Below are 70820 nucleotides of genomic sequence, written 5' to 3'. Positions count from 1 at the left end.
GTATAAAAACGCTTCTAGCTGGATGCTATTTGAGAATAATTTGTGAAATCGCGCCCTCGTAGAATCGCTTTTGCTACAGTAGCATGTTTGGGCTAAGGCTATAAATGAGGCAGAAAATGTTCTCAGAATGCATAAGTCACAGCAGAAACAATTTAGAGAGGCTAAGAAGGTTAGAGTTTCAAATATGAGTGAACGTATTAGTGTTGTTATTTATTATGATGGTGAGGTTTGCCACATTGAGAATGGTGTTATTTTTTTGTTCGAGAATACGGTGCGACTGGTTTTTTACCAAAACATAGATTTGACAAAACTTCGTAAAAGAATTAGGCGTAAAATTTTTGGAATGACGCCAATGAAAGTTTTGTCTATTACGTATCGATTTTGTTCTTCTGTTGATCCGGTGACATATGACTCGTTCGACATAAAAGGTGCTCGTAGCTTGGAGGCAATGGTGCAGACTCATCTTCCTAGTGGAGCACATTATATTGAGTTATATGTACAATTTACATCACCAAATGATGTACTTGCAACTAGTGTTCGAGATGTATACACGACCCTTGGCCGACACTCGGTTAGCGGGTTACAAAACACAGAACAGCCCATGTTTGGTAGCGGTGTCGAATGCACATCCCTTGTAAGACACTCTGTCGGTGGATGGGACATGTACGTCGGTGGCTCAATGTTTGATGCTGGAAATACGTACTGGAGAACGACATCCAGTTCTAGTGGTTGGCAATCTACATCCAATTGGGGACATTATGAAATACCCAGAAGAAGGGATGATGTACTACCTACGACGTCAACCAGTGACGGGACCTCGTACGCTATAGATGATTGTGGGTTAGAAGATTACTTCGATGTGGATCCACCACAAGAGCCCGGGCCCGATGGTGCAGAAGTTGGCTTATTTTTTGAACTGGAGCCTATTCCAACAGAATCTGAAGATGGTAAAAGGAGTTCAGATGAAGAAGAAAATCCACGATTTAGAGCATACTCACCTCTAGCCTACATGCATAATGTCGATCTGTCTACAGATGATGTGTTAGAGTTTCCAGATCTACCACACCGGTTGCGTGATCATACAAGTTCGGGGCTAGATTCGGGTGAATTTGAAGTTGGTAATTAGTTTACCAACAAGGATAGTTTTATTGGTGCTTTGAAATAACATAGCATCAAAAACGACGTTAACTACCACGTCGTTAAATCCAAATCTGATAAGTTTGAGGCGAAGTGTGTGGTGCAAGACGGCACATGTTCATGGAAAATCTACGCCTCGTTAAGGAAAAGGACAGGGTTGTGGGAGATTAAAAAGTACAAAGGTCCACATACATGAGCTGCAGGTATAGTATTAACGGTTTTTGAATAATACTTTTATTATGTAATGTTGCATTATTTAATGTACTCCGTTTATAGGTGTTTCACAAGATCATCCCAAGATGGATTCAGCTATGTTAGCTAGCTTGATACTGCCCACGGTAAAAGTAAATCCTAGAACTTCAGTTTCGGTGTTAATTGCCAATATCCGTAGCCAAATGGGGTACACGCCCTCTTACCGCAAGGCTTGGATAGCTAAGCAAAAGGTGTTGGAGAATATGCATAGTGGTGGGACGCCTCATATAATAAAATATGGTAGTGGTGTCAAGTGCCAGAGAGGTACGTCCCGGGTGCCATCACAGACTTTGAAACAAAACATGCGTACTACAACGGCCGATTGCTACGTGGATGCCAAGTATTCAAATGCCTGTTTTGGACCTTTAAGCAATGCCGAGACGCATTTCCATACTGCAAGCCATTGGTACAAATTGACGGTACATTTATGTTTGGTAGATATACTCATCGGCTATTACTTGCAGTGGCACGGGATGGCGGTGGGAGAATTCTGCCAATTGCATTTGCAATAACACCGGGGGAGTCGTCTGATGACTAGGATTTCTTTCTCTCTAGGTTAAGGAGGTATGTGTGCTCCCAACCTGATATATGTGTTATTTCAGATCGGGGCGCTGGTATACTAGCTGCATTTGATCGACAGGGAAGCTTATGGCAACGCACACACCATCGATATTGCCTAAGATACGTTGCTTCCAACTACTACAGGCAATATCCATCTAAGAGCGAACGACGACAAGTGACCAACATGGGTATTTAGTCTATATCTGTGTTATTTTGTTTGTCAATTTGAATTAGTTTTATTAGTAGAAGTGGTATGTAATATTCGCTATGAACTTATATTGGCAGGGTATGAAATAAATAAAGACCGCTTTCACGAGATGTTGGTAATTTTACGTTCAATTAACGGAGAAGGGGCGGACTACCTTTGTAACATATGTTTCGAACAGTGGGCATAAGCATACGACGACGGCCTACGATATGGCCATATGACGTCAAAACTGGCTGAATGCATAAATTCTTTTCTTAAAGGAACACGCTATCTATCGATAACATCGGTTGTCCGAGAGATATATTTTCGTGCGCTATTTCCAAAGCGAGTAGCAAGTTATGCAAGCTAGATGTAGGAAGGTCATGTATGGTGCAGTAAGGTAGTTCAAGAAATTAACAAGGCCAAGGTGCAGGCAAACACTATACACACAGTGTGTCACGATCGATACAACTGATGGTGTCGCGTTACAGAGTTTGACAGACTGCTCCAAGGTGTTGTTGGCGGGTAATATCGTGTACACTTACGAAATAAGACTTGCAACTGTGGGATGTTTGATGCACTTCGTTATCCATGCGTTCATGTTATTGCAGCTTGTCAGAATCTCTGTCTGGATTCGATGAGCTATGTGGACGAAGTGTACAAATTAGAAAATATGTACAACGTCTAGAGACACGTTTTCCCACCGGTCCCAGATGAATGTAAGTGGCCGCCTGTATCTCTTGCTCCTTTTAAGCTGTTACCGGATAGAGAATTGCGTCGTAAACCAAAGGGTCGACCTTGCTTGACTAGAATACGTAACAATATAAATATCCGAGAAATAGCCAGTCAACAGAAGTTGTGCGGATGGTGTAGGAATCTAGGCCATACAAGTCGATCATGCCCTAATCGCAATAGTTGAATGTAAGTGAAAAAAATTATATTTTTTCAATTATTAATTGATAATTGTATTAATTGTTAGTAAAATTATCAAATTATATCAAATTATTAATTGTTATTACCAGTCAAAATATTTTTTCAAATCTAACATTATGTGAATGTAAAATTATTAACTGATAATTGTATTAATGGTTAGTAAAATTATCAAATTATATTTAAGTTAAAGGTTAGGGTTTTTAAGTTAAGTGTTAGAGTTTTTTATTTAAGGGTTACAGTTTTAAAGTTAAGGGTTTAGGGTTTTTAATTTAAGGGTTACAGTTTTTAAGTTAAGGGTTAGGGTTAGGGTTTTTAGGTTAAGGGTTTAAGGTTTGTCAATTAAATTATGCATTTAATTATAAATTATAAATTTATAAATTTTTAATAAAATAGTTTAGTGTTTTTAAGTAATAACTCAAAAAAAATTCTATTTTATTATATCAAATAATATCAAAATATTCAAAATATTTGTACAAATAAATTTAAATACAAAAATCAATCTCCGTGCCTGCCGGATTCAGTGCCACATGGCAGCTATCGACGGTTACGCGCTGGATTCGTGGTTCCTCCGGCGGGGATTCTGGTTCTTCCGGTAGGGCATCTGGTTATCGGAGTTGGGACGATGAGCCACCTTGATAGAATAGTGAATGTGGAGGTGTTTGCATCACTAACATCGACGGTGTTTGAAACCCATACGGTGGTGGGGATTGGTAAAAAGAAGAGCTCTCCGATAGCCCTCTTGCGATCCCTCGTACACCGTTGGCCTATACATCTGCGGTCCACTCGGCGTAATAGGAAATGAAGCTAAACCGGGCCATTGGCTCCAACCTGCCATAGGACTCGGAAAAGGAAACATATAAGGGTTAGGATATATAAAAGGGCTAGGAAACGCACTTAGCATCATCTGAAAAGGCGGTTGCGTGGGTATCATCGGTTGAACTGCTGGGTCGGGTGACTGTGTCGGTGCTCTCGTTGGGCCTGGTGATTGAATGGCCGCTGATGATGGGCCGGGTGAATGTCTGGGCCTCGTTGAGGGGCCAGCAGCGTTGTCGTCCTGTCCTCTTAGATTTAAAGGCCCGCGTCTTTCCCTTTGGACACGTAATTGCCGCTGCCTCTCCTCTTGTGACAATAAATACGGCTTGCCATGGATCCTAAATCATGGCATGTAGTCTGGCACGCACGTTAACTCCGGAACGATGATCGATTCCGGAGTAGGTATATAATCATACCGATCTTCTCACATTTGGATGTACTCGAACCAGTATCTCGGCCAATTCGTATTCAATTACCGAAGGTTGATTTTGTGGTGATCGTCAAACACCTCAGGTTCAACGGGAATCGGTTGTCTACATCCAACTTGCCGTAACACCTTGTCTGACTGGTGCATCTCCACGGTCGCGTAGTTGATCAACGCGACTTTCACTTGCCAAGCATTTGGATTTTGTAAGAACTCATCCGGAATTACTGCCCGAATTGCCGGATCCTCGTATGATGTCCATTGAAACTATATAAACATGATAGAAATATTAGTTATATACATAATACTAAATACTAAATACCAATCGACTAGCGAATGATGGAAATATCAATTTTATTTAATACTTACATGTGCTTCCGACTGTTGGTCTAATAGAAGCCGTATATCTTCAAGAGAGGTAAGTAATCGATCATGACTTGCCGGATGGTTCCACCTAATTAAATGAATTTTTAGCATACTTTTATTTTTAAAATATACATAATAATTGTAAAATATAATATAAAATTTACCTCGTTATGAGTGGGAATGTATATGGGTGGTCCACTCGAGGATGTAGAAATAGAAAGCGAAACCGTGCCCATGACTGCAGTAGTGACAGGCAACCTCCGATTTTTGCTTTCCTTGGTCGCGTCACCCCGCACATTTCCTGATATAATGTTGCCAAGACGACAGACCCCCAACTCAATCCACCAGCTGCTCTAAAATCAACGAGTTTCAGCAGCCATATTAGATGTACGCGGCTCCGTAACGAGTCCGGCATCAGATAACCTCCAATTAACTGAAGAATGTATGTCGGAGCATATCGGACTCTTTTTATTTCGGTTAAATCTTCATTCGGATCCGGGAATGTGTCTCGTAACCAGCCCATCTCGATCTTACCTCCGTCCATTTTCTCCGGAATAGCGCCCAAAAGCTCGTAGCACATCGCTCCCCAATCGCCAGATTGGGTAGACCCGGTGTCTGGGTACCCGTCCACCGGCAATCCCAATTGTAGACTGGCATCTTTCAAAGTGATAGTGCACTCTCCACATGGAAGATGGAATGTGTGCGTCTTGGGTCTCCACCTCTCGATCAACGCACTGATTAGTTTCGGGTCCACCTTGCATCCCTAGTCTACTGTCGCCACGTGCCAAAAACTTGCTTCCTGTAGGTAGTTCTCTATCAATGGTGATGGAGGAGCATGCATATTCCGGATATTGCATTCCAATATCCAATCTACAGACTTTTATAACAAATAATAAATTAATAATTATCTAAAAATGCATAAATAAAAAATTCTTAAATAATATTTAAAAATTAAATTTAACGCTTACCATTTTCATTTGTTCCACCGATATGTGCTGCTTATCAAGACGAGTCAATTCTCCGGCCATTGCTGAAATCGTACAAATTTTTATGGTTTAAAAAAATTTTAAAAAATAATTTTTTTAAAATTATTTAAAAATAGGGATTTAAGAGAAATTTAAGAGGAACTTGAGAGGAAATTGAGATTAAATATGGATTTGAGAGAAATTTGGAAGGAATTTGAGAGCAAATTGAGAGGAAATTTAGAGGAAATTGAAAGGAAATTTGAGAGAGGATTAGTTTGTGAAAAAAAAATGGGTGGGGGTATTTATAGTTTTTTTTTTGGACCGTTGGGGGGGCAACGGTCAAAAAAATGATCGTTGCACTGTTCACGCGCGAGGCAAATCGTGTCCCCAGGAACGCTCTACACATCAGCAAATCGTGTCCACGTCAGCGCGCTTTACTGACGTGGACACAAATCGTGCTTACGTCGACGCGATTTGATGCCATGTCAGTAAAGCGCGCTGACGTGGACGCGATTTCCTGACACGTTCCCTGACTTCGCGCTGATGTGGACGTGATTTAGGGGAAAAAGGCTCATTCCGATAAATAATAGAATACCGGGCCCATTTCGGTAAATTTAAAAAAAATTAAGCTTTTAATGGTAAATTGCCCTTAAAATCTATGGGTAAACAATATTATATCATAAAACATTTTAATTGTTTTATATTACATAATATACAAAAATTTTAACCAAACACAACCAGATCTACAAAATCATCTAAGCTATAACTTTAGCTATGACTTTAACACCACGTTTTGTAGGAGCATTACAGTTATTAACTCACGTAACTTTTTTGCATTAAAAAAAAAAAACCTCTTTTGGGTGGGGCTTATTTTTTATGTTTGTTTTTCTCTTACAATAGCGCGTCCTTTGTAAAATAACCAAATATTTCTATATTTTTTTGCTTTTCACTCTCATTACCATTTGAGTTATTGAATCCATATACGTGGTTTCCTATTTTTTTTTCTTTCATGTACATTTTAGGGTTTTATTTTCTTTAACTTTTTTCCTATTTTGTGGGTAAAATTATCTTAGTTTCTTAAAAAATTACATCTTAAGAGATTGAATTTAAATATTAGTTGACTCATATTTTAGTCTTTAAAAGTTATATTTGATCTAAATATTCGTTTTTATTATTGTAATTGAATTTTTGAATTGAGATTTATGAGCAAAATTAATGTTTTATAGAGTAACACTGTTTAACACTTTAACTACACAAAATAATATACCTACCACTATCTAATTATGTTAATACACGACCTTTTTTCTCATATTAAAACATATATATTAAATAAACTTTACGGTTGTAATTTAATATTTTGTGGTTGCATATGAAACACGTGGAAAACCACACTTGAGAAACTGCTACCTAAATCTATTAATTATAAGGGCCATACATTAATATTTATTCTTTTATAAAAGAATTATTTTTTAATCCATTTATAGTTTTAGTTAGATGGTGCAATCTTAAAGAAAACAAAACTCTAAGGACAGTATCAAACCTTAACCTTAACTTTGATTCAATAGGCTACAATTTAACTTCAATTGAAATAAAAAAGTGTTCGGGTCGGGTTTAAAAAGTCCAACTAGTTATTAACAATATAAAATGTTTAAAATGTAATACGCTTTATAACATATGCTTCTAATTACATTCTAGCAAGAGAGAATTTGGGTGTTATCTATGAAAATTAATACTACCCCACGATTATAAAATCACAAGGTAATCATTTACAGCACGTTTGGTTCGCTGTATTGGAATAGAGGCGTAATGGAATAGAAGCATAATGGAATAGAGGTGTAATAGCAAATCAATTGTTTGGTTGAATGTAATGGAATAGAGGCGTAATAGTATTCTTGTGTTTGGTTGAATGGAATAGAGGTGTAATAGCATAATGGAAAAAACTAAAATGACTAGAATACCCTTAGCATAAATTTATTTTGGTAAATGATTATTGTTATTGTTATTGTTATTTAAATTTTAATAAGATTATTAATATCAATAATAAATAATTTAATCATATTTAAACATAATTATGATTGGAAAAGATTGTAATGTAGTATTGTATTTACATGTACAAATAATTGTGATTTAAGCCCATTATTTAAAAAAAAAACATACATATCTTCTAAATGCGCCATTTTTCACACACATACCATGCTATATAACTACTAATTAGAATTTAAAATCTTATTTAAAGAAAATTAATTCTTTTATTACTTGATAAAGCTTTTGTAATATTAAATCAGAATCCAAAATCTTACTTAAATATATCAAATTTCTTATTATTATATTTGTTGGAATTAGTCAGTTGGACTTATTAAATCAAAATATGATCGATTGGTGTCTATCAATACTTCGAATTCAACTTTTTTTTATTGCTTTTAATGTTTATCTTAAAACTAAATCCAACACCAATCAAATTAAATAAGGTCTAAACATTGCTATTGAGGAAAAACACAAGATATAGTCCATGCATTTTTATTTTTTTTATTAAGGAGAGTAAAAGCTATTACATAGCAATCTATCTAGGAAAACATAAATCAATAACATCCTCATGCATACATTCAAAGCAAATTCAAGAGGTCGGGACAAGAGTAAAAGCTAATGATGGACTCTTTTTGTAGCCTTTGTTAAGCAATTAGCCATCCTATCGCATTCTCAATGCATATGTGTAATACCAATATCTCAATATCAATGCAACAAGTCTCCAATGGCATGAATGACATACGAATTCAGTTGTTGTATCATTAGAGTATCCTTAACATGATGCAATGCTTCCAAACAATTTATTTCTAACAACACATCACAACGGCTATGGATTTTCCGAAACAACAAAGTATAACAGAAAAATTATTATAGTCAATGTCAAAAAACAAGATGAAACAACAAAGTATAACAGTCAAAATTTCAAACAAAATCTCACTGTCCAGCTGTACAATTTTTCAGTGTTTCAAACCACATATCAAACATAATACAGTTGGTGAATCCGGTTGAAGACTACACACAATGGCCTCTGCTGTTTTGCGATATGTCAAGGAGTTTTCGACTGTCAGTACATCAAATATAAATCCTAAAACTATGTCGTGATGTTGAAAAGCACACTTTTTGACATAAAATGCATGAACAGGGACTGCTCCTTAAGTTCCTACTATTTTTTTTCCATGTAATTTCTCTTTACTTCTGTGTTAGCCCCTCTCATATTATCCTTTTCTCATATTTCAATATCAAAAGTAAAGGGCACACCGATGCTTCCCATGCAATGAAAATGATGATTTATAACCCTCTCTAATCATGCCAGAGCCCAAAAACTTTATCTTCAGAAATACCAACATGAACATGCCACAATCCAAGGCAAAGACAGACAAAGAAATGAAAAGTTCAAGATTCATACCTCAAAGCTGAGACCGAGAGAAAAAATGCAGTGGATCACAAGAATCAGCAGTGAATTACACCTTCGAGACTGCAAGTCAAGCCGCTAACAGAGCATGCATGCCTGGATCACAAGAATCAGCAGTGAATTATAGCTGCAGCTATGTCATTAAAATCAGCAGTAAAGGTTTAGACTTGTTCACGGAATTTACAAAGTTAAATCAACAAGAAGCATGATTCAACAAACTGCTACAAACTTTCAAAAGAAGACAGAATTTTTAAAACATGAATTTTTAACCATATTAGTGAACATTTGAAGCACACAATTCCAAGGAAAAAGTGGAGGGGATGATATCAATTTCCTCTCTTTTTGGATTTCTATTTGTTAATGACAAATGCAACCTCAGCTTTCAGCTACTCCAACATAAATAGAACAGAGTAACAATTTTATAAGAAACCAAATCAAACAAATTTCCACAATTAACTCCAGTAGTTGATCTGTAAGCCAGATCTCCTTCCAGGCATAAAAGTAAATTTCTAACGCCAATAACTAATTTAACTTTAAAAATCCATTGGCATGAACTAATTAAATTTGTGTTAATAATAGATACAGATTCGTTTTCTACAAAGATATACAGAAGCAATGCATCAAAGCAAGCCAGCCATTACTGAATACAACTGCCTCCAAGACTCAACAACCAAACAATCTAAAACCTGAACTCTAACAAGAAAAACAATTACAAGAAAAATGGCGAAAAAATGGTTTGAAAAGCAATAACCCTTAGCAAAGAAAAAGAGTTTCAGATTAACATCAATTGGCTTGAGTTTGAGAGCAGTGTAAGGAAACATCAATTTTCTCAAATCCATTTGAAGCTGCCTAAGAGGAGCAGAAAGCTTCCCCTTTGAAAACACAGAACTCTTCCGGATTTTATTCCAAGTGATATGGTCTGCATTCGGTTGTTGTTACTACTGCTTTTTCACAATTGGCTTAATAAAAACCTTCGTCTTTCTCTTTTTTTTGTTTAAATTCAAATACCAGAACATGATTTAACCAAACCAACAAAAAAAATAAAGAACCCCCCAAAAGACCGTAACTGTGCAAAAATAGGCCTAAATTCAAAGCTGAGTAGACCAATTTTGGACTTGAAAAGAGTCGCTCAATGCTAAAGTTAAAGAAACAGAGCCATACCTCAGAGGAGGGAGACGCCGCAACCTGTTCGAATGGAGTATTGAAAGAGAAGAAGGGTTTAGGGCTGGGTTTTTGAAGAAAGGGCAATTTTCACTGGCAACTGCTGTTGAGATTACTCACAGGCGATCTGAAACGGTGGAGATTTGGTTCGAAGAAAACTGCTGTTGATGTTGGGAAGGAGAGGGTGGGGTGGAGATGAATTTTGCCTGGGGAGGGTAAAACAGAGACGATTAGCTAATCCTTACTTTTGGAACGGATTAGAAATCGTTGTTGAAGCAGAGAAAATGAGGAATACATCCGTAACGTAATAGGCCTGTAATAGGCAATACATCAAACCAAACACGGGATTAAGTGGGGATTAAATGGGGCCCACGGAATAGGGGTGTAATGGATTAGCCATTACACCAAACCAAACATGTTGCTTGTCTCCACTCTGCATACCTTATATAATGTTCTATATAGTAACTAACAATAAGAGATACATACTATTAATTTTGTTGTCATTATATTTTGACATATTCTCACCTACAATCAATTAAATAATGTAAGCTCTAGCATGTCATTGAATATATTCAGGTATTGGATTCTACGGGAGATACTTGAAGCGACTCTTCAACCATGTTAACTTAATCTGAAGCCGATTAAAACCAAATTTATAGTTGGTACTTGTTCCCAGTGCTGGAACAAAGATCTTTGCCAATTGTACTTAGAAATTTCCGTTACTAGATACCCATCTATCAGAAGGCCCATTAATAAGGTTACATCTTCCAATGTTATTATCCCTTCACCACATGAGAGATTAAATACATGGGTCTCGGGTCATCATCGTCCAATAAAAAAGGAAATGAACGTCGACACATGAAAGTAAATTTCCCAATTTGGCTAACATGACAGAAACAAATATTTTTTAACTGAGGAATGATTCTGTTGTCAAGCGCATCTATCTTAATATAATTTTAGTACTTTTAAATTTTTTAACAATAATTCTAATTTTTTTTCAAAAATATTAATAAATAAATAATATTAATATTTATAGAAAAAAAAGGAAAGAAACCTTAAGATTTGGTTACAAAAAAGTAGACCATTTTACCAATTAAGGCTCATTTTCAATTTTATTTATGAAAATGGGCCAAAATTTTCATTATTTACCGAAAAGGGCCAAAAACTACAAAACATGTCCACATAGGGGTATTTTTGGGGGAAATTTCAACAAATCATGTCCCTAAGAGAGCGATTTTGCCATGTCAGCACAAAATGCGCTGATGTGGACGCGCTTTACCCCGTTGCAATAAAAACACGCTAATGTGGGCGCACTTTTACCCGTTCTCGAATTAAATTTTCAAAAAAGGTCATTTTAAAAAAATATATATAAAAATAGGCCAATTTTTTTAAAATTTACGAGAATAAACCTTTATAAATACCCAAAGTGGCAACACCATTTTTATTTATTTATTTTAAGGTGTCACCAATTAATATAAAAATAAAACTTACAAAGCAGATCTTTATATGGACCCAAAGTCTCATTTCTCCTGTTTTCTTAAGCAATATGGGATATGAGACATGCATATATATAAAGTAAAAAAATATAAAATATAGTGTAGCCTTTAATCTTATGTTGTTAGTTAAATGAGGAATGAATCTCACATTGTTTAGGAACAAGTTGCGAACCTATTCATGAGTCTATATATACACATGTCTCATATCTCACATTGCTTAAGAAAACAAGGGAAATGAGACTTTGGGTCTATATAAAGATCTGCTTTGTAAGTTTTTTTTCATATTAATTGGTGACACCTTAAAATTAAAAAATGATGTTGCCACTTTGGGTATTTATAAAAGCTTATTTTCGTAAATTTTTAAAAAAATTTATGATTTTTTTAAAGAAAATGACCTTTTTTGAAAATTTAATTCGAGAACGGGCAAAAGCGTGCCCACGCTGACACCGGGTAAAGCGTGTCTATGTCAGCGCGTTTTGTGCTGACATGGCAAAATTGTTTCCTCAAGGACGCAATTTGTTGAAATTTCCCCAAAAAATGCTTTTACGTAGACACGTTTTGTAATTTTCAGGTCTTTTCGATAAATAATAAAAAATTAGCTTATTTCTATAAATAAAGCTGGAAATCGGCTTTTATTGGTAAAATGGTTAAAAAAAATAAAAAAAAATAAATAAAATTAGAGCTGGGAAGTACCCAAATGAATAAAGAAAAGAAAGAAAACCATGGTATATCAAAGTATTAAACAACAAATTTCTAATTTTCTTAATAACCTTATCCATATGAGTTCTGCAACTTGTTTTATTTTTACAGTTAAAACTCATAAATCATGCTACCACTTTTTATAGGATTCAATTAATCTTGAAGATATTTTTAAGAAATAAATTTATCGCCAAATGGAAAGCTTTGTCGGCAATAAAACAAAGCTTAAAATAAAATGCCCAAAAAACAAAGTATTAAAGTCGGGTAAACTATAAAAATAGTTACATTTATTTGACTCAAATTATATTTTAGTCATTTATGTTTGAAATGTTACGTTTTAGTCACCGTTTTGTTACGAATTGGTCACTCTGCCGTTAAGCTCCGTTACATCCCTAACGACAATTCTACATGGGAGTTCAAATGAGTTTTAAATGCCAACTTAGATGTCCAATTGGGACGAGAATAAGTTTTTAATTAAATAAATTTAATTAATTAAAAATTTTAAATTAATTACACCTTGAATTGAAAAAGAAAAAACGGTTCGTCTCCTTTTTCTTTTAGTTTTCTTTTCCATTTTAATTGAAAAAACTATTATCATCCCAGTTGGACATTCAAGTTGACATTTAAAACCCATTTGGATTGCCACGTAGGATTGCTGGTAGGGAGGTAACAAAACTTAACAATAGAGTTACTACTTCGTAATAAAACGATAATGTAAGTAACTAAAACATAACATCTCAAACATAAATAATTAAAATGTAATGAGGCAAATAAAAGTGAATATTTTTATAGTTTAGTATTAAACTCGTATAATTCCCACCTATACTCCAAACGGTTTTAGAACCATATCAACAACTTTCCATACCCTGAAATATAAAACCCATAATGATTTCAAAAAGAAACCCAGGGAAATAATGGGATCTAAATCACTTTAAACTTGTTCTTTTTTAATACAAAATCGAGATTTTCTCCAACTGTAACTAAACATTGCTAAAAGGACGAAATTTGTAAAGGTTCAGAAAGTTGAGAAACAGTGAAGAAATGAAGAGAAATCCAAAGCTTGACAAGATGGATAAAACTAAAATGTGTATAAAAAAGGAAAAATTCTCATACGTGTCTTATAGAATATAGAAAAAAAAATATGATACTTGTCGCATTAATTTAAATTTTTTTTATAAATGATGTATCAAATAATTACTCAAAAATAAATATTAAATTTAATGAAACCCGGATGAATCGAAAATATTTTATTTCAAAAAAATATATTTATAAAACTATTTGAATAAATGATTATTGGTGGGTGAAATTAGTGATGAAGCTAAAACGAAGTTAATGAAAATGTTAGTGACTGTCGTGTAATTTTTGAAACTTTGTAATTGAAACGAGATTTTAAATAAAGTTTAAGGACTGTTGCTGTAGTTTATCCAAACTAATAATTATAAAATACAAAAAAAAAATAGTTTCTTTTTCTTCTTCTCTCTCCGACCTCATAAAAATTTCATACGCTCCTCCGCTCTCCACTTCCTAAGCCCTTACCCCTCAAAACCCTAACTCTATTCCCTTTCTTACAATTCCGACCCAAAAATCGATCAAAAATCTCGTGCGGGGAAGCCGATAGCCATGAACGTTGCAGGTTCTAGGGACCAAGCCCTTTCTCTGCTCACTGCCGCGCTCAACCACTCTGATTTGGCGGTGAAGCTTTCGTCTCTTAAACAGGCCAAGGACATTATTTCCTCTCTCGATTCTTCTTCGGCCGCCGAACTCTTCCCCTACCTTTCCGACCTCCAGCGTTCTCCTCATAGCCTCGTTAGGGGATTTCTTGTCGAGTGAGTTTCAAACCCTAATTCTTTCCAATTTTGTATGTTTATGTTATTTTATATGCTGCTGCTGTATGCTTAACTTCTTCGCTTCTTAGTTTTGATATTTGTGTGATTAATGAGCTGCATTTTTGGGAAATATTTCGTGTTGCGTTTATAAAATTTACTGATCTATTTCTTTGTATTTGTTCTCTTTTCATATGTTGCTAGGTTCCTAATATTGTAGCTGGACTTTTGTTTTACTTTTCTTTTTTGTTTTTTGTCAACGGTTGGCAGGATAATTGAAGATATTGGATTAAAATCCATAGAGCATTCGACTGTACTTGTACCGGTTTTAGTAACGTTTTTGAGGGATGTTGACTCCAATGTTGTGAAACAAGCCATTGTTAGTGGCATAAATTTCTTCTGCAGTGTTTTGGAAGAACTGACATTACAGGTTAGCTTCTACCTTTTTAAGTAATGATTTAGTTCAAATGTACATGTTTTTTGCTGATTCTTTTCCTATTTGTAAATGATGTTTTATGCCTCCATGTACAACTAGAACGCAGTGCATTTTGAACAAATATGCTTTATAGCATTGAATATTGCTGTTGTCTATTAGTTACTGTTTTCTGATTGAGTGCATATAAGATGTTAATCACTTAACGATGGTGTCTGTGCATTAGTAATTCTGAAAACTCAATTGATTATTTGATCCCTTTGTCTTTTTTTTTTTAAATGTCAAAATATTTGGTTTTCTTACCTATGCATAAAATTTTTCTTGGAAATTATAGTTTCAGCAGCACGGTAAAGTTGATCAGTGGCTTCAAGAACTATGGATGTGGATGGTTAGATTCAAGGAAGGTGTGTTTTCCATTGCATTGCAGGTATGACGTATTTTACTTTGGCTTTCCAAACACTAAGCTTATATGGGTTAAGTTTCAATGCTTGACTATTTGGAACAAGTTAGGTACTGTTTTATAAATTGAAATATTAACTGCTGACAATTCAGTGTTGAAATAATTCTAGGAAAAGTATTTGGTTTGTGGTTGAAAATGTATAATACTAAATAGATTTGGTTGATTTTCCTAAAAAGAAAAATATATCTTTTAATAGTGATTTTACATCTAACAAGAACTACAAAAACGGCTTAAAGGACAATTTAGGTAAAACACATGGCAGTGTAATAGAATGATACTTCAAAAAAAAAATATTGATAGAACAATTAAAGTAGGTTTTAACTACATCTAACGAGAATTACAGAAAACAGCATGGGTATAATTTAGCTAAATTACATGGCAATATAATAAAGTGATACTTCTTTTTGAACATGTTGATAGAACTGTTAAGTAGGTTTTAACTAGTTAACATGTTTGGTGAGTTTTATGTAAAATTTGAGGGATTGGTGCTGTGAATGAATGATGAAACCAAGTTTCCAACTAATTGAAGATTGTTATTGATTTATCAAGCAACACTTGTGTTCTGGCGGCCTTCATTAATTTAATATTATTGGATGAGTCTCTCTCTTTCTCTTCCTTTCTCTCGAAGAAAGACAGTACACAGGTGGACATGAAAAAAAGAGTAGCTTTTGAGTGAGTAGCTTCTTAATGTAACCAAATAACAGTAAGAAACAGTTACTGAGCATTAGGTTTCATTTATGTCCATGTTCACAAGAGAAACTGTGTTAGAAAGCTTTTTATTTCTGTGTAATATGTGATCAATATGACAAAGCATAAGTTTGGGTATTTTTTCCTTAACAATTATCAAATGAGAGTTAAACAAATAATTCAATGTTTTATCTTGAGGTGGTGAAGGATCCTAGAGAAAAGTTGTGTGCTAAAATACATATCCTGAGGCATTCTTTATGCATCTAACAATCAGCAAGAGATGCATAAGGCTCTTAACTTTATTCCTTGGGGGTTCCTGCCCCCCCCCCCCGGCGGGGATTGTTTTGGTGTGGGTCTAAATGTTGTTTTTGTAGTGATATCTGTTTCGTAGTTGTATACATATTTATGTTCATTTGTTTTCCCTAACTTTTGCTACTCTTATAATAAATTATTTAGTTCTGTCTTTTGAGAATTATTTAATTTTATAGTCACTTGATATTTCCAACTTGCTAATCATTTGCAATCGATGTTTCTTTGATTTAAATTTGTAGCCTGGTCCAGTTGGGATAAAGTTGCTGGCTCTGAAATTTTTGGAGATGCAGGTCTTACTTTTTACATCTGACAACGTTAATTCTGAAAAATACATTGAAGGTATTGCATTCCAATTGTTAAGGGCTCCACTAGGACATGATTTGGTTTGCTCATACAGCCATGTTTGGCAGATTGACTTTTTGGGTTAGCGTAGGACTTCCGTTTTGTATGTCATTCATAGTAACTCCATATTTATATATTCTATAGTTACTGGCATCTCTGGAAACTTATTTCTTTTAATGTTTCTCCAGCTACCAGAGGAAGTAGACGGACTTTTAATATATCATGGCTAAGTGGTGGTCATCCTATTTTGGATCCCGTTGCTGTAACATCAGATGCAAACAGGACACTTTATATTTTACTTGACATGTTGCAATCAGCTAGTAGTCTCCCTGGGTCCGTAACAATCACTATTGTCAATTGGTGAGTTTCTTCACCAGTAGTCAGTTGTTTTTATTCTGAACTTATGGTTTTCTACGTTTTATGATCCTTTTTTTTTTTCTGAATTTATGGTTCTTTTTCTTTTCTCCTCTTTCTTGTGTCATTATTTTGGATACTTCCCGTTTCCTAGTGTTTTATAAAATCTGGACATCTAGAGTTTAAAATGGTTAGGGTATTATAAATCTTGTACATAATTGCTAGCACTTTTTTTATTATTTAGTTCCATATAATTAGGACATATAATTGTTTGAGTGGAGATGAAAAAAGTTCTCCCCCCCTGCCCCCCCTTTGATTTTATGGTTGATAAGTATTGGTATCAATTCTCAGTTCAAGAATGTTACAGATTTCCCTTTGCTTTTCCTCTTATGGGAGCTTTATTTGCATCTTCATCTATTTCCTTATTTTATCTTTTTATTCCAAGAAAGAATTATATCCTGTCATAACTGAATATCTCTTAATTTCAAAGCTAGAAGGTGCTGTTGTTTTCTAATGGTACTTTTCTGTATGCAAACTTATCGGTTCCAATGTATTGTCCGTATCTGATAAATGAATATTAAATTTTATAATTTGGGGCTGCACTGTGTTTAGAATTTGTCCTCTGTTTTACCATCTTTAAAACTTTTGGAGAGATTGATGAAGCTTGGTAGCAGGTTGTAGTACAAGTTCAACTGCTTGTTTGTGATACCATTGCAGCGTGCTGTCAAGCTCTCTTTTGAGGAGTTAATGGCCTTGGATACTGGTGCATTGCTTGTTCAGATATTGGGAGTTACAGGGCTAGATAATGTTCACATTAATGTGTACTATGGAGCACCATTGGCCAATGATAGGAATGGTTATGCAATGGAAATAATCATCAGTCAAATCGCGCTGAGAAACTTGGTGATCAAGCATTGCAGTAAATTATTAGGGGGATCCTATTATTATTTGGGATTCTGCTGTATTTTTTTACAGCTGAAAATATGCAAGCTACCTTAAAATGTATTGGTTATTTGACAACAGTTGATGCACATTAAATATTTAATAATCGAAATTCTTTTTAACTGGGGTTTATCCTGCTAATCTGCCATGTTTCGATTTTGTGGATTCCTATATTTTTTATACCTATTTTTGTGATGCTGCATTCCTTACATATTGCTGTGTATGTTGGTTTCTGGTTAAAAAGTTAGACTTATGACTATGTTCTCTGCCGGTTCTTCAGCTCTTAGGATGGTGGCCCAAATGCCTTTTTCTTGTAATTACTTTTCTTGACAGATAATTGATTTGCCATCTTTTGACCCTGTTCTTTGAAATATGTTGTACTGCATGGCTCTGAAGTAGTCTGATGCAAAAGTTGGATGTGATCTTTGATTATTACCAGCATCACTTACTGTTATGTTTCAGCTGGTTTCTTTCTGCATGAAGGCAAGCATTTTCGTTGTGTAATGGTTTTTTCTTGAGGCAAGTGATCCTAAATTATCATCATCGAGTGGTATTTTAAATGTTTGTTTAAACAAACAAGTTACTCAGATTTCTTCTCTTTTGGTTTCAAATGTACACTTTTGAAAAAACACCAGAGGAGACTGCATCATTATAAATTTTGTACCATTATCATCAAAACTTCCTAGTTTCCTCTGAGCTTTTATGTTAGCAACATTTTCTTATATCATTTTGATCACCAACATTGATCATATAGGTCTAAAATGTGTTATGTTTATTAAAACTTACTGAAAGAGGAAGTTTTTTTGGCCAGAAACAAAGACAGCAATTAAGAGTTTTCGGAATGTGGAAGATAATCCCCTATCTTTTACTTGCAAGCATGCTTTTAAAATGGTTCAAAACTTTTGTTTGATGAGATGGTGTACTTCCAGCTTGTTCATTGGTCAACTGCTAATAATATACAATTATTTCGTTGGATGTAAATACTTGTATTGCAAGAACCAACAGCAGTTAGTTTGCAGGATGCACCATCTTTTGAATGTTTAGCTGGTTTGCATACATGGTCAGTGGTTATGCAAGAAATACATTCACTGTTTTGTTTTCTTAAAGGATAGTGATGGAGGAGCATTCCTTACAAGATAGCAGCTTCATTGATATTAAGATCTTAAATGTTTACATTCTGGGATACCTAGCAGCATAGAAAGATGGGTGGTATTGTCTTATATTTTGGATCTGGGACTAAACTGTCCTGAATGATCAAGAATAAACTGACTTTGGAGTGGTCAAAGAAAATCTTGTTTGCAATTTTAAAGCCTTTATTAGTGTAAACGTCATTGCTTATAAGTAGTCAAATATCAAGCTTAAAATGTTAACAAATATCATCTCTGTCAAATTTGTGGGACTGTTCCCTGCATGTATGTACTTGTTCTATAACATTAGGCATGATCACATGAACTTTAAAAATTCAGAAGGCATTTTATTTTCATTTTCATATGGAAATAGTTTTAGAATTTTGAAGGTGATTTGAATCGTGACGAACTTTGAGTAATACTTTTGAAATAAGGTTTCCAGAAGATACTTATTTATGAGATGTCTGTTGGCTGGTCGTTGTATGTGTTGAAGTCTATCGTGTAGTGATTGGATATAAACATGTGTTTTGCTGATTGACATGATGTCTACATGGGCATGGGTTCAGAAGCTAATTATTTTTCGGGGTTTCAATGGTTGCATCCATTGAGGTGCCTTTTCTGATAAATGGAAGAGTAAAACATAAGATTGTCTGTTTTCTTGGCAATACATTTTTTATCTGACTCCTTGGGGCAATAGATGTAAGGGTTGGCTGACTTGCCGATGTTGTGATGCATGACTAGATACCTGCTTTTGTTGCATTGCAGATTAATTTCTTTTTATGAGTTATTTGCATCAGTGTTGCTATTAGAGTATATTGTTTCCCTTACTCCCCTCCCAAATATTACTGTCATCTGCTGGTTTACTTTTAGGGTAACAATGATATTTTTATTTTCCATAATACCTTATGTATGTATATGTTTCTGACCTGACATCATTTAGTTTACTTTTATTTTAGTTAATATATATACCAACTTGGGTGCATATTTATGTAGCTTAAAATGATCATGAAGTTATAGTTCAAGATCTGAAGTTGCTTGAGTCACTGATGTTTTAAATGGCATTCCATTGAAGTATTTCTTTCGGGAAGCGATTTTTACTATTTGGCACATGTAATTAAAAAGTGAATATACATTTAGGTGTAACTTGTTGAATATGTTGGACTAATCTGTATAGCATGATATTAGAAGTCAATCCCTTAGTTATTAAGGGAACATTCATGTTGTATTATTTTTACTGCTGATTAAGGGTTGAGTTGTTTAAGGATTCCTTAATTTCTCACTTTAGGGCTTCTTGAAGTACTTTCTTCCAACATTTTTGGATCATGTTAGGTTCAATTACCTGTAATTAGAGGGAATGCTCCTTTGTTTTTGGATTCATATTCTGTTTGTTCTCCTCGAGTGGGCATTCTCTATCAGTTTGTTAACAAATATAGAGGAGTAAAGAAGACATAAGGAAAAAGCACCTCCCTCCTATCTCGCCCTTTATATATGATGTTCTATTTTGAGCATATGTTGGGCAGACTTTATTCATGGAGTTTTATGTTGGCCTGCTTAGTTAGAGCTTGTTCGATATGAATTATTGGTTGACATCTCTAGATGAGAAGCTTGAATTTAATTCTCTACATGTGCAGAGAAAAAACTGAATGGCTTATTTCTTTTGAATCCATTGTTTTTGGAATTTGTAATTAAAATGGTGTCTTGTGTGGAAGCACTTAGGTTGCTGCATGTTTTTTTGCCGGTAATACCGTTGAGGATGGGTATTGCATTCTTATGCATGTTATTTATTTGTAGTCTGTAACATATGCGTATCTGAGTCCTGCAATAGTTTCAAGAGACCTGGAATTTTGGATTTTGAACTAATTTTGATGAGTCATGAGATATGATCGAGTTCTATGATTTGTTTTATGTTTGAAACCAAAAGTAGTTGAAGACTGGTGGTTTTTGTTTTTACTTTTTATTTATAATATTAACATCTGGTAATTGTTACCTAAGTATTATATGTTGCTCTCTATGCTTTGTCGGTAACAATACCAGAGTCGGACTTTTTGCTTTCCCTGGCTTTCTATGCTTTATCTCTGTCTATTATTCCTGGGTATCCTGCTTAAGAGTTTAGAATTTGTTGCTAAATGGTTCATTGATGACAATTAAAAACTTAAAATAAGATACTAAAGACATGTGTAGCTAGTGATTGAACAGACTTCTATCAATAATGGATGGTTAACCAAGGGCTTTTCTCTTCTTTTCTTTGAAGGTCTTCGCATACTTGTTCTGGAGTTATACTGTGTAGCTTAAGTTTTCTAGTGTGCTTATGGTATGCAATTGCTTTTTTGGTTTCCTTTAGGCTTTGGTTCATCTGATTACATGCTTCTTAAAAGCTCTATCCGTGATAGAGAAAGGGCAGGTACGGAGGTGGGGTGTTTTGGCTAAGTTATGGTTCTATCATAGTGAGGCTCTTCGGAGGAGGGACTCAGAAATATCTTTTAATTGCTCCATTGTGCTACTGTATCCTCGAGATTTGTGTGAAAAGCTAACCTTGATCTGAATTTGTGACTGATTGTGACAACTAACAAGATGTCTCAAAAATTTTTATTTTGTTTAGAAATAGCTTTAGGTCTCAGCTATTGTTTTTTCATTCTTGTAGTTGTTTGGTTGTGTGTATTTTAAATTCTTTTCCCAATGCTAGAGCTATTTTGTTAGTTTTTTTTTAACTAAAGCCCTTTTTTTGTTTGACAGTCTTGCTGCCATAGCAAGGAGGAGACCCCTCCACTATGGCACTGTTCTTTCTGCACTACTCGATTTTAATCCAAACTTTGACACGGTGAGGGAATGCCATAAAGCTAGTATTCAATACTCCTTAAGAACTGCATTTTTGGGATTCCTGAGGTGTACTAATCCAGCTATTGTAGAGGTAACTTCTTTATTATTATTATTATTATTATTATTATAATTTTTGGATAATTCAGATGCCAATTACTGAAGTAAATGATTTTTTTTTATCTAATATGTATACAAATCGGTTGGCTGCTGAATATCAGTGCCTTCTAATACCTTAGATTTTATAATTACCTCTTTATTATCCTCTCCCTAAATGACTTATTGCTATCTTGGTGGAATTATTATTCAAAGGCCAAAAGGTTAATGGATATATGTATCACAAATGCTTTGTTGAGAACTCCTGGTTTGTTAAATATTGAAATGAAACTTCAGCCTGTATGGCCTGTAATTATGACTTTTGGGGGCTATTCAGTGCTCTTGTACCTGACAAGTTGGGTATTATTTTGGCTAACCAGTCTAGGGACAGATTGCTTAGAGCTCTACGAGCAATGAACGCAGGGGATGCTGCTGATCAAGTCATCAGACAGGTTGAGAAGATGATAAAAAATAGTGAGCGGGCTTCAAGGGAAATTCAGTCTGTCAGGGTAATATTTTTATTTTAAAATATATTTTTTAGCAGGTAACAAAAATAATAAGTTTCAGTGATAAAAGTTAGTGCCTGGTAGCCTTTTATGAGTTTCTCATGGTAAATATAATGTGTTTTCAGGATGATCAAGCATCAAGCCAAGCATATGTTTTAGGGGATGTCACAAAGAAAAGATCTATGCCTCAGGATAATGAAGAACCAACACATAATTTTGAGATGGCCTCTAAGCGTATTCGCTCTGGACCCAATTCCCACTCAATGCCACCCACTCAAATAAATAATTCTGGGCAAGATTTTTCTTCTGTCAATGGAGGGTCTCCCAGTTTTCCTCTTTCGGATGATAATTTAACTCCTGTTGAGCAAATGATAGCAATGATTGGTGCTTTACTTGCTGAAGGAGAAAGAGGTGCTGAATCTCTTGAAATTCTTATTTCAAAAATTCATCCTGACCTGCTGGCAGATATTGTCATCACAAATATGAGGCACTTGCCTAAAAGTCCTCCATTAACAAAGGTCGGGACATTGCCTACAATTCAGCAAGCGGTACATGTAAATAGTCGGGCTCAAGTTCTGCCACCTCCTGCTTCAACAAATTCCTTGCACACTCCCGTTTCAACACCACAGTTGCCCTTTACTTCAGCTGCTACAATCAGTTCATCAATATCCGATACAGCTGCAGTCAACAATTTTGCTGCAGATTCTAAACGCGACCCAAGAAGGGTAACTTCCATTTTCTATCATCATATATTGCTTTTCAAAATGTTTCAGCCTTTTCCAGATTTGGGATCTTTATAACTCCTGTTGAGCAAATGGAAGTTAACGCTAACCTTTTCAGGATCCTCGTCGCCTAGATCCACGACGGGCTGCTGTTTCTGTTGGAATGTCATGCTCACCTGTTCTTGAGGGCACTGGTGCTGCAGTGCCTGACTTTGATTGTTCTATTTCTAATAAGCCTCTTTCAGTTCCAGCTGTTGAGAACCCTTCTTTGCGCCCGATGTCTAACATTCAAAGCAATGATAACACAATGGAAGGTCCATCAATTACTAGTGTTGAGCAACCAGCTCCTGAAGGGGATGTTGTGGGTGGTGCGGAAGACATTGTTCACATTCTAGAAGTCAAGACTTCCTCCAATCATGCAGTTTCTCCTTATGTGGTTGATGTAGATTCAACTGAAATGAAGGCAGATGCTGAAATTAAACATGAGACTGAAGAATCATCTTTTCCAGAGTCTGATCAGAATTTCCAGGCTTCTATTACCGTATCTTCTTTAGATGAGACTGGTCAGGATTTACCCATGCCACCTCTATATGTTGAGCTAACTGAGGAGCTGGAAAGAAGTGTGATAAAATCAGCAGTTCAACAGATCGCTGAGTCATACCTGCATCTTCATTGGTCAGATTGTAATGAAATGCGCATGGCGTTACTTGCCCGGCTTGTTGGTCAGGTGACATGCTATATATATATATACACTCTGATTTGTCTATATTCTCTGAATGCCTGCTTCTTTTTCTCTCTCCTGTCTTAATGTTGGACTGTTTGTAATCTTGGAGTTTGTTATCATGCAAAGCTGATTGAATTAAAGAGTAATGCCTTCTTACTATCAGTTCAAAGTTTACAATACATACTGCATACTTAGAATTTTACATGGATGCATAAAGTTCGTCACAAGCGTCACCTGTTAGTTATGTGCCTTAAACCCCTTCTATCACCATCTAAAATTACTTGAGAACAGAGACACCCACCTTTTTTACAGCATTAAGGATTCAAACATTAGTAATAGTGTGCCAGTGGTTCTGTAGAACAGTCTGCTTCAAAGGCTAATAGGCTGATCACGGGTTTATAATATAAGATTTTCTATTATTTTTAAGGCTTAATGCATTATTTGGTACCTGAGTTCGACACTTTTTTCTGTTGTGGTGCTCGTGTTATATTTTTGTCCAATTTGGTACTTGTATTTGACAAAAGCTATACATTTTGGTACCTGAAGATAACATTGTTAACTTTTTAGTGTTTAATTTGGGTTTTAGAGTTGATTTGATGAAAATTCATAATTAGCTAATAATATTAGCAATTAACTTTCATCAAACCAACTCGAAAACCGGAATTAAACCACATCCACTGGACTGTATTTGAAAAATTATTCGCAAAATTAAACAAATTCACAATTAACACTAAATTTATTCTATTTACAAAAACATAAAAAATTCAAACCTAATAATATTAGCAATTAATTTTCATCTAATCAACCCGAAAACTGAATTAAACACTAAAAAGTTAAAACCATTACCTTTGGGTACCAAAATATATAACTTTTGTCAAATATAGGTACTAAATTGTACCAAAAAATAACACTGGTACCACATTAGAAAAAGTGTCAAACTCAGGTACCAAATGATATATTAAGCCTATTTTTAATGAACTTCTGTTGAAGTGCTTTGCAAATATGCTCTGCATTGAGTATTGTACAATGGGCAGGTTTAGGGAAAATCTACATTTTTCTGGGACAAGCTACCTGTGCATTTTATGAATAGGTTTGAGAAAATATGGTTCTGGATAAAATGGGTTTGATTGATCTAGTTATGATGGGAAAAAGGCAGACAGACCCATGTCTTAGTTTTGCGAAACAAATTAGTTTCATGGATCTAAGATCTTCTAAGAAGCTATGGCTTTCCCAAACTGAAAGTCAAGAGTTTACTGTTAAGGCATACCCTGAAGTAATATTCTCTTCCTTTTCTGGATGTGCTAAAATCCTTCTTTTTTTCCCCTTATATACTCTAAGACTTGTCTATTTTCCAAAATGGTCCCATCTCATACAAGTTGTGCTCTTGAAAACCTACTAAAGTTACTTGAATAAATTCTAGAATTATTTTGGATGATTTCACAAATTTCAAACCCTTGGACTAATAGTATTCAATTCTATGTTTTATTAAGTTCCTATGCCTGATGATGTATGCAAAATCACATGTGGTTACATTTCCTTTCAGATTGATGCTGATGATGACATTGTTGTCATGTTGGGAAAACAAATTGTTGTGGATTACCGACAACAAAAGGTACACAAGTTGTGATCTGTTACTTCTTCCTGCTTTTGATTTTTGACACTATTCTTTTTGTTTTGTTCTACCATTTTGAAGTTTTCTTAGTTGGTTCTCTCTCTCACTCTCATGCAGAGAGGCACACACATACTAAGCTGGGTGCTTCTGTTTATCACATGATTTACATTCTGTTTGATCAACTCTATAATTATGCTTTTTGGTGTCTGTGACCCAGTATTTATTTTCTTGGATGATTGATTTTTATTTCTACATCAAAAGAAGCAAGAAAGTTTGCTACAAGCAAACTAAAGTGACTTTTAACGTACATGTTAGGGTGATATACCCACTTAACAAAAATCTGCCTATTTACAACTGTCCTACAAATCCTTGTGCAACCATGGAATCGCAATGTTCTCTTCCTACTAAGCTGTTCTGGTCTGGTGGTTGTGTCTTGTTGAATGTTTGATTGGGACACAATCTTTGTTTTCTACAGTATGGTTGAATTTTGGTCTTTGACTCTTCATTACTTCCATTTGATTGTCTTTCTTGTTTATTTGATCAAGAAGGAAAGTGTGAAACCAATATTCTTGCTTATCCAATTTATTTGCTTGATGGATCTCAGTACCTACTGTACTAGATGTTATCAGTGTTCAGTGTTGACTTTCATGGATCATTGCTTTGACTCAAATATATTAGTTCTAGGATGTTTGTGTTGGTCAGATGAGCTTATGGAGTTCAATCAATCCCAAAACTGTACTACCTTTCTGCTTTTTGCATGTTGAGTCTGCTTTTTCGAACTTTTATAATGTTCTGTTATATTGGTCAGGGTCACGACATTGTATTGCAAGTTCTCTACCATCTATATTCTCTCACAGTTTCAGATTCAGTTGACAACTCTTCATATTCTGCTGTTCTTTATGAAAAATTCCTCCTGGCAGTGGTAAGCTCTTACTTAAGTGAAGCAACTTCGTAATTAATTTTCCCCTAAAAGTAATGGATTTATCTTAGTTGTTTTGCTGCAGTCCAAATCTTTGCTGGACACACTTCCAGCCTCAGACAAGTCATTTAGTAGGCTTCTTGGTGAAGTTCCGTTTCTGCCTGACTCAGCCTTGAAACTTTTAGATGATCTCTGCTCTTCTGATGTGTTTGATGTTACTGGGAAAGAGGTTCGTGACGCTGAGCGTGTGACACAGGGCCTTGGTGTGGTGTGGAGTTTAATTTTGGGACGTCCAAATAATCGGCAAGCCTGCTTAGGTATAGCATTGAAGGTAAGTTGTCCAAGACAATTTTAGTGTTGAATTGTTCGTTGGTCACATGCGGTAATCTGTATTTGTTGAATTCTTGTCTTATAATTCTCCCCTATTTTTGTTGATGTTTAGTTTACCCGTGATAAGGCCATACTTATGTGACAAATATCATTCAGGTTTCCTAGGGTATAATTTTTATCTGAGTGGAGAAGCATCATAGAAAGCTTTTAGTCCCATTCTAGTTATGTTTGCACATTATTCTTTTCTTTTTTTCCCTTTTGCGGGTTTCTTATTTTTGTTACTTGTCTCTGATGGCAGTGTGCTGTTCATTCTCAAGATGACATTCGTGGGAAAGCTATCCGGCTGGTAAGTGAACTTACCCTTTTATAACATCCTGTGTCTGTTATCAACTGTTAAATGTTTTGACTTTCTGTTGCAAAGTTTTGTCTTTTCTCACTTTCCTGTGTTTATATTACACAGGTAGCAAACAAACTTTATCAGCTGAGCTACATTTCAAGGGAAATTGAGCAATTTGCAACAAATATGTTGCTGTCTGCTGTGGATCAGAGAACCGCAGGTGCAGAGTCTTTGAAGTCTGGGTCTATTGATGAAAGAGGCGACAAGGTGGTTAGTATATCTTCTAAAGCCCCTGTTTGTTTGCTTTTCCAAGTTTGTCAAACTTCAATATTTACCTGATGCCTAATATGGATTTGACAACCTGTATGGAGTATTTCTGATATAAGTTAGATTAATATATTTGAGGTTCTGTTTGTTATTTGTATTAGGATTGAACAAAACTCGATTTAACTCGAAAAAATGATTTATTTTTTCAAATTTCGAGTTAATTGAATCGAGTTCTTCGGTTTTTTGAATTAACTTGAATAAGTAATTTGGTTTTTCAAGTTTAAGTCGAGTTGAATTTTACAATAATAAATTGGTGTAAATACTCCTTGGTTCCCTATTAATTTCGAAAATGAGTGAATTGATTCCTTTCCGAAAAAATGAACAAAAGATTTAAAATATTTATGAAAAAAATTTCCCGAAAAAAATTTCCCGAAAAAAAATTAAAAATTAAAAAACTAAAAAATTATATAAGAATATTAAATTATAAAAATTGTAAACTTTTTCCAAAATGGTAAATTTGAGGCCTTAAATAAGTAAATTACCAATCAAGTTGTACCAAATTATCTTGTTTTTCTCTTATTTTGCTTTGAAAGAGTTCTCAAATGTATATGGTCTCAAATTTATCTGCTCTAGCTTGGAATTTAGCCATATTATGGACAAGATTTTAATTTGACATGTTTAATTTTTTTAATTAAACTTGAACAAATTTATTTGACTTAACTCGACTCGAATCTTGTTTCACTTGACTCAATTCAAAAATTTTCAGATTGAGTTAGGATGAGAAGATAAGAATCATCAACTCGACTAATTCAAAATTTTTTCACATGATTCGGTCGAACGTTCACTCCTAATTTGTGTATGCTTGGAAACTGCATTCATTGTATTGTTGTTTTGCTGTCATATTTTATTTTGTGAGTTCTCTTGCATCCTTGCCCTGAGAACCTGAGCCATTTTCAGCATGTATCACCTTTTGTCAGTCTAGACTCTTGTACAAGTAGTTATCAGCCTGCATTTCAGCATGTCAATTCATAAAAGTGTAGACTGTTGCCATTCTTCAGGTTGGAAGCGGGGACACATCTACTAGTAGCTCTCTACTTTCAGAGCTCCGAACTTCTGGAATTGACTCCTCCAATACGGAATCAACAAGTAATAGTGCTTCAGTAGTGTCATTTCCTGAAGCCCAAAGACTCATTTCTCTGTTTTTTGCCTTATGCACTAAGGTTTGCTTCTGTTGGCTGCTCTTTCCATCTTTTTATTTGTATTTGTGGTGTTTCTGAGTACTAATCATTTTTTTCTTCAGAAGCCTAGTCTTCTTCAACTCTCATTTGATATTTATGGGGGAGCGCCAAAAATTGTAAAGCAGGTATGTCTTGTTTGTTTCTGACTCTGTTTGTTCATCGTTTAATTATTACGAACAGATTAGACTTGTCTGCTTGTCCTTGTAACTTGTTTTCTGGTGTATGGGAGGTTGATGTGACTTCACTGGAATATTGCATAATATATAACTTTTCATCTGTTCCAGTGATAGTAATAGAGTAATAGCATTTGTTTCCTGGAAACCACACAAGTTCTAGAGTGATTTAGTTTTAATAATTTACCTAGCCTGTGAATGCCTAAAGCCACTTTTGTCCGACATTTATAATGTCAGGTCTTTCCAAAGCTGGCTGCAGTTAGGTTGATTTGAAAGTTAGAATTCGATCTTCATGCATGTGTCATACAAGTATAAAAATTAATGTTTTGTAGGTAAGATCAACATATAAAACTAAAAGGTGGTTTTTTCTCATTCAAAGTAAACCACGGATTTTGATCGTTCTGTTATCTATTAAGTGTTTTGATTAGGTTGGCTCTTTGGTTTTGAGTCAAGGCTAAGTTTAATTTAGGTCAAGCTATGATTAAGTTCAATCTTGTTTGTGGCCCTTGGCTGATGCATGTTTTACCTCCTTGTTAAACATAAGCGCAACTGAGTAAAATTGCACGCTGCAGTATGGAATTCTCTGTTTTTCAAGTGTGTAACTATGGAAATTTGTGAGTGTCAGCAATTGCCTCTGCATTGGAAGTGCAAACCATAGATACTTGTTAATCCATATGTGCATTTACATTAGAAAACTTGAGAGATTCTGCCAGATGCTGTCTAGATTGGCCACTTTCTCTTTTTAAACCTTCATGGATATAGGATCCTTTCTTGACTTGGGAACTTAGATAATTGGACTTTCATTTCCACAATTGTTGTTACTTTATATAATCATAAATGTATCTGTTAGTAGTACCTTCATTTGTACAATTTATTTGTCGTGGATGCAGGCTTTTCATCGCCATATACCTATTGTAATAAGAGCCTTAGGTCAGTCTGATTCTCAGTTGCTTCAAATAATATCCGACCCACCCCCAGGAAGTGAAAATCTTTTGACACTGGTAGGCTCTATTTCCATTTCCATTTTGAAAATATGTTTCAGAACTGGAACTCATTTCTTCTGTTTATTCTTGAATGGCACTGATAGTGGTTCTGTTTTCTGTCAAGGTGCTGCAAATACTGACCCAAGAGACAACTCCTTCTCCTGATTTAGTTGCCACTGTGAAGCATTTATATGAGACTAAGCTGAAGGTTTCTTTTTCAATATTCAAAGCTATGGTTTCCGCCTCTTACATTCCTTTGATTTATGTTTCTTGTCTTATGAACCATCATGACTGTTTACTTGCAGGATGCTACCATCCTTATTCCAATGTTATGTTCACTTTCCAAGAATGAGGTTTGTTCTGAATTTCTTTTTTGTTCAATAACTTAGCATGACCATGTGCTTTCATTGCATTTTAAAAAAATAAACTTACGGTGAATTATTTGTGGTGTTGATTTGATTTCATATGCTCAGCTAAATAACATAAAGTTGAAAATGTGGCATTAATCAGGGTATAACTGTCAACTGTTTTCAGGTGTTACCTATTTTCCCTCGGCTTGTTGACCTTCCACTGGAAAAGTTCCAGCTTGCGCTTGCTCACGTATTGCAGGTACATGTGAAATTTATTTCTTTTTCTAATGAAAGCAAAAGAGCTAGTAAAAGTAGCCTAATTTTCTTAGAGTTAAAATGTTGATTCTTAGATAGACATTTCAATTCAAAATTTTTTTTCTTTGATTCTTGGTTCTTACAGGGTTCAGCTCACACTGGTCCTGCCTTGACTCCTGCTGAAGTGTTGGTAGCCATCCATGACATTGTTCCTGATAAAGGTGGTCCTCCACTGAAAAAGGTGAGGTGTTTATATAACTGAATCTTATGGCTTTGTTAATCAAAGAAACTTATTCCATCCTGTTTTACCCGCTCTATTGATGTTATAGTATACTCCATGTTTTCACAAGGAGATTAATTTAATACTTAACCAGATAGGATGTAGGCGAACTTTGAACCACCTTTTTCTTTTTGCTAAGAATACTTTGGACCTTTACATTCTGTAAAGCAATGTTCGTTTTGAGAAGTTCATAGATGGTCATACTTTCTTCTGCGTTGTTCCTGTAGCTGATATTTTTTTGTGCTTTATAAAATTTATCCAGATAACAGATGCTTGCTCAGCTTGTTTTGAGCAGCGCACGGTTTTCACTCAGCAGGTCTTAGCAAAGGCCTTGAATCAGATGGTATGTTAAGCACTATTTTATCTAGGGTTAATGCTGTTCTTTTATTCCCATAGTAACGTTTTCCTTATCAATTCAGGTTGATCAGATCCCTCTTCCGTTACTTTTCATGAGAACAGTTATTCAGGCAATTGATGCTTTTCCTACCCTGGTAAGTTTTAATTTTATTCAATTTGTTTTTCGATGTTTTTGCAAGTTTGACCTTCTGGGTCTGACCGAAAACCACATTGTAATGTTGTTGTCATTTGTTTATCTTATCATTTGTAACAAACTTCTGGCTGACTCTACAAAACTGAGAATGACTGCACGATCAAGTTATTTATGTTGATTTAGTTAGCATATCTTTTCATTTCTTATTCCTATGTGTTAAGATTTAAGGGTTTGTTATAAGAGTTCTTTTTTACATCACCGGCCATTGGCAAATGTTAATATGTGCTTGGATTTGGCTATGGGCATGAATTAAATCACAGAATAACACAAAGATCGATCCAATGATTTTCTTAGCCGTATTTTCTGTTGTATCCAGGTTGATTTTGTCATGGAAATCCTATCCAAACTTGTGAGTAAACAGGTCAGTGACTCGAACCTATCTAATGAAGAACTTTCCCATGTACCCTTTTGGACGAACTGGTTAACCTTAGTTTTTAATTGGCATGCCAGGCGGAAAACTGATAATGCTATTTCTGTTTGTTGAGTGTAGATCTGGAGAATGCCGAAATTGTGGGTTGGATTCTTGAAGTGTGTGGTTCAGACACAACCTCATTCCTTTCCTGTTTTATTACAGGTAAAAATAGAATCTGCTTCAGATCAACTCCCCTTCTCTCTAGTGCATACGAAAGAACTTGTGGCTTTTCGGTAATAATGTTTGGATTTACACCTTTTCGTTTTTGGTGATTGCAGTTGCCTCCGCCACAGCTTGAAAGTACACTGAATAAATATGGTAGTCTCAGAAGTTCCCTTGCTGCTTACGCAAGCCAGCCAACTATAAAAGGTTCACTGCCTAGGTATAGTTCTCTGGATTCTGATCGAGAGCCTTCCCTGTGCTGATGGAAAAAGAAGAAAAGAAAATATTGGCTGCTATTCTTTTTGATTCAAGATCTTTAGTTCAATTACTGTTAATTCAGCGTCGTGAACAAAATGCTAGGGTCAATTTTAAAACAAATTTGCAAGCATTTCAAAGTTTGAGGCTTTTATTGAAGTCCATTTGTTTAGCATAGTTCAAGTCCATATATGCCTTTTTATGCTGGTTTGCTGTGGTGATTTATAAGTGCTAATAAATACATCTTGGCAGAGCAACGCTTGCGGTTCTCGGTCTTGCGAATGAGTCGCATATGCAGCAGCAGCAACCACATATGTCAAATTTGCATTCTTCGGACACTTCTTCAGTTCAGGGGGCAACATCAACATAAGAATTCAAAGACGGTTGTAACGCTTGTAGAAATTGAGCAGCAGGTGGATGCCAAGAGTGTCACCATGCAAGGGATTTGGTACAGTTGAGGGGGGATCGAAAGAATGAAGGTTGCATGTGAATCGAGTATGAGAAGGTGGTGGTGAAATAAGTAAATGTAGAAGGGGTGAGCAATGAAGAGGATGGGTCGGTTCCCTCCAGATTGTACCATAACACCACCATAATTGCCTTCACAATTTTCCCCTTTGAGAGTAGCTTTAAATTTTTTGGCATATGTAAATTTAATGTGTATTATTATTATTATATGTAACAAGGGTTCCCTTGTTTTGCCCTAGGGATCCACACTATTTCAATGTGGACTTTAAAGGGAAATGAAAATTGAATGTTAGCCTCAGAATGCTTCAAATGTCCGTTTCTTAATCTCTCCAAATTAATAAAATTTTACTCACTCGCTACGTATATTTTACAAATTAATACATTAATTTTCCCTTTCATGCATTATATGAAACATATTCAATCACCACCGGCAATTCCCCTGGAGTTTGTCCCATTAATCAATGGTCGGTTTATTAGGGTAGCAGACTAATTGATTAATGCACTGATTCTAGAGCTCTTTGGGTATAGGTTTTACGAGCAAAGTATGGGGTAATTGATGGAATATCAGAAAATTTATCCTGTAGTAGAAGTTCCTTATTGTGGAGGTCCCTGACTAAGGTTTGGCCTCTCATACGGGAGAATTTGTTTTGGTCAGTGGGGGATGGGCGAATGGGCGAACCATGGATTCTTAATGTAGGGTCTCTTGTTAATTTGATTCCCAATCATTCTAGTCTTGATCTTGATTTGGATTATTTGTTTTTAGTGATATGGTTTGGAACCTTGAGTTATTTCGGCTTTGGGTTCTTGAGACAGTCATACGGAAGATTATATAATTTGGGGAGGCTCAACGAGGTTCTTTTTCTATTAAAAATGCTTATGTTAAGGTAGGTTCTTAGAAATCGAAGGAAGATATTTGGAAGATCCCTTGGAATTTCAAAGGTCCACAAACAGTACGATTTTTTATTTGGCTTATTCTTAAGCATGGACTTCTCACTAATGAAGAAAGAGTTCGTCGGGGTTTGGGGTAGAGTTCGGTTTGTGGAGTTTGTGGCCATATTTCCGAAGATGTGTTACATGCTTTAAGAGATTGTCCGGCAATGAGAGATATTTGGAATCTTTTAATCCCCACTGATCGGCTTACTAGGTTCTATTCTAGTAACATCTAGGAATGGATTGCTTCCAACTTGCTTAATCAATATGATATTTGCTTCAGGGAGGTTAGCTGGAAATGTCTTTTTGGGACTATCATCTGGCGTATCTGGAAGAACCGTAACCTTGTTATTTTTTAAGGTGTACCACGGAGCAGTTTTGATATTATCAGAGCCTCGTATAATTGAGCCAAGCATGTTTTGAAGATCGATCAGAGCCAATTGAATACGGGGAGGATTATGAGATCCTGCTCCAATTGCCTGAAGGTTGGGTTTCTTTAAATACAAATGATTCCATTAAGTTTGAGGACGACTCTATAGCAGCAGGAGGGGTTGTGAGAAATCGAAATGGGGAGTGGATCATTGGTTATAATGAGTTTTTGGGAAGTTGCTCAGTGTTTGAGGTTGAACTGTGGAGCATATTGGATGGTCTTAATCTATTAATTGATCGTGGTTTGGATAACATCATGATTCATTCCGATAATATTGAAGTGGTGGTGGTCATTCAAGAGAGTTCTACAGAAGGTTTCAATACAACTCTGGTTAGGAGGATTCTTCGATTATTGTCTCAGACTTCACACTGGAATATTTATTATATACTCAAAAGAATCATAAAGCTGATAGCCTTGCCAAGTTGACTCACTCGGGAAAGCAAGGACTTCGAATGTTTGGAAAAATCCCGTTTGGGGAGTTAGGCTAGTTGACGTTTTTTATTTCTTGTAATTTTCTCTTTTCCAGCAAAAAAGAAGGAAAGATTGAGATTATTTTAAACGAGTACGTGCTTATTATATTATTATAAGGTTAATATAATAAAATATTATTTATTATTACAAAAGATTAAAAATTCAATTGTATTAGGTGCCAGATTGATCGGATCTAATAAAATGTCAACGTACAAAACCTGTTTAAAATTTCACGTCTTGTTGTGAAGGATGGTAGAAAACAACAGAAGAAGATGAACTTACCACAAGAATGTGGTAAAAGAAAAATGCTGGGATCAGTAATAAATCGTAATCAATTTTGATAAACGCTTACATACAGTGTATAATAACAATATGGATCCACAAACAAATCCACTGCCCATTTTGTGAAGTAGTTTGGGGGAGAAAGGGGGGGAGGGGGGAGTGTCTAAGTGCTTCTAAAATTTAACAAATTAAATCCCCCCAAAAAAATGCCAGAACCTGGAACTCAACAACTTCTTGTTCTGTGAGAATATTTCATGTTACAAAATTCTATGAACAAAGAAAAATCATAAATCTTTTTGTTTTCTTGTCATAACTGTGTGGCACTACGCTGTATATGGTGATGATTGTAGCCAATTGGTCCGAAAAGTTGAGCAGGCAAAGCACCAGTACAACTGTGAAATAGATCCAATCAGAAACTTTTCAGCTCAATATAGATTTTTTTTATATAATGCGTAGAACTACCCATAACCCCTTCCTACTATTAATAGGAGGATAAAGATGCTTCAGCATGCTTGAACTCACGTCCTCCTACTCTGACAATAATACCGATATCAACCGAGCTAAAACTCAGTCAGCACAATATAGATTATTTAGATATCTGTACTAAAATCACACCCATTCTCTCTAACTGTTTGCCATCTCATTCATATATCATGTGTGTTCTGTTTTCCCTAGTTCACGACCAGGCCAATATTTCCTATAACAAGTCAAAAATACTGAAAGGGAAATTCAGAATTTGAATCTCTTACCCATGTATCCCCTCCTTAGCATTAAAACCTTACGGAGCTGAGCTTTCATCACTTAATAGATAAGATAACCTCTAGGTTCTTCTCAAGTAGCCAGCCTTTGGGATAAACAACATTGCCTGTATCTAAATGGAGATGCCAGTTCATAACCTTTGAACAACCAGGTGGTATACCTTCCATTTGACTTTCATCTTCCACTACTTGCTCGATGAATGTCGTTTCCTGCATAGAAGGAACCGAAAGAGAAGCTAAGAATCAAGCCGTGGCATTTCTAGAGAAAATACACATCAGCTTCAATGAAATTGTACAAAAAGCAACACAGTATGATTCATACTTGGAAACCCTCCTTCACTGTGTCCAATTGTCGAATTGGGTTTGAACAGGGGCGTCCCCATCGCTTTGGGTCCCACAAGATGGTGCTGCTAAAAGCAAATCCCGACATGTCAACATGAAACCTACGAAGTCTTTTGCTTTTCTCATTTGTGTGCCATCCAATTACTCGACTCGCATTGCATACCGGACCTTCCACAATTGCCTTGTTTTTGCTTTGTTCAAGCATCGCAACAGGCCAAGTTCCAAAACGGCTACAACACAATAAGATACATGTTATGAATTTGTGTATGATAGCATGATTGGGAAAAGAAGAAGCATTTCATTGTAATCAGTGCACAGTTACACCATTGGGATAGCCGTCTCCATTCTAACATACTTATGAACAAGACAAACTACAATAGTTGTTGAGATATTCATTAACCTTCTTGACAAAAGGAGAAAAGTTTTAATTAGCAGATAAACGATTTTAAGTTAATTCCTCATAAAAAATCTCAAGACGAACCGGTAAAATGACATTATATAATCTCATTGAGGTGAGTGTCAGATATTGGTATAAGTTCAACATAAAATCGAAATTTGAGGATAATCTCTACCCATGTCCGAACAGTAGTTGGGGAAAAAAAATCAGGACGATTACAACAAAACAGATACTAAAGGAAGGATAGCCAGGCTGAATGTTATATGAAAATGAAACTCAAGTGGTTAAGAGCTAAAAAGGATGAATTTTTTTAATGCGGGGAGGAGGGACAGAGATCCGATCTGAACTTGTTTCAACGGGAATTCTTCACACCACGGGCTTGGTTGCAATCAAGATGATTTAATCCAAAAATGGAAATACTATTATTAGGTAATGACAAATAAATTTCAGATAGCCAATCACCAAAATCTCTAACCCAAAACAATTCAACAGTATTCATTCATTACCCAATTTTGTTATCTTAAAAATATAATAAAATAAAATTACCTAGTAGTTCTCAAGCTCTCAAACAATTCCAGGGTGTAGACGTTGTCGTCGTCGGCGAAAAACACGATCCCGTCAAGCTTGTGCCGTTCGATATGTTCCAAAGCGGCGTTTCTTTGATGAACCCCTCGGTCCTTCACGTCACTAGAATTGCGCGTGGACACAACGTGCCGATACATAACCCCTGTTTTCCTCAAAATCTGGGCCGTCTCTAAAGACACCGTTTTCTCCTCCACCACTATCCAAACCAACGGCGGCTTCACTAACCGCAGAACTTGGCCTAACCTGTTCAAGAAATAGACTTGGAATCCCCGATTGTGAGTGGGCGTAACGACGATTAACTGCTTTAACGGCTCGATTGAATCCGTAACTTCGTTGTGTTGTTCCAATTGCGTATTAACGCCCAATGCAACATAAGAAAAAATGGGATCGTCGGATTGGAGGTGGACATGTGGCGGTCTGAGGTCGGGAGAAGCGAAATCCTTGGGTCGGATATCGGTATCCATTTGGCCAAACGGAGTAATTCCGAAAAGCAACCCTATTAGAAAAAAGAAGAGACAGCGGCAAAAAGACCGGCGCCACCCTCGGCGGTAAACTAAATTGAGGAGCGTTGAGGAAGCAGAAGAGGGGAAATGTTTATGTAAAAGCTTATTAGAGGGAGAAGAGGAGAACCCGGCAGCGCCGTTCTGGGTGGAACGGCCGTGAAATGCCGGTGAGAGAGTCCGACGGATGGAAGGCATGAAATAGGATGAGAAATAAATAAAAAAAAATAAATAAATGGGGGATGTTGAAGGGAAAGGAAAAGGGGTTCAGCTGAGATCTGAAGTAAAATAAATTGTTTCTGCTACCACTTCCACCTCCACCTCCATCTCCACGCCAGATGGTTGTGTTTCCTTTTTGACTTGTCTTTTTGCTCTTCTTTTATTCTATTTTCTCTTTTTAGCTAAATCAATTTCTTTTTTGCAAAATATATTATATCAACAAATAATCTAAAAATTATAAAAAGATTCAACATATATATATAACTCATAAACAATAAAAAAAAGGTGATCATGAAATACAAGTAGATTGTCATACGAGTTGCTATATTTCAAAATTTAACGTTTTATTAACTCAGTTATTTTTGAAAGGTTGAATACTAATATTAGCTCAACAAAAGATATAAACTTTAAGAGCTTAATTTGTCATTATGTTAATAAATTATGTTATTACAAGGGTAATTTTTTTTATCTTTTTAATAAAAATAGAAAAAAAAATTAGATACGGTAAGATTTGAACTAATGCTACTAACATCTATAAAATTTTCTCTTTATAGTTTCAACCAAAATTTTATTTTAAAACTTTTATACATTTCAAATTTATTATACAAATTATTTCACCCTATTGTTTGTCCATATTGATAAAATCGTTGATTAAGTTGGTGTTACAAGTCAATTCGATATCAACTTAAGAAAAATGACAATATTATAAAAAACAATTATAGTACATTTAATATTCTTAATATGATATATTACCTATTTAATTATTCTCGTATGTTTTATTATTAGTTTAAAACATTACATATTATTTTTTATAATAATATATTCAAATAGAAAAAGGTGTGGAAAATGCCTTGATGGTATTCTTATTTATTGGTTTCTTAAGGGGAAAAAGGCCACGTGGGAACAAGGAAAGAAGATCAAGATGTTGTTTTAGTAATGCTAATTTTTATATTTTGTAATAAGTTTTTTTTAAGGATATTTTAATAACTATGAATGATAGTTTAGTAGAATGTTAAATCTTTATAAAATTTATGCCTTAACTCTCATCACAAAATATAGATTTCAAGGTCAATTTAATCAAGTATTTATTTCAGATATTACTTTTTTTTGTTGTTGTTTTAAATAGTAGAGAGATTAAATTGTTTGCATTTGACATAATTTAAGATTCTTGAAGCTGAATGGAGTTATCCGAAACCACTTAAGGAGTGTTAGTTTATTAACGACATTTACAATAATCAAATTTGAAATGATACCGGAGTTGCTTTCCACCTTATTGAAAAGATAAAGCTTGGAAACACATATATTTTATTTTTCATGTGGGAAAGTAAATATAACACCGGAAGATATCACTTTAATAATTGATCTTCCAATCAAAGAGAAAGTGATAGTAGCAGATGGTAACATCGAAATGGTGCTATGTTATTTGTTGTTAAGAGTTGTACTAAACAATGAGGAGAATGTAACGACCTGAAAGCCAGTGAAGTCGGAAACGGTAGCTTCCTAATGTTGTTTTCCAATGATAGAATCAATGAATATTATTTATTAATATTTACGAGGATATTATAGTATTATATTGAAGTTTGGTCTAATAATTTTGGTTATTTGAAAGGTTAGACAAGGTATAAGTGTATCGGTTCTAAAGTCAGTGATTTTGAAAATTGAGGTACTGGGACCCTGTTTCCGTAAACCAGACTCGTAAATATTTTTATTAAATTTTTATGGAGTTAGAGTTGAAGTGAAGTGAATTTCAGATAGATAATTTTATTTAATTAAGGATTAATTAAGATACGAGAACTAAATTGCAAAAATGATAAAATTTAAATAGCTAAGGAATTTATAATTAAAGCATGGGATAAAGACCTAAGTGGTAATTATACCACTTAAACATTTAGTGGACGGTAGCTTTGAATAGTTAAAGAAATTATGTTAAAAATATATAAATAATAAATAAATAAAACATAACATAAAGTGAAAATAAAATAAAATTATTATAATAAAAACATAAGTGGAAAAAAAACAACCATTTTCATTTCCCTATCATGCAAACCGAATCAAAGAAGAGAGAAAAGAAGCATTCGGCGTTAGGGAGTTCTACTTTCAATTTTAGAATTGGTTAGTCAATTTAGTCTATTTTCTTGTAATTTTTATATTTTTGGAATCCCTGAAATTCAAGATTTTAAATCTAGAACTGATAAAGGACTAAATTATAAAGTAAATTGATGATTTCGTGCAATAATGACTAATTTGTGCAAAATTCGAAATTGGAAGTGAAATTGAGAAATAGGAAGTCCTATATGGACTCTAAAAATTTTGGCATTAGGTTTTGGGGATTGAATGTCAAAAATTTCATAGCCCTAGTTTTGGGGACTAAATTGAATAATATGCAAAAGTTGTATAATTTAACAATTGAATTTGAATTGGGATATGTAGCGTTAATTTATTATAGTTGTTTTAATATGTAGCTAACGTCGAATCGAAATCCTCGAGAAAGAAAGGAAAAGACAAGATCATCGACAAATTACTCGAAGTTTACGGTTTGTGTTTTTATAACCCAAACAACTTCATTTGCTGCATTTATGAACTGTATTGCATGGGAAGGTCATAAGGTAAGCTATAGGTGATAAAAATAGTTGAATTGATCCGATTCAAATTTATTATTTGCAATGAGGATTAAAGTGAATAGATTTGGAAATATAGTATAATAATATAAATATGAGATTGAATCTGTTTTGAGATGTGATATAAGTATATGTATATAAGTACGATGGATGATAGAACGAGATGGATTTGGGACATTGATTATAAGTGAAATTGAATGGAGGATACCAGAGTTAAGTCCGGAAATGAGTATAAATTATTGATGTGATAAATTTATTTTGATTGTTATAGGGAAAAATGTATATGTGTTACAATTATGTTAGGTTGAATTATTATAAGTAAATTGAGTTGTAATATTAAATGGTACATTATGATGTGTAGCTTTTTAATATTAATTTGTATTAGATCTTGTTGTTAAGTCATGCATTACATAATTTATATTATAATTTAATTTTGGATATAGAAATACCACTGAGTTATACTCAGCGTATGTTATCCTTTTTTCGTGCGCAGGTTAGGTATTGTTCAGTTTGTACGTCGATTCAGCATCCAATGAAAATCTCGAACTCAATTGTTGGTGAAATGTTCTTTTAATCTTGGTATGTACCTAGTATGTTCTATGTATAAATGTGTAATGTTCATTTTGTGTCTTGATGGTATTTGAGTTTTGAGTTTTAAGTATTGTATATATATGTGTGTGTGGTTGATAAGGATGATTATCTTGAAGATGTCTTGTTGAAGTAATTTGGTGATATGCTTAATGATTAAATAGTTGAGTAATTGATATGCTAAGTAAGTTGAGGCTAATGCATAATTGTGAGAAGAATATTTAATATATGATTTGATCAATTGAGGTAATGTTTTTAGTGTATGCTTATAAATAAAATTTAATGCTTAGGTGTTCATGTCTAGGAACCTCAATGGTAGATTGTTTATGTTGGTTAATATTAAGTATATATATTTTGTTTAGATGTTGATTTGTATGCCTTTATTGTGTTTTGTTATGTTATTTGAATTTAGGTAAGTTTTGAGTATAAGTGGATCATTTAAAGAGAAGTTTTTACCATTTTTGAACTCAAGTATCGATATTTTTACATCTAGTATCGATACCTAACCTAATGAATAGTTTTAAACAAACAGAATGCTAAATTGGTATTGATTTTTATTTGAGTATCGATACTAGGAAATAAATATCGATACCCTTGTTTTGCAAAGAAAACATAATTGAATTTTGGTATCGATTTTCAATAAGGTATCGATACCAACTAGGGATTTTTGAAATTAACCTTTAAACTTTGAAACTTTTCATTTCAATTCTTTTTCATGCTTGAAATTCTCAATTAGGTCCTTTTAGGATTCAAAATTTTTAATATGTTTGACTATACGTGATTTATTAATAATTAATTGAGATTTTGTTTAGTAAAGTGTTTGCTGATTGTTGGATTTTGTCGTAGCATCTTATTACTTAGGTCTGGCAATCGGGTCGGGTGAGGGGTGTTACATTTGGTTTAGTTCTTATAATTTGAACTAATCTGAGTTTTTCTTATAGTGTTGATAAAAATGTCTGAAGGATCTAGAGAAGCCACAGGTGAGGAAATTAAAAGTCATGTACATCATGTTTAGGAGCAAACTCCCGTAACCAATTTGGGTGCTGCTGTTGGGAATGTTTTTTAAAACATTTTCTTCAACCCAAATGTTTGATCAATTTATGGGGACTACTCAAGCACCCCAACCTCAATAGCCTTAGGAACCACAGCCAAAAGTGGTATGGCTAGCACCACCAGTGCCAATCGGAACTCCATTTAAGGGAGATCTTGTAAAGGAAATTCGAAAGAAAGGTGTTAAGGAATTTTTAGGTGACAAGGGTGATGATTCTACTGTGGCTGAGCAGTGGTTATCACAAGTTTGTAGAGTGATTAAAGAACTGGAGTGCATGTCAGGAGATAGTGTTTTATGTGCAGTCTCTTTGCTCGAAAGAGAAGCCTACTGGTGGTGGGAGACATTAACCAGTGTAACCCCTGGGGAGATGATTGATTGAGAGTTCTTTTGGATAAATTTAAATAAAGATATGAGAATCAAATGTATGTAGAGCAGATGAAAAAGGAATTTTTGTATCTTAAGCAGGGAAGAATATCTGTAATGGAGTATGAACACGAGTTTGTTAGACTCAGTCATTATGCTAAGAACATGTTCCAGACAGAGAAAGAGATCAGTGAAAAGTTTGAATGGGGATTGACAGGTGAGATTTGTGCTTTGGTAGCAACATCAAAGTGTAAAAGCTTAGCAGCCATGATAACCAAGGCTCACAAAATGAAAACAATTTTTCGATATAGAAGTAAAAATTTTGAAAGAGAAAGAATGAAGTGTGAAATGTCTAGTCCTCCACCTCCAATAAATTTCAAGAAGCCGAGATATCAAACTTTTTCAACAATAAGAAGGGAGTTACAACCTATGAGTTTCAGGCGTGATGGAAATAGTAGACCAGCTATTCCGATGGCAATTTCTGGTGGATCTAGAATAATAAAAATTTTCAACTGTGGGCATCGTGAAAGAAGTCGTGGAGGCGAATGCTAGAGGCGTTCTGGAGCATGCTTTGGATATGGATCCAAGGATACTTTGGTTAAGGATTGTCCTTCCAAGGTAGAGGTAAGTACAGAACAATATGTTTGTGAACCTTAGAAGTTTCAGTATGAGGCTAGATTTGGCGTACCAATAAAATCTGGCTTAGTTTAGGGGACTGTAAGGAAGAGCTACAGTAGGGCCAGTTTTGGAGTATCAGCCAGAGCATATGTATTGAAGGCAAAAGAAGATGTTGATTTGCCAGAAGTCATAACAGGTAAATTTTATTTCCTTATAAATAGTATTTATGCATTGATAGATCCCAAATCAACTTATTCTTATATTTGTACTAATGTTATAGAGGGTTTGAATCTTGAGGTTGTGTATTCTGAAATGAATGTGTTAGTGACGAATCCTCTGGGTTAGAGTACAATGGTTAATAAGATGATAAAGAATTGCCCGTTGTTTTTTAGCGAGTATATTTTCTTAGCAGACTTGTTGCTATTGAGTTTTCATGAGTTTGATGCTATTTTGGGATTAAACTGGTTGACTAGACATAATGGTGTGGTAGACTGTCGTGATAGAAATGTGCATTTGTTGATTACAAAGGGTAAGGAAGTATTAATGCCTGACATATAGTCTGATTTGGTGAATAGGATAATTTTTGTTGTATCTTCAAGAAAATTGTTAGTTAATGGTGCAGGCGCTTATTTAGCATATATTATGGATTCATCTGAATCGAGAAAAGACATCAGCCAAGTTTCAATTGTAAGGGATTTTTTAGATGTGTTTCCAAGACAGCTTTTTGGGATTCCACTAGATAGAGAAGTAGATTTTTCAATTGAATTGGAACCTGGTACAACGCCTATCTCCTATACTCCTTATAGAATGGTTCCGTTAGAACTGAAAGAGCTTAAAGTACAATTGCAAGATCTGTTAGACAGGGGATCTATATGATCAAGTGTTTCGTCATCGGGTGTGCCATTTTTGTTTGTGAAGAACAAAGATGGGAAACTTGGCCTATGTATAAATTATCGCCAATTGAATAAGGTAACTATAAAGAATAAGTATCCATTACCTAGAATTCAAGATTTGGTTAATCAGCTGAGTGGGGATACAATTTTCTCTAAGATTGATCTGCGATCTAGTTATTATCAAGTGAAGATCAGAGGTGATGATGTTCCTAAGACTGCATTCCATTCAAGGTATGACCATTATGAATTTTTAGTGATGCTCTTTAGCTTAACAAATGCACCTGCAGTATTCATAAACTTGATGAACAGAGTGTTTCAGTCCTATTTCGATCAGTTTGTGGTGGTTTTCATTGACGATATTCTGGTTTATTCTAAGAATGAAGAGCATTTAAGGATTGTGCAGAGAATATTGTGCGAGAATAAGTTATACGCCAAGTTCAGCAAGTGTGAATTCTGGCTGATAGAAGTTCATTTTTTGGGCTATGTAATTCCAGTTAAAGGTAATAAATGAGATCCTGATAAGGTAAAAGTAATGCTTGAGTGGAATCCGCCCAAGAATGCCACTAAAGCTCGCAATTTCTTGGGTTTAGCAGGCTATTATGGAAGGTTTGTGAAAGGCTTCGTAATGTTGGTGACTCCTCTCACTCGTTTGTTGAAAAAGAAATAAAAATTTGAATGGACTGATGATTGTCAGCGAAGTTTTGAAAAGTTGAAAACAATTTAACTAAAGCTCCTGTCTTAGCTAAACCAGAATTTGGTGTGGAGTATACTGTTTATATCGATGCATCATTGAATGGGCTTGGATGTGTACTTATGCAAAGAGGTAAAGTTGTGGCGTATGCATCGCGCCAACTTAAGCCACATGAGAGGAACTATCCAACTCATGGTTTGGAGCTGGCAACCGTGGTTTTGGCATTGAAGATTTGGAGACACTATTTGTATGGAAAAAAGTGTTGTGTGTTCTTAGATTATAAGAGTTTTTAAAAAGATTTGAATCTACGTCAAAGGCGCTGGATGGAACTTCTAAAAGATTATGGTCTAGTCATAGAGTATCACCCTGAAAAAGCTAATATTGTGGCTGATGTTTTAAGCAGAAAAGTAGTGGTAGCGTTAACATCCCTACAAGCAAGAGTAAGTATAATTGATGATGGATCATTATTGGTAGAGTTAATTATCAGGCCAACCTTTCTTTCTTAGATTCTAGAAGAATAGATGAATGATACACCGTGTGATTTGTATAAATAGCGTATGATGTCTACTAATGCACCAAACTTCAGCTTAGGTAAAGATGGTGAATTGCGGTTTATGAGAAGAATGTATGTGCCAGTTGAAATGGTTTAAAACAAGAATTGCTAAGAGAGGCTCATTAATGACCTTTCTCACTCTATCCAGAAGGTTTCAAGATGTATCAAGATTTGAAAAGTTTATACTGGTGGCTTGGAATGAAGAGAGAAATCACAGAATATGTTTCAAGATGTTTAACTTGCCAATGAGTTAAAGCAGAACATCAAGTTCCTTCGGGTAAGTTGTATCCTTTGGAGATACCAGAGTGGGAATGAGATAAAATCACTATGGATTCTGTATCAGGACCTTCTCTCAATCCTTCAAAGAAGAATTCGGTTTGGGTGATAGTGGATCAGCTTGCTAAATAAGCTCATTTTCTGCTAGTACACACTACTTATTTATTGGAAAAGTTAGTTAAGCTCTATGTCTCTGAGATAGTATGCTTTCATGGAATTCCATCTTCCATAGTCTCAGACAAATATCCAAGATTTACATCAATATTCTAGAAACAACTGCAAGTATCGTTGGGAACCAAGTTGCAATTCAGTACTGCCTTTCATCCTCAAACAAATGGATAGTCTGAAAAAGTCATTCAAGTCTTGGAAGACATGTTAAGAAGTTGTGTGATTGACTTTGGGCTAAATTGGGAAAGATATATTTTTTGGTGGAATTTACATATAATAACAGCCATAATGCCAGTTTGGGTATGTCACCATTTGAAGCTTTGTATGGAAGAAAATGCAGAATGCCCACGTATTGGATGGAGCTCAGTGAAAGAAAATCGGTAGGTTCTAAGTTAGTTCGAGAAATAGAAGATAGAGTTTTTGTCATCTGTAATTATCTGAAAGTTGCCTAAGATATCCAGAAAGCTTATGTTGATCTGAAAATGAAAGAGATCTCATTTGAAGTTGGTGATAAAGTATTTTTAAAGGTTTCTCCTTGGAAGAAAATCATAAGATTTGATTAGAAATAAAAGTTAAGTCCACGTTTTGTAGGACCGTATGAGATTTTAGAACAAGTTGGACCAGTGGCATACAAATTGGTGTTACCTTTGAGTTATTGAAGATTCATAATGTGTTTAATGTGTCTATGCTGAGAAAATATTGATCAAATCTAAAAAATGTTGTTAATCGTCTCCAGACGTACCGATGTCCAAAGTAAAAATCTTGCACAAAATATATGAAAAGGTGATATTCGTAGGTATACAGGTTAGATTGTAATATAGTTACAATGGAGTAAGTGAGTACTCCGAGGATCGTACCCAAGGGAGGCGAGCACTAAAGTAATTCTAACCTAAGCATAAATAGATTTAATTAGTACTTTAAATGAATTATATTACAATGAATAAAAAGAAAGGTTTTGGTGATCTATACAAATAATAATAATAAAAGAAAGAAAATAAATAAATAAATAAATCATGAGAAATTAAATAATAAAATATATCAAATATGGGCGTGGGTGATTAGCTCGCTTCGGTAATCATAATCAACTGTCACTTCAGGTTTTCTTGTTCAATCAACTAGCCGATACCCCAGCAGGGTCTTCCGATATTCCACTAGAATAATGAGTCGGCAATAACTACTTATCTCTCAACCTCACAGTCTAGACCGGTTCAAGGTTAATGTGTTCACGGATAGGTCATGCCAAATTTGGGTTAATTCTCACCTTAATGACTTCATATGGTTTCCAGGCCTAATGTATAGGTCATTCCTTTCCTAAACAGCTGATCCGCTAAGAGAACCCTACAAAACAGTTAATTAATCATACATCTACTTGCTAATCCCCCACAGAAGGATTAGTTCCTCATGGATCTCATAAACAATATAAACTTGATAGAAATGGTAAACATGAATAATGATTCAAGAGTATAAAGTTTAGAAGAAGCCTGATTTGTATTAGAATTGAATGCATAATCCTTAAAGAGTTTGATTATGTATGACAAATATGATTTCTTTCACAAAATCAACTAACAAAAATTGAAATAAACCTAAGCCTAAGAAAAGGGAAAAACTAAATCTAAGAAGAAAATTATACAATACGAAAGCTGTACATAACATGTGTTAAATGAGTCTATTTATAGACTTTAGAGTGATCATCGTCCTTAACCCTAGGTTAGCTGTCGTCCTTGTGCTTAATGTTTGATTGTGTGGACCAAAATGTTCTTGGCTTGTAATTATTTCCCGTACAGAGGTAATGTCGCGACACAGGATCTTCAGGGATGTGCCACGACACCGAAGGCAGTCTTGAAATTCTTCTATTTTGCTCCTTTTGTTGCCACATCCAATGCTCTGTGTTGCAACACAACGACTAGTATCGAGTTAGCAGGCTTTCTAATGGTATCTTGCACGCTCACAAAGTATATTAGCTCACACTTATGCCCCATTCGGCCCCTAAGGTCAATAAAAGACTCAAAATACACATTTTATTGAATTTAACTAAAGTTGCGAAAACGTAATTAAAACTTAACCAAAATGCTTGTGTCTTAACCAAAATGCTTGTGTTCAAGCTCCTAAAGTGCGAAAACTAATTTAATCTGCTACACCGAATTACAACATATCAAACTCCCCCACACTTAAGTCATTACTTGTCCTCAAGCAAAGCAAACAAAAACAGTAAATGACAAGACGACCCTTGAGCAAGTATGGTACAAATGTTTAGCTTTGGAGCACATAAGTAAGTATTTCATATTCACACATAATTTCGGCATGATATATAGCTAACTTACCACTTCTGATATCAAACACCTAAGATTAGTATATCACAAAACATACAAGCATTAAGGGTCTCAATTGTATGAATCCATCAATAAATTATACAAGTAATTTGATTATCCTAGCAAAATACACACAACCGTAACTACAATTATTCAATATGATTTCAAATCGTGAATAAGCATCAAAATAGTTTCAAGCACGAAAATAGTTTGACACATTATATTGTCCCCTATTCTCCTCCTTAGTGACCCTTTCCTGCTCACCGCCTTTTTCTCCTTCTCTCACCTTCCTTATATCTCCTTATAGGAAATCTCAACATCTTTCTTTCTTTTTCGCAGTACCTCACTCACAATTGCTTTTATAGATTGTATATAGAAAGATAAATATTCATAATAATAATTTTTATAATAAAAAATAATTTTTGATTTTTTTAATTAAGTTGGTGTCCAATTAACCTGTGACACCAATTCAACAAAATAATTATTCTATTCCTAATAAGTGGAATAAAAACACCACAAACACCTCTTAAATGTATAGAATTATATATTAAAATTTATATAAATATAAAATAATTTAATAGAACATGGTTGAAGCTTCCCCAGACGAAAATTGAGTAGCAACTAACAAGCTGACAAGTAAAGGATGATTAGAAAGCTGATAAATAGAGCTCCTTCCTTTGCCTTTCCATGGAAAGCAACACCTTACTAAACTAGTTGGGAGACAATATTTTATACAACAAAAGCCCAGTTCCTCGATGGCAGATTGTAAAAATATCAGAGCCAGTTGTAATACAGGTATCATAACCCATGTGAGTATTTTATATTTCAACACCAATTTTAGTGCACAAGATCAACCCCAGTGTCGTGGAAATTTCCACTTGAATTCATTTCAAGTTTTCTCTTTTCCGAAGGAAGGGGGAAAAAACAAAAAATATGATATCTTGTGAGCCTAAAATTATAGCTCTAAACTGATTGACTGCTGAATTCATTCAAATGCTTCTTCGGCATGTTTACATACATAAACATGATCATTCTGTGTGATGGGAAAGAATCGAGTCATTTTTTAAAACCCAAAACAACAAACTAACCTACTGGATTTTTTTACATTGCTAGCTTTTTTTTTCTAAACAATATCTATTGTAAAAAGCTTGGTCATTTTACTCAGCGTAAAATATGCTGAGCCAACAAAAACTCCGTCCTAATGGCAAAAATTAAAACATCGAGCTACTTCAAACATACAGACAACCTTCCAACATAAGCATCTTCGACGTCATAATTTACACCTGCTACCATCTCCCAATGCATCTACCCATCCGTCCATTGTGCAAGAATGCGGTTGCTAGACACACCCACTAGAACCAAAATTGCAGGGAATCTTGCTCTTTTGTGATGCTTGAGAACTTAAAACACTGATCACGGGCTCTGCAATTAGCGATCAATCTGGATACCATGCTTGAGAAGGTGGATCGATTTCAAGCTCCTAAAATGTAGTTATTTAAATAGTTCTGGAAACGACCACATTATGAACCGAGCAAAAATATCTGACTCCAAAAACTCTATATGAGCAGCTCGTCCAATTAAAGTATTCAAGTTTTTGCCATAGGTAGACGTGTCAAAGTTGACATCACAACGGATAAACACCCGGTTCTCACAGGTAGGAGCCCGTATCTGGTCTATGCAGTAATTCAACATCTCCAGAAACGCTTTTCCCTTCTTGGAGTAGTCTGTTGATGCTGCCCGGCATGACTCAATTCTGGCAGAGTGATATGGAACATAACCATCCTGTGAAATGAGTCATCTGTTAATTACCTTACGAGTAGAACAGAAAACACTTGAAAAGTATAGTTACTGTACCATCTCTTGACACTACAAAGTAGAACTGCTCGATTTTTGCCAAACTCAGAAACAGCCCAAAGACAGTAACAAGTTCAAAGAGGCAAGGAATACCTGGGGTGACGAAAGGAGGACTATATTCTTGAAATTTTCCAGAGTTTTTTGCTGAAAGAAGAAAATGGACCATTTAAGAAATTCAGTGCTTAGAAAACAATTACATATTTCTGACATGTAAATGCTCAACCATAACAATAGCGAGTAATTGAAAGGACGAATGACCACAAAACTCAAACCATGATACGACATTGTTCGCAATACCTTACAAAGTTTGTAGAAGAAAGTGTTACGGATATCTGGGTCATCTGTGAAAGTTAGCTGATGAATGCACTGCGTCCCCTTGAGCTTCTTCAAAAGCCACAACCCGGACTTGAATAAAGAATTTGAACTGTATAGGTATCCCAAGTGTGGACCAGACAGAGATACGTATGTATGGAGGAATCTCAGGTAAGGTTCCATAGTACTCTCTGCATACAGAAGCACATATCAAGCAGACATTTCAAAAATAGGAAATAAAGCTTTAGACAAGAATAACTACCTGCTAATGCTGCTCTTATTATAATGTTCCCAATAGAGTGCCCGACAAAACTAAGTTTGATATTTCGTAAGTCACCAGATCTTGAAGCTTTGTCCATTTTCTTTTTGACATATGCAATCACTTCATGTGCCAGCCTTAGTCCCATATCTCTGAAGTCTCCAGATGTTTTCTCTTCATTTGCCTCTGACATTAGGAAATGTATCTTGGAATCTATCAAAAGCCATTGGTTCCTAACAAGTCGCAGATCCAGATGATGCCCCTATATATTCAAGTCAGGATTAGATGAAAGAAACTGCATGTGCATAAAAATTACTTCAGGTGCTCATTAAAACATACTCCAGGTCAAATAAATCATCGGAATAGATAGTATCAAATTAACGAAACAAAACTACAACCAAAGAAACAAGTGTGGGAGACCAAAACTTGCCTGAAAACCATGCACAAAGACAACGATCTTCAAGTCTTGCCCACTCTGTGCAGCACTTGTACTAGATTGGCTCTTCCCAGCTTCAAGAACAGTGCTTGTGGTAGCTAAATGCATGACGTCAAAATTCTTCAAGAATGATATATCACTAACAGTACGACGAGGTGCATTTATTACACGTTCCATAATTACAATAGGAACTCCTGAAGGATCTCCAAATATTTGCATGTCTTGGATCGATCGATTGTTAATCTGTGTGCAAGCAATTTTGCTGGTAAACTAAGGTAAACAGCAATAAATACGATAAGAACCATAAACACAAGAATACCCTCATTTGTGCAATACTTCGTCGATGAAGCTCAGCTCGCATGGTTGCTAACTCTGCAGGCTGCATTGCACAATATCAATTTTCCAAATTAGAAACTAAGTGAAAGAACTATTGTCTCTCATAACTGAATATGTAAGCCAATACAACAAAAACAAAAAAGGAGTATTTACTTCATCAGTTAACTTCAGCAAACTTGGACCCCTCTTATGCACAATATGGTGGGAAGGCTCATCAAAACCACCATTTATATAATGATGAGGCATTTCAACCTTAGAGTAAACCATCCATATCGACCATTCAGCTCTTCGATCCTTAGACCATGCATCACGAAGAAATTGCACTATCTGTGTTTTATTCTCCCTGGAAAAAAATGCAATTTTAACACCTAAAATAAGCACAGATATTACGAATTAAGGGCCTCAACTCATCTTTTCTGTTGATTAGTAGTTAGGGATGCAATGGTTAATATTTAGAGGTCCAAGTAAATATTTGAAGATAAATAAAGTCAATGACATTGTTCCACTCGATTATCTGCAAAAAGTTACTTCTGAGTTTAAACAAACCTCAATACACTTCGTATTCTTACAAGACCCGTAAGTAAAAATGTATAATCTGACCTGTGGAAATTGAGGAATGTGTTCCACAAATACGACACTTGTTCACCCCATAGATTAAATAATTTAATTTTATCATCCTTGGATAAGTTCTGGAGCAATCTAACTTCTAATCTACCACCAACTCCCTGTTAAAGAGAGGAAGCTATTGTAGTTCCAATCAATAAAAAAACCTATAAAATCATTAAAAAAAGGAGAAATAAATAGGAAAGTGTATGCTGCTTGATAAAATAAAGCAAGGACCTCAAGACCATTTTGTGGCTTGCCTTGTCCGGAAACTTCAGCATGAGCAGTAACCGGATTTGCTTGCAGAATGGAATCAGATAGTTTTGTTTCGTTCATTGTGGATGTAAATTCAGTCAAATCAATTACTTGGTCAATACCATTGCCAATTCTTTGTAGCTCCACAAGCAGTGTGTCACGAGCATCAAATAAAGCCTTAACAAGCTTGGCATGTTTCAAGTCAGTACATGCCACTTTATCTAGTGCCTGGTCAATCACATAATTGAATTATCAGTACATAGAATCCTGACTATTAATGATAATAAGAAGCTAGATATAAGATGATTTCCACTATTGCTCAAGTAAATCCACAAGAAAAAACATTATTAAACCCATAAAACTAAAAATGGCTATTTTGAACTTTATTATCTTAAATAATAAAGCCTCATAATATTCATAAATTCAGATCAATGTATTACACCCACAGTTTCCACCACTCAAACAAATAACTAAACCATTAGAGATGTGTTACTGTTTATTATTATCCTATGTTTAGAACAAACCTGACTAGATCCGTCGATAGTTTCACCAGCAACAGCATTGGGGGCACTATAAGGAACGCTGAAATAATTCAACAGGTCAAATTACTACAACGTGTCAACATAGCACAATTTACTTTATAACCAAGACCGCCCCTCCCTTTCTCTTTCATTCCACCAAGAAATACCCCACCCCAAAAGAAGGTTCAAAAAGGGTGATGAAAGGAATATGAGTCCTGTTAAGTTAGCATTGCTGTTTCTAGAATCTGTGACAAACCTGGGTACTTTCTTTGCGCCCTTGCGAGAACCAACTTTTAGGAGACAGACGTGAACACTTACATCCACAAGAACAGCATGAAATGAATCAAAATAAACAGGGCAATAGGAATGCAGTCCTAAAAGAGCTTTAGGAGGGATACGAAATTCATGAACAGCAGCAGGGCAACCATCTGAAGAAGGCTGAAACTCAGAACTGAATGCAGCACTTTTCAGTTAATTATGAGAACTTTTAAATTGAAAAGAAAAAAAATATAGAGGTAAGTGAAATGATGCACATATAAAAATGAAAACAGGATTTATCAACTTACCCTTTCTCCAATACAGGAGAATAGAAGAGCTCAAACTTCAATATGACAGCTGATGATAAAGGGCCCTGTTAGATATTGCTACATTAGCACCATAATAGGTTATAAGAGAATATAGATATTGACCTTCAATGGCTCGGCAATAGCCAAACCAATCATGGTAGGAAAGATTCTACAGATGTCCTCCATGAATACCAGAATCAATTGAAGAAAACACTGGTAAGAGTCAACTTTTGGGAACATCCAATGCCATTTCCATTCAATATATGGTTGGAGTTACAGATTTGAGCATCATTTGATATCAAAAGAGTAAAGCATCAAACCTATGATAGACTGACATTAGGCCGTATATTTACAAATGAAAATATGTGAATCAGTGGTACAGGCAGGTTAAGAGCTGTGTAAGTTCTAGCAACGTATGTGGTTGAATCAACTGCTAAAAAGGCAAGTTGTGTGCAAATGTGAGTATGTGCAGGAAAATAAAGAGAGATTTCCTGCCTCATTCTCAGTAAGGGGTAGATGAAATGCAACCAAGATAGATAGAAGAACATCCTGTTTCGCGTATTTGATTCGAAAAGGCCGTGTTGCGAAACTGTTGTCAGTGTCATCAATCCTCCACACTCCGTATACATCATCAGAACCAACATTTGGAGCTGCAACATTTTTCTAGTCTTATTAAGAAAAAAAAGAATGTTGTCTAAAGACAAAAATCAATGCTGGGTTTTAATTAAGCATGTAACCTACTTCAGATGTATTTGCTTCAACTGCATAGAAAATATTTTGATCAATAAATTGGACAACATAGCACATTTTTCTATTATGAAGTGGCACTTCCCAATAGAGTAAACTGCAATTTTCCAGTTTAGGTCTCTAGAGCGACCAATTTCAATACAAAAAATGACTGAATATAGCAACACTGGAAACATTTTATAAGTTAATGAGATAATGTTCTGACTATAATGACAAATAGAAACTTTCTAACTTTAAGAAAATTATTATTTATATTTTTTTCTTATAAAGGAATGGAGGCAAATAGGTAACAAACGTTAGAAGAAAAAAAGCAACTAAAATTTTAACAATTTACCTTCATATTGCATGACTCTTGAAGGCGCTCCTATAGAAGTTTGCTGATCATTTTCCCATCTCATAGTAATCTTAAGTCGATACCATCTAAACAAATACAAAACATAAGGATAATACGCACAAATCATAGTAAACCAAATATAAAAAATGCTCCATACCCTTGCTGGAAAAGATCAAGGTTATGAAACCTATGGATGTAAATTGCAATCTCTTGGATAGTATCCAACATGACAGCCGGCTGTACTTTAGCCGGTTGCGGTTTTGCATCGGATAACTTCTTCGCTTGTTCGACTTTATTATTGAAACCAATTAACCACGCAATACGACGTAACATATGTAATCAAAATCAAGTATCCACAAATATTGCATCCCTCTTTACTTTTTCGCTCTGAAGTACCAAAATCCAGGGTCCTTCTCAAAACCACATACCCTTGACTGTCATACAATCATCAAAGAACAATGCACCTCACATAAAAAAACCAAGACGAACAACGCTCTCTCTACGATCCACTGTCTTTATTTCTTCTCGTACAATGCAAAGGATAAATAGCTGCAAAAGGAGGAACCAAAAAAAAAAAAATCAAAATGTTGAAAAAGAAAATCATCATTCCAAAAATCAGTAACAGCATAAATTTTCAAGGAACTGCATTAAAGGCTGCTATATAATGACAACATTGCAATTTAAAAGAACCAAATAAGAACATTTTGAGATTATTAACAGTATGGAACTAACAGTGTTCAGAATAAAATTAATCAAGTTTATTAACAACCTTAAAAATAAAACAAAATAAATCCGAATAAAAATGAAAAGCAACCAAAAAAAGTAGGAAAAAGAAAAAGAAAAAACAACAAGCCTGGGCTCAGATCTACAAATTGAGACTAGGGTTTGCAGGCTTTTTGGGGTTATAGCTACAGATGAATGGGGAGGATGATTAAGAAAGAAAATTAAATATAAAAATACTAAAAGAAATGGAAATGAAATACAGAGATCTCGTGGAATACGTTGATCTTTATTTTGGTTTCGGTTTTTTAAGAAAAAATGAAGTTACTATTTTATTTTTATTTGTCGAATTAAATTTTTGTAGAAATAGTTAGGTAAGATATTTAGTTATTTACTGTATTTCAAATGTTTAAATTTAAATTTAAATTTTAAAATCTTAAAATTTAAGTAGCTTACCTACCTTCTTCTCTTCTTTTATTATTACCATCCCAAACATTCAAGCATTATTCCTACAATAATAAAAACTATCTTTGCTTATTATAAAATATCTAATTAAATTCATATCACAAGTTAATTTCGTTGGAAAAAGTCGATTATGTCTTAGTTTGGTTGAAATCAGTATTATTGTCAGTGCAAGAGAACGTGGTTCAAGCACGCTAAAACACTTTTATATCTCTATTTAAAATTAGGAAAATGTTATGGATAGCCTTAAAGATTGTATAAAAAAACTTTGGTTGAAAAAAAAAAAAAGACTAATCTAACATTTCTTTTAAATTAGGTTAAAATATTATATAAGTCTCTATATTCTTTGTAATTTCGAAATGTAATCTCTGTACTTATATTTTTTAGGAATTTTGTTTCTCTACTTTTTGCATTTTAAAATTTCGGTCCAACTATTAAGGATATTAAATTTATTTTGTTAAATTTAGATTCATTATAATGTCTTTTTTTTAATTACATTTCTACCAAGTGAGTATTTTTTTAATTACAAAATGTCACACAACTAATTTAACAAAAAAAATTAAAATTGTTAACAATTGGATTTGAATTTTAAATTTTGAAAATTGGAGGAATTAACTTCTTGGAAATAAAAGTACATGGACTAAATTCTAAATATTTATATTATGATGATACTTTTATCTTTTCACATTAATCTTTATGTAAAATAACTAAAATTCATATATCCAAATATCAAACCATGGGGGAAACTTGGGGGCTGCTAGAGACCCCGACCCCCCTAAAATGAAAATATATGCTTTTAGCTCATTTATAATTTATAAAATTTTAAATTAGTAATGATAAAGTTACAATTTGATCCCGAAAATATAATAAAATTTTGATTTAATCATTTAAAAGCTATAAAAATATAAGTTATTAAAATGATGAAATTTTATTTCTATTACCGAAAATATAATATAAAATGGTGAAATTTTCCATCTTTGTCCCCAGATGAAACATGTATTTATAATAAGATTTATTTATAAGTTATTTATCCCTCCACCTCTAATCATTATTGATTAAATTTTTAAATTTTGTTTTATAATTTTACTTTATACATAATTGATACACTTCATGGGCTGGTGATTAGCTCTTTTTTTTTCAGCAAATTACTATACATATCATCTTTTTTCACGTCATATGTACAGTTGGTAGGGAGAGATCATGGATGGCGTGAAAAAAAGAAGATAATGTGTTTATTTTTAATTGGTAGAAACCACAGATGATGCGATAAGGAGGATTCATAAAATAATTTTTCACAAATAATATGTAATGTTTTAAATAATTGTTTCAATATAAAAAACCATATTTTATAGATTTTTTAAATAAAATATCTATTTTAAAATATTAAAAATATATATTATCATTTGTTACATGATCACTATAAATTTTTTAATAAATTTTCTTGTTACTTAATTTATGGGTGAGATTAAATTTAAAATAAAAACATAATATAAGGTAATACAGACTTGTATATAGACTTTATTTGATTTATTTGTGTCAAAAATATTAATATTTTTTTATATTTTTATGATGGAGCTTAAATTATATTGTATTAACTAAATAAAAATAAAAATTAAACTTTACAAGTAATCGAAGATAAATCCTGAAATGGACAAAGATAATAAAAGAACAGCAACCAATAATCAAGGGTGAAGTCAGAAAATTTTGTTAGGAGATCGAAATTTAATTTTAATTTTTAATAACTTATATGTTTATAATTTTTAAAGAATTAAATTATTTTTTATTATTTTAAAGAAATTAATAATTTAAAATTTTTAAATTTTTAAAGGGCGTAGGATAATTTTCAATTTTTAAATACGCCACTGCTAACAGCCGGTTCAGTTCTCCCCTCTAACTAGTGCCTAAATTCTCATAATTTATAGTTAAGGTGTTAAACAATTATGTTTTTCTTTTTGAAAGAATAGAGCATAATTATGTTTGAAAACAAATCTTACAACCTTACTATGCATTTCTTTTCGCAATTCTATTTTTTTTAAACCAAATATAAATTAGTTTACTTTTATTTTATTTTTAAACTAAATTGATGATGTAGTTTATAAAAATGTAAATATTAAATTAAGGGTCTGTTTGATTGCCAGTAAAATGTTTTCCGTAAAATGATTTCTGGAAAATGTTTTACTTTTCTGTAAAATGATTTACTGGAAAATATTTTCTAGTGTTTGATTGAATCTGTGTAAAATATTTTCTACTGTTTGACAGATTTCCTGAAAATATTTTCCGGAAAAGTTGTTTTTACATTTGTTCTAGTGATTCAGTGTTCTATCCACATATCCTTATGTCCTATAAATCTATATTTGGGCTAAAATGAAATGGTAAGTGAAATTTATTAGTGAATTGATGAGTAACATATAATAAATAGTTTTGAGAATCTTAATGCTTAATGTCTACTTAATTCCATTTTAATATATCATAAACAAGGTATTTATATGTTTAATATTGATTACTTGCAAAGGCAAAGCTTAATTCTCTAATAATTAAACTTTCATCCTTTAATGTCCAAAGAGACAAAGTTAGATTATAGATACGACCTCAGGGAAAGTAAATATTGATCTCAGCACACAAAAATGCAAAGCCAAAACCTTTAGCTAAAACTATAGGGAAAAACTGAAAGATATTCTCGTATTTTCTTCAAGTAAAATCGCTTATTATATATATTTAGACCAACTTGTGTATAAAATGTCAAATCACATAACAACAGTGAATAAAATAACTCGAAGTCTAAAAACTAACCATGTACGTATGTTTGTATGTATATATATACACATAGGCACGTAACAACACCAAGAAATTAAAAAATGTAAAAAATGTAAAGGAAACCAGAAAAGAATCAGGGAACGATATGTAATAAAGGTCTGCTTAGTTCCCACAGTGCCATTTTGATGTAGGAACACAGCTCAGGTAATGGCACCAGCTGCAATGGTCATGTCCATTCTCTCCTCTAAACAGCATTACCAACCCCATTGTGAAACTGTCATCATTCGAAAAAGGAAAACAGAGGAAATTAAACAAACGGGACCAAAATTATAAACACGAGCTGCTAAACTAGTAATGTAGGGTTGAGAGAACTTACCCAACAATGAGTAAAACCATAGCTATCACCAAAAATAGGTATTGGTATGCTTTATGCTTAGATGTTACACGAGCACTGGCAGGAAGATGTTTACGTCCCACCCACCCGAATTGGGGACGAAGCAGCAAAACGAACCCGAGGAGAAAACCGGTTAAGAAACCTCCAATATGCGCAAAGTTGTCGACGTGAGGAAGAATCCTCACTGCTAAGTTAATGACAATGATGACCGTGAGTGTGATCAGAGCTGCAGCCTACAAATTAAGGTAAAAAATCAATATCCTCTATTACTTTTCAAGCCACATGAAAAAAGAAATCACATATAACTCTGGTTTCCCTTCATTGTATTTCTAAGTAGATAGGAACCCGAGGCAACTAATATTACCTTATTTGTATAGATAGTCCAATTAGTCAGCAGCTCTGACAACATTGCTCCAAGAAGGCCAAATAAAGCACCAGAGGCACCAACAGAAATGCTACGTTGAATGAAAAGAGACGATAGTACGCTACCACTGCAAAAGGGAACAGATAACGTACTGAATCCAAATTGTTGTTCAAGGCGAATTCCAATGAAGATCAAGCTCAACATGTTTGCAAGAAGATGAATAACACCAGCGTGCAGCCAGATGCAAGTGATAAGCCTCCACGTTTGATTGCCATGCACTACCTTGTCCCATTTTAAGGCTCCCAATTTTTCCAATCTGAAGGAGGAGGAGAAAGAACAACATAAAATTACACAACTCGCGATTATCAACGACGACATGGCATAATAAAAAAAAGGATTTGCATTAGACCATACAAAAACAAAAATAAAGCTACAAATCAACTAACTTCATTAACCAGTCCTTGATTTCCAGACAAAGTTCATTACCCAAATTAACAAAGAAACTAACTTAAGTTCCTATAAAACCATTAATCCATAAATTAACAAAGCAACTAACTTCATTACCCAGTCCATGATTTCCAGACATGCCATTATTTAACAAAGCTCAAATTTGACTCAATTGATAGCTCGACCGAGTTCGAGTCTTTCTTCAAGTAGTTTGCAAGCACCTTTACACCCCTACTATAGACAAAGCAAACCATGACATTTCATATTGAGAATTCCTATTGCTGCTAAATGAACAAGGAAGAACAAATCTAATAATAACCTTAAATAGTATCAATCATATCAGACACAAATTTCCAATAGAATCAAAATAAATCACAGATTGATATATCCTTTAGCATGATCCAAGGATAATCCTATAGAAGATCAATTGGGAACTGCAGTTGAATCATCAAATAAGAACTTCCTACATAAACAACTTCTAAAAGATACCGTCAGTCCATATCTAAAACTTGCAAGCAATTTTTTCCCCTTCTTTAGAATTGAAAGTTGCAAAAGGACCCTCAACTTCAATTCCAACCCAATTTCCCATCACATTAAAAAAAACACAAAAACTAAACAAAATCTCAGAAAACCAGAGACAAAAAAAGAAGTGAACAAACTCAAAGCATGATCAACATTATCGAAGTGGTGGTCTGTTTTTCCCTTTCCTCTAACAGGCATGGACATTGGTTTCTTACTTAGGCAGTCGATGTGGGTAGCAATAGTGTTAGAAGAAGAAGAAAGAGTGGAAATTAGAAAGATGGCTTCCAGCATTAACAACCGAATGAAGAATAAAAGAAGAAGGAAGCTTACCCATCATTTGAAAGTAGAAATGGCAACGGCAGTAGCAGCCAAAAAGAAATGAAAAATAAACGGAGCATAAAAGCCAAAAAGAAATGAAAAATAAATGAAGTAACCGTCGAAAAATGGAAATGGAATTGCAACGTACCAGCAGCGGTTTCCAGTTCTGAACCAAAATGAAGCTTTCAATAACAGAAATTTGAAGGAATGAAGGAAGGGAGAAGAATGGATGAAGGGAGCTTACTGGATGAAGGGAGAAGAATGCCTGAGAGCTTTAGGAAAATGTCTTACGGAGATTGAATCGGTAAGACAATTTCCCAAAAATTGTAAGGCATTTTCCCGTGTTTTGTAGTTGATTTTCCAAAAGGAAAATATTTTCCTCCAATCAAACACTGGAAAATGGGGAAAATCAATTCCGGAAAATATTTTCCCCCTATCAAACAGACCCTAAATATGAATTATTAGTTGACATTTGAAATTGTGGAATAACCAAAATTCATTTTTAAAAAATACAAAAAAGAGTAAAGAGGGAATGTATTATTATGTTTTATAGAAAGGAACTTTTATTCATAGAAAGGTCGTGCAATTTTAGAATTTTGAATTAATGCTCAATTTACACAACTGTAAGAACATTAGGGACCAATAAAGTAATTGGTACGTGCAAAAGTCATTAGATAAGTATAATAAAGACATGAAAGTAGACCTGATCATGGGTTGGGCCACCCGGCCCGGCCTGACCCAAAATGTGAGAGGGTTTGGCCAAAAAATAACGGGCCGGGCCTCAGGTAAGGCATTTTTGGCTCGGGTCCGGCCCAAATTCACTAAAGGACAAAAAAAATTGCTATTTTTTTAATGTAATTTTCTTCTTGTTTTCTCCCTATTTTGCTACCATTTTACTATTATGTTGTTATTATTTGGATATTGTATAAAACTTATTTTGTTGTTAATTTTGTTATTATTTTAAAGGCATTTGCTTGTTAAGTTACATTTATCTTAGTGTTCTTTAAGTCTACATATTTTTAAAATTTATTTTCAATTTATTGGGAAATATTTATTTTGATGTTTTTAGTATTTTTGATGTATTATATATATTTAAAAAATATATAAAAATAATATAAAAAATTAATATGGGCGGGCCGGGTCAGGCTTGGACAAATTTTTAGGCCTATTTTTTGAGTTGAGCCAGGCCCAGTCCTAATAAATGGGCCTAAATATTTAGTTGAGCCCGGCTCGGCCCATGAGCACCTCTACATGGAAGGGCTTTGTAGATAAATTGAAGTGAAATAAATGAGTGAGTTTGAAACGTTGAAGTCCTTTTAGAGTTATTGAAAAAACACCAAAGGGCTTAAAATGATAATTTTCCTTCCATTCATACTTTAGCAAAGTTTAGAAAATGTTAATTTAAACGGTGTCAAGATGTTATAAGACAAGTGTAATCTCGTTATGATATATTCCTTAGGTTATTTAAGAATTCAAGCATAATCTGAAATTGTAGACAAAATTACCCTTTGTTTTCATATTACTTCATGATTTATTGCATGATTGTTAAGAAGAATTTTTTAAAAAGAATTATTTGTTGAATTGATTTTTTTAATAAATTTTGAATTGATGAACTTGAGTTTGTTTGATTAGTTTTTTTCTTTTATGAAATTGTTTGATTAATCTTAATTACTAGTTGTTTTATATGGTTTTGTTTTTTGAAAATAAATTCCTCCATATTACCATAAACATTAACATGTTTTTTAGAAACAGACTATTTCAAATCAATCTTCTTAAACTTGTTGGAAATCCCTAAATCATATTAAATACAACATAAAACTTGGAGATTTATATTAAAAAGTGGAGGGATTGGGTTAGATAGTATGCTCCTTGTATAGCATTAGGTGTCTGCTTGTTCTTAGTGGTTTGTTGAGAGTTTTGTTTATCGTCTTTCATGGAAGAGGTATTAGCTGACCTACGTTTAACGGAGGAGGGAGACAATAGAGAGATGGAGGCTTGGGAGATTGAAAAAGAAGTGGTGGCGGGAGAACCTTTCTCAGAACTGTGCTTGGTAGGATGTTTTCTAACAGCAACTACAATCAATTTCCTATCAATGAGGACTGTGATGGCAAACCTGTGGCACCCTTTGGGGGGAATCTCTATTATGGAAGTGGGGGAGAAAAGGTTTGTGTTTCAATTCTACTGTGAAATAGATTTTGACAGGGTGGTTAAGGGTGCTCCTTGGACTTTCAACAATCACTTGCTTGTTTTTCATCATTTAAAACAGGGTGAAGGCCCCCTAGAAGTGGACCTATTATTCACATAATTATGGTTTCAAATTCATAATTTTCCACTTGGAATGTTTATGGCAACAATAGCTAAACAGTTTGGAGATTTCATTGGAACTTTTGTGGATTATGATATCAAAGCTATTGCAGCAGGGTTAAGGAACTACATGTGGATCAGAGTAAAAATTGATATCCGACGATATTTGAAGAGGAAGAAGAAACTTATTGTGGCAAAAAAAGAGTTTTTCGCTACTTTCAAATACGAAAGGCTGACAACTTTCTGTTTTTTGTGTGGAAAACTAGGACATAGTGAAAACTGTTGTCCTAAAAGAATGATAGAAGGAAGGACGGAGCTTCCTCTAGAATGGGATATCTCGTTGAAAACTCTGCCACGACGGACGATGACCGGAAGCAGTATTTGGTTAAGGGATTCAATCAAATTTTGGGGAAGAAATTAGGGAATTTCTAGAAATGAGGGTGAGAAAGACGAAAAATCTATTTGGAATTAATCTAATGAGGAATAATGGAGCAAATCTGAGGCTAAACTTATATGGGAAGTCAAAACAGATTCTGAATGAGGAAGGTTGTAAAACAGATTCGATGGAGATTGGGTTTTCTGAAGAAGATCGACCCATTGTTGTAGGGGATGGGAAAAATAGACCTAGGCTCAATAATGATTCTTTCGGCTCTCCTAATAAGGAGTTGAGGTGGAAAAATAGGGTAGAGGAAGGCCAAATCAATCAATCGGCTGAACCTGCTGGGTAGGTCAGCCGAGCATTATGAAAATAAATAGTTGGAATGCCCGTAGGCTGGGGAACCCACGGTTGGTTCGGAGAGTTCAGCATGTGCTGAGAAAATACTATCCCTAAGTTGTCTTCTTTATGGAGACTAAAGTGGAGAGGACAAGGATGGAAAGAATAAGAAGGAAGTATGGTTTTGTGAATGGGTTTAATGTTCCGGCCCAAGGATCAAGAGGGGGTCTTTCTTTGAGCTGGTACAATTCGGTGAATGTTACTGTTATGAGTTTTTCAGAGAATCACATTGATGCAATTATTTATAATAATGATGATGCCACAAAATGATGGCTAACGGGGTTCTATGGTATACCTAATAGCCGAAGGAGGTTTGAATCTTGGAATTTGTTGAAATAATTGGGCATGAATAACGACTTGTCTTGGGGTGTTATAGGGGATTTTAACGAGATTTTGTTTAGTTCTGAAAAATAGGGAGGTCGATTGAGGGATGATAGGCAGATGGAGGCCTTTCAGTCTGCTTTAGAAGAATGTGAGCTAGTGGATCTAAGGTACAATGGTCGTTGGTACACTTGGGAAAGAGGAAATTTTTGGGCTAATAGTATTAGAGAACGACTTGATAGGGGGTGGCGAACCGAGCTTGGTCTAAGATTTTTCTATCTTACAGGCTTACTCATATTGATAATACAATTTCAGATCATTGTCATTTGCTTTTGGATACATATTTCTCAACTAGTTCAAGCAAATTTTCTAGTTGGGGATGTCATTTTCGGTTTAAAATAGCTTGGCTCCTAGAAGATTCCTGTTATGAGCAAGTTAAAACTTTGTGGGAATCCAATAAAAATGTGGCAGTACCTGAAAAGTTAACTATGGTGGGGGAGGGGCTGAAAAGGTGGACAAGTCGTTTGAAGAAGGAGAGAGGGGCAGTTATGGAGGAATTAATAGGGCGTCTGCATAATTTGACTGCGGAAGAACCTTCAGACGAGATCATTAAGGCAATGATTCATACCAAATTAGAGTTGAATTAGAGATTGATAAGGAAAAATTATATTGGGAGCAACGGGCAAGAGTGAATTGACTAAGGTATAAGGATCAAAATACTAGCTTTTTTCCATAATTGTGCTTCAAGCAGGAGTCGTAAAAATAGGATTGTTGGGTTAAAGGATGAAGATGGGTCAATGAAGGATAAGGAAGAGGATTTTATGCGTACTTTAAAGGATTATTTTCCAGTGAAGGATGTAGGGGGGCTCGAGGAATTTTCAAAGGGGTGCAGAAAATAATAACGGAAGAGATGAATAGTATGTTATTGGAAACTTTTCACGCTGAAAAAGTTAGTAAGGTGATCAAGGAAATGAGGGGAACTAAAACACCGGGGTTCGATGGCTTTCAAGTGGTGTTCTTTCAAAAATTTTGGGCAATTATAGGTGAGGATGTCACAAAATTCTGTCTTGAAGTACTTAATAGATAGATTCAATTAAATGAGGTTAATTTTACAACCATTGTTTTAATCCCCAAAGTTTCAATGCTAGATTGTATGACATATTTTCGGCCCATAAGTTTATGTACGGTGCTTTACAAAATTATCGTGAAAGCTATTACAAACAGGTTTAAAAGGATGTTGGATGGCTATATTGATGAAGCCCAATGGGCGTTTGTGCCTAGTCGACTTATTACTGATAACATTCTTGCGGCCTATGAAATCTTTCACACATTAAAAAACAGACGGAAATGGAAGAATGACTCCTTTGCTTTAAAGTTAGACATGAGTAAAGCATATGACAGAGTTTAGTGGGGATTTATTGTTGGTGTGATGAGGAGTATCGGGTTCGATGAAAAGTGGGTGGAGTTGATTTACCATTGTATCTCTTTGGTCTCATATGCGGTTATGGTTAATGGAAGGTTGAGTGAGCCTTTCCAACCAGAACGTGGTTTTAGACAATGAGATCTGTTGAGTCTCTATTTTTTCTTTATTTGTACGGAAAGATTTTTAACAATCCTTAAACTAGCTAAGCGGGATGGTTTGATAAAAGGAGCTCGAGTGTGTAGGGGAGGCCTAAGGGTGTTAGGGTTGTTACGAGTATAGAGATGTACTTGGGATTGCCTACTATGGTAGGGAGGAAGAAGAAAGAGGTTTTTCAAAGTATCAATGATAGGTTGAGAAAAAGGGTGAACGGGTGGGGGAGCTGGATGTTTTTCTAATGGGGTAAAGAAGTTTTTATCAAATTTGTGCTACAGGCTATTCCAGTTTATGCCATGTCTTGATTTCTTCTTCCAAAATAGCTGTGTGTTGACATGGAAAAAATAATGAACAGATTTTGGTAAGGTAAGGGAAGTAACCGACGGGGTTTGCACTAGAGCTATTGGTTTAAATTATGCAAGCCTAAAAAGAGTGGTGGATTAAATTTTCGTGATATGGGGAAATTTAATATTGCTTTGCTAGCTAAACAAGGATGGCGGTTAGTTATAAATCCGGATTCGTTGTTAGCTAGAATTTATAAAGATAAATACTACCCTCGGTCAAGTTTTTGGAAAGCAAGACTTGGGGCTCACCCTTCATATACTTGGCAAAGTATATATGCGGCATGGGGATTGTTGGAGCTCCAGATGGGTTGACGGGTTGGTACAGGTGAGATATCTCGATTTGGCATGATCGTTGGTTGCCGCAATTAGTTGAAAACAAGATCCATACATGTCCCATTAATGATTCGGTCCAAACAGTGGATCAACTAATAGATCAGGAAAATCGAATATGGAAAGAAGAGATAATTATAGACATTTTTTCTATCGAAGATGTGGAGGCCATCAAGTGCATTCCTTTATCTAAAGCCAAAGGTATAGATTGTCAGGTGTGGCGTGGGGAGAAAACAGGTCAGTATACTGTATGCAGTGGTTATAAAGAGCTCATGTCTCAAAATGATAGTACAGAAATCTCAAATGATATCCAAATGATTTACAAAAATTGCGGTCTCTGTCTATACCTGCTAAGATTAAACTAACGATGTGGAGAGCTTTAAGAGGTTTCTTGCCAACAGGCCAGGCGCTCTTTAATAGGAGGATTAGAAATTCTGCAATCTGTCCTCGATGTAATGCGGATTCAGAGTCTTTCCTACATGTGGTTGTAGAGTGTAATCAAGTCAAAGAAATATGGGCAGGTATAGGTATATCCTGGTCTAGTAATTTGAATTTGGAGAATTTTTGGGACTGGACTTTTCACCTAGTTCAACATAGAGAAGAGAAGATCTGGAAAAAGGTTGTCATAGCAATTTAGGCAATCTGGTGGGCTCGTAACAAAGAAGTGATGGAAGGTATATTAGTAACAAGGCAGAATACAACGACAAAAATTTTAAGCATGATTGATAAATTAAGAGTGTTAAAGGAGAAGCTACCTGTTGTAAGGGCGGTGGGCACAGAATGTTGGAAACCTCTATAAGATTCATGGGTTAAACTAAATTTTGATGCAGCCTATAAAGTCCAAACGAAAAGGTCATGTTCGGGTTTTATCATTAGAAATGAAAGAGGAAAGGTAATGGGAAGTGGAGTTACCCTTCATTGCAATATTTTAGACGCGTTCTTGGCAGAAGCTACAGCCTGTTATCAATGGCTTCTTTTTTTCTAATGAGATCGGGTTTGTCAAAGTGGAGGTTAAAGGGGACTCTAGGACGATAATTGAGAAAATCAATCAGGAAGGGTTTTGCCGAGCAGATTTGGGTTCAGTCATTACAGATATCAAATCCATTGGAAGGACTTTTCATTAGATTAGATTTAAACATGTAAGAAGGGAAGCAAATCGTGTGGCACATTTCATCGCCAGGGAAGGGCACAGCAGATCGGAACATACCTTTTGGATGGAGGACACTCCGACTGTGGTGAGAGAGATGGTGGTTGTAGAGGAAATGAGAAATGCTCCCCAAATGTATGACTGATTTGGTTTGGGGTCGATCGGACTGGCCTGAAGATTTCATTGGCGGCCATGCTTCAGTCATCGGAGAAGCTTCGATGGTGTGCTGGAGCCTTTCTGTTTTTTTACCGGGTTTCCTTTTGTTTTTCTTTATTGTTTTCCAGATGTTTTTTGGATTGATCCAAACTGTTTTGATGTTTGGTTTTGTTTTTGGTTTTATGAAAATCACGGTTTGACCCCTAAAAAAAAGCAAGCTAAATTCTTTAAAATAAAATAAAAATTATAAACCATATAAATAAACTAGATTCAATAATCATTTAATTGAATTCATATGATAAAATCAAAATGTAATAAAAATGAATCTATTAAGTTATTATAATTTTATGAAAATTTAAGACTAAAAATGTTAAACTTATGAAAAACAAAAAGAATTTATATCAAAAATAATTTTACATATAAATATTACATTCAAACAAAACAAAACAAAACAAAACAAATAATTTGATATTTCACCTGTAATATTATATTTCCTTAATTTTATTACAAAATTAGATAAATCAAATCCACCGTTAAAAAGATATTAACCAAATATCGACAGTTTGAGGGGATTTTAAAGCTGGAGAAAATGAAGGCATTAAATTTGAGCATGATTGAAGGAAAGGCCCAAAAGGAATTCCACGAGAAAAAACAAACAATGAGGCTGCCTAGCTTTCCTTGGGGGACATTTCCACGTGCTATTGGTGATGTAGGCTATCTGATTCCTCAAATCAAACATAGAGATTTGTGCCATTAATAATTAATAGTCAAATGTTTTTTCCCGGTCCAATTTCAACTCTAACCTCCAATTAAATTTCAGTTTTAATCCTTATATTTTACTTAATTTTTAATGTTTTCATTTATTTTTTTGACATGACAAGATAATGATTTTAATTTTAATCCCTCTAATTTTCATGGGTAATTTCTATTTTTGATCCCTATATTTTACTCAAGTTTGAGATTTAATCTCTATACTTTAATTTTAATATAATTTGGTACTTCAAATTTTATAATGCCATTAGTTAGATTAGTTAGTTTAAATATTTTGTTATGATTAAACGACTTATGTGAATTTCAAAAATTGTTGACACTATTAAAATTCTCTATTAAATTTAAACCAATTAAATGTTATTTGTTTTGTTACATGGATACCAAGTGAGTATTTTTTTTTCAATTTTAAAATGTCACATCAATAAAGTTAACAGAAGAATTTTAATAGTGTCTACAAATGAACCTAATTTTTTAAATTTGAAAAATAGATGGACTAAATTCTTAAAATTAAAAGTATGAATATTAAATTATAAATATATGAAGATTACAAGAACTTTGAGCATATTGTAACTTTTAAAATTTTACTTTATAATTTAGCAAAAAATAAATAATTAAAACAACGCAAAGCGTAGGTGAAAATCATACTAATATACATTTAAAAATTAACATTTTATCAATGGATTAGTATTTGATACACTTGTAATATGCTTTTTTTAATTCTACAGCCTTAAAAAATTGTCATATGACTCTTTTTTTTCTAAATATTTATTTTTAAATGTTTTATTATACTTTTATAGGACATTTGTCAACCCCTAACGTTACTTGTGGAGTATTTCCACTAACAGTGTACCAAATAATTTTCCTTTTATCAAACTTTTGTATATTATTATAAGATATAAGAGTAATTATTTAATTTTATATAATTTACATATAACATCAATTAAATCACATTTAATCTATTTTAAAATTTAATTAATAGTTGAAAAAGTACTTATAAAATATCGTTATAATTTTTAGCATTGTTTATTTTGAAATATTTTCGGTAATTTGTTGTATCAATATTTTTAAATTTAAAAATAAAAATTTGATTTAAAGGGTGAATAAAAATCTGAATTAAAGGGTTAAGATTGTTGTGCCGTTCGGGTTTTTTTTTTTTTTTTTTTGCAATTTGGGAAATCATGGATCCTCTGTAGGATGGTTAATGGTTGATTACTATCCTTTGTATTCATGAGATTTGCACTAGATTTGCATCAACATTAATTATGATTAGGTTATTAAAATTAAGGAATTTAATTATTATTGCATGAGATGCACCTTCTATTAAACTTAAGATTAGGTATCAATTTATTCGCGATAAGATTATAAATTTTTAAGTATTAAATAAATTAGAAATTAATTAAGTTTTCAAAAGTAATTACCATTATGTAGGAAAGTTAAGTTAAATCGGTTTTTGTTAAACTTGTAAACTTTTTCTAAAAATAGACTAAAGTTTTCTACCAAAATAAAAAAAAAAGTTATAAAATGACTGTTTTATAAACCTCGATCATTCTAAGCCATTCTGGTGGTCAATGTAATCTCTCGAATTCAGGTCTAACATTTAGGTCGGGTTGGGGATGTTACATTTGGTGGAATCAGATCTATAGGTTCACAAAACTCAGATTGTGAAAATTTAAATTAGTTTACATGCATGTAATAGAAAGGGGTATTTTAAGAAAAATCATGCCATAAGTTTTTGAAAAATTAATTTTTTGCAGAAAATTGAATCTGAGACTCCAATGTCGGTCCTACTTTAGTTAATGTTACTTTTGAGACTTTAGATAAACTATAATCTTAGACTGTAAACATTCAGGAAATAGCTAATGTTTGAACTTTTACTTGAAAATCATAAATTGTTAAATCGAGAATTTGGGGTAAAGGAAACTGTTAGTAAAATTATTGTAGTTAGTCCTTTAAGACAGTCCGTGGTAGTGAATAAGATCTTCAAGAGAAGTCCATTGGAGGTTTAAGGGGAAGTATTGTCTGGAACTGCATAGGAATCAGAGTTGTGCAACGAAAGCGTAGTTGTTGGTTTAAAAGGAATGACGGATTTTGTGACTAAGCAATTGATGTGCCAGTGGGGAAATTTTGAGGACGAAATTTCTTTAAGGAGAGGAGAATTGTCACACCCCAAAAACCAAGTTGGAAGAATCAAGTTTGTGAAAACCACAAGTGGTCACACCCTGATTTATAAGGTTATCTTTGAACATTTATAAATTAAGGGTTTAAAATAGATACTGAAATTAGGGTAATAAATAATTAATTGAAGTATTAAAATAATATAATCAGGTATTATTATATTAATTAATCTAAAACGAAATTTGATTACAAGATTTAATTTAAAAATAATGTGTTTTAATTGAGTTAAAACCTAATTGGAAAACAATTAAAATGAATTAAATTATTAATATTGAGACTTGACTATGAGTATTAATTATTGTATTTAAACTAAAATAGGAATGTATTAAAAACTATAAAGTTAAATAAGTTAATAAGAAAAAAGTTGAGTAAATGTGTAAACTAATAAAAGTATGTAAGTTGAGCTAGAAATATAAATATACAATTGAGTGACTAAAATAATAAGAAATAAGACATAGATTGAGTGGTTAGGTGTTGGTGCCTCTTTTAGAAGCCAAGGTTCGCGTCACTCTTCTCCTATTTCTTTTCTTTTTAATTTTTTTGCAACCTAAGATAAATACCACACTAAAATAAATATTATTTGAAGTAGAAACTTAACAAGAATGGACAGTAGCCCAATGATTAACATGACACTCTCCCCATTGCTTACCCAAGTTTGAGCACCCTCCTTCCCTTTTTATTTCATAATTTCACCAAAAACGCCCCAAAAATATATCAATATGATTAAGCATAAAAAATAAACAAGAAATGGGCAATAACCCAATGGTTAAGGCCTTAACCCCCTTAAGTGACCAAGGTTTGAGCTGTTGGATCGCTAGTACACCCCGTAGTGCAGCGAAAAAATTATTCCAACGATCGTCAACCAATGATCCATGTATGAGGAACAAATCGAGTTGAAATAAGGGTTGAAAATAAACCTTTCATAAATTAAAAAATGATGAATGACATTGTAGGTGCGCTATTTCGTGGTGAGGATTGTAACTTTCCATGAATTTTCCATTTCTCACTGAACAACAGAACTTTTCTTATTTCTTTTTTTGAGGATAGACGAATTAAATGATATTTTTGTTCCAATTTTTGCCTATTCTTCTCCCTATGAATCAAACTTTTCTTTGCCATAATGGTTCAGTTCCTATTATTATCAATGATACAAATCAGAACCCTAACATAGTAAGGGATTCATTTCCTTTTATTTAATCTGATATCATATATCAAAAAATAAAAATGGGATTATTCCCTTATTATTAGATAAACAAATGGAAAGTCAGGAAAACAATTATATTCTTTCCAAAATTATATCACTTTCCATATCCTT

The 70820-nt window shown here is 34.2% G+C and overlaps 5 protein-coding genes and 1 long non-coding RNA gene across 13 annotated transcripts; 2 read left to right on the top strand and 4 right to left on the bottom strand.

Moving 5' to 3' along the window:
• The first annotated feature begins 13852 nt into the window (after nucleotides 1–13852).
• Nucleotides 13853–32712, top strand: LOC107922126 (uncharacterized). 2 transcript variants are annotated; one of them, XM_016851977.2, is made up of 27 exons: nucleotides 13853–14256; nucleotides 14524–14683; nucleotides 15021–15113; nucleotides 16385–16484; nucleotides 16676–16847; nucleotides 21644–21818; nucleotides 22201–22329; nucleotides 22452–23051; nucleotides 23167–23775; nucleotides 25316–25384; nucleotides 26193–26306; nucleotides 26389–26634; nucleotides 26932–26979; nucleotides 27094–27240; nucleotides 28296–28457; nucleotides 28538–28600; nucleotides 29539–29649; nucleotides 29756–29839; nucleotides 29937–29984; nucleotides 30166–30240; nucleotides 30382–30477; nucleotides 30779–30859; nucleotides 30936–31007; nucleotides 31383–31427; nucleotides 31557–31640; nucleotides 31757–31860; nucleotides 32148–32712. In XM_016851977.2, exons 1-27 carry the CDS (start codon nucleotides 14051–14053, stop codon nucleotides 32263–32265), a joined length of 4011 nt encoding a protein of 1336 aa, XP_016707466.2. In that variant the 5' UTR covers nucleotides 13853–14050; the 3' UTR covers nucleotides 32266–32712. The 2 variants fall into 2 exon arrangements, with proteins under 2 accessions (XP_016707466.2, XP_016707467.2); XM_016851978.2 differs by having other exon boundaries at nucleotides 13903–14256; nucleotides 27094–27237.
• A 1788-nt stretch (nucleotides 32713–34500) lies between these two features.
• LOC107922593 (probable beta-1,4-xylosyltransferase IRX9H) lies at nucleotides 34501–37504 on the bottom strand. The gene is made up of 4 exons (XM_016852697.2): nucleotides 36517–37504; nucleotides 35554–35803; nucleotides 35223–35441; nucleotides 34501–34865 (listed from the first exon to the last, which is right to left on the bottom strand). Exons 1-3 carry the CDS (start codon nucleotides 37251–37253, stop codon nucleotides 35271–35273), a joined length of 1158 nt encoding a protein of 385 aa, XP_016708186.1. The 5' UTR covers nucleotides 37254–37504; the 3' UTR covers nucleotides 34501–34865; nucleotides 35223–35270.
• A 3928-nt stretch (nucleotides 37505–41432) lies between these two features.
• Nucleotides 41433–44389, top strand: LOC107921666 (uncharacterized). The gene is made up of 8 exons (XM_016851493.2): nucleotides 41433–41460; nucleotides 41648–41883; nucleotides 41997–42111; nucleotides 43135–43366; nucleotides 43514–43636; nucleotides 43715–43905; nucleotides 43999–44052; nucleotides 44148–44389. Exons 1-8 carry the CDS (start codon nucleotides 41433–41435, stop codon nucleotides 44387–44389), a joined length of 1221 nt encoding a protein of 406 aa, XP_016706982.2.
• Nucleotides 44390–48360: 3971 nt separating this feature from the next.
• On the bottom strand, nucleotides 48361–54726 carry LOC107922071 (protein FAM135B). 5 transcript variants are annotated; one of them, XM_016851905.2, is made up of 16 exons: nucleotides 54627–54726; nucleotides 53783–54174; nucleotides 53626–53711; nucleotides 53040–53194; nucleotides 52545–52609; nucleotides 52235–52429; nucleotides 51982–52039; nucleotides 51440–51685; nucleotides 51200–51324; nucleotides 50753–50942; nucleotides 50583–50642; nucleotides 50258–50506; nucleotides 49831–50089; nucleotides 49554–49759; nucleotides 49350–49400; nucleotides 48361–49184 (listed from the first exon to the last, which is right to left on the bottom strand). In XM_016851905.2, exons 2-16 carry the CDS (start codon nucleotides 53956–53958, stop codon nucleotides 48894–48896), a joined length of 2412 nt encoding a protein of 803 aa, XP_016707394.2. In that variant the 5' UTR covers nucleotides 53959–54174; nucleotides 54627–54726; the 3' UTR covers nucleotides 48361–48893. The 5 variants fall into 5 exon arrangements, with proteins under 5 accessions (XP_016707394.2, XP_016707395.2, XP_040942507.1 ...); XM_016851906.2 differs by having other exon boundaries at nucleotides 54609–54712; XM_041086573.1 differs by lacking the exon at nucleotides 54627–54726 and adding an exon at nucleotides 54395–54626.
• Nucleotides 54727–57489: 2763 nt separating this feature from the next.
• On the bottom strand, nucleotides 57490–66774 carry LOC107962383 (RHOMBOID-like protein 3). Of its 3 annotated transcripts, XM_041086572.1 has the most exons (6): nucleotides 59851–59994; nucleotides 58884–59772; nucleotides 58547–58635; nucleotides 58320–58446; nucleotides 57938–58188; nucleotides 57490–57835 (listed from the first exon to the last, which is right to left on the bottom strand). In XM_041086572.1, the coding sequence occupies exons 2-6, from the start codon at nucleotides 58908–58910 to the stop codon at nucleotides 57724–57726; spliced, it is 606 nt and encodes a 201-aa protein (XP_040942506.1). In that variant the 5' UTR covers nucleotides 58911–59772; nucleotides 59851–59994; the 3' UTR covers nucleotides 57490–57723. The 3 variants fall into 3 exon arrangements, with proteins under 3 accessions (XP_040942506.1, XP_040942504.1, XP_040942505.1); XM_041086570.1 differs by lacking the exons at nucleotides 58884–59772; nucleotides 59851–59994 and adding an exon at nucleotides 66464–66774 and having other exon boundaries at nucleotides 58320–58635; XM_041086571.1 differs by having other exon boundaries at nucleotides 58320–59772; nucleotides 59851–59993.
• Nucleotides 64712–66426, bottom strand: LOC121213683 (uncharacterized). The gene is made up of 3 exons (XR_005909128.1): nucleotides 66012–66426; nucleotides 65840–65898; nucleotides 64712–65731 (listed from the first exon to the last, which is right to left on the bottom strand). It is a non-coding gene; the product is annotated as an uncharacterized lncRNA (long non-coding RNA).
• Nucleotides 66775–70820: the final 4046 nt, after the last annotated feature.

The sequence above is a fragment of the Gossypium hirsutum genome, chromosome D01 (genome assembly GCF_007990345.1).
Source record: "Gossypium hirsutum isolate 1008001.06 chromosome D01, Gossypium_hirsutum_v2.1, whole genome shotgun sequence".
In the NCBI taxonomy this organism is placed as follows: domain Eukaryota; kingdom Viridiplantae; phylum Streptophyta; class Magnoliopsida; order Malvales; family Malvaceae; genus Gossypium; species Gossypium hirsutum.
This window is presented reverse-complemented; position numbering and strand designations above follow the sequence as displayed.

Bases quoted from the DNA above. Each gene is read 5' to 3' on its own strand.
- LOC107922071 (XM_016851905.2), bottom strand. From the start codon at position 53,958: ATGTTACGTCGTATTGCGTGGTTAATTGGTTTCAATAATAAAGTCGAA. The intron at 53,712-53,782 runs GTATGGAGCATT...GTATTTGTTTAG, and splicing joins CTTGATCTTTTCCAGCAAGG to ATGGTATCGACTTAAGATTA. The intron at 53,195-53,625 runs GTAAATTGTTAA...AAAATGTTGCAG, and splicing joins AAGAGTCATGCAATATGAAG to CTCCAAATGTTGGTTCTGAT.
- LOC107922593 (XM_016852697.2), bottom strand. From the start codon at position 37,253: ATGCCTTCCATCCGTCGGACTCTCTCACCGGCATTTCACGGCCGTTCC. The intron at 35,804-36,516 runs GTAATTTTATTT...ATTGTGTTGTAG, and splicing joins GAGAGCTTGAGAACTACTAG to CCGTTTTGGAACTTGGCCTG. The intron at 35,442-35,553 runs GTATGAATCATA...CCTTCTATGCAG, and splicing joins CAGTGAAGGAGGGTTTCCAA to GAAACGACATTCATCGAGCA.
- LOC107962383 (XM_041086570.1), bottom strand. From the start codon at position 66,597: ATGGCCGCCAATGAAATCTTCAGGCCAGTCCGATCGACCCCAAACCAA. The intron at 58,636-66,463 runs GTATGTTCCGAT...CTCCTCCTTCAG, and splicing joins GAGTGTCCTCCATCCAAAAG to ATTGGAAAAATTGGGAGCCT. The intron at 58,189-58,319 runs GTAATATTAGTT...CTTAATTTGTAG, and splicing joins GGACTATCTATACAAATAAG to GCTGCAGCTCTGATCACACT.
- LOC107922126 (XM_016851977.2), top strand. From the start codon at position 14,051: ATGAACGTTGCAGGTTCTAGGGACCAAGCCCTTTCTCTGCTCACTGCC. The intron at 26,635-26,931 runs GTAAGTTGTCCA...CTCTGATGGCAG, and splicing joins GCTTAGGTATAGCATTGAAG to TGTGCTGTTCATTCTCAAGA. The intron at 30,860-30,935 runs GTATGTTAAGCA...TTATCAATTCAG, and splicing joins CAAAGGCCTTGAATCAGATG to GTTGATCAGATCCCTCTTCC.
- LOC107921666 (XM_016851493.2), top strand. From the start codon at position 41,433: ATGTCTGAAGGATCTAGAGAAGCCACAG. The intron at 41,884-41,996 runs GTAACCCCTGGG...TATCTTAAGCAG, and splicing joins GGTGGGAGACATTAACCAGT to GGAAGAATATCTGTAATGGA. The intron at 44,053-44,147 runs GTTTGTTGAAAA...CTCCTGTCTTAG, and splicing joins GTTGGTGACTCCTCTCACTC to CTAAACCAGAATTTGGTGTG.